The sequence below is a fragment of the Lynx canadensis genome, chromosome E3 (assembly GCF_007474595.2).
Source record: "Lynx canadensis isolate LIC74 chromosome E3, mLynCan4.pri.v2, whole genome shotgun sequence".
NCBI classification, from domain to species: Eukaryota; Metazoa; Chordata; class Mammalia; order Carnivora; family Felidae; genus Lynx; species Lynx canadensis.
The window spans coordinates 22,655,210-22,721,036 of NC_044318.1; the positions used below are offsets into that span (position 1 = coordinate 22,655,210).

The window sequence follows — 65,827 nt, forward strand, 5'->3', positions numbered from 1 at the left end:
TGGTTGAGTATCAAGGTGGGGGTGGGGACGTGGAAGGTTCTGACTTCTCCAACGGATAAGGGGACCCCGGCGCCCAGAAAAGTTAAGCTGACCCAGCCCTGCCGCGGAGGTACAGGCAGGGGTACATTACAATTCGCTGTAACGTAAGCCAGGCATCGGCAGCAGGGGACCAGGGGCCCATCTAGGGGCTGGCTGCGGGACTCGGGAGACACCGCGAGAGCTTCGCCTTCTTTAGGCTGAGGCCGGCGGGCGTCTCCGAGGAGGTGTAACTTGAGCAGAGTTTCCAAGGTCACGCGGAAAAGCCAGAAGACCTTTGATGAAAGAACTTCGGGGTTTGAAGGACAAGCGCCCTTCTCGAACATCGCTGCCCAGGAAAGAAGGCGGGGAGGGGCGGGGCCTGGGGCCGCGGCCGGGCTCCGGCTCGGAAATCTTCGGCCCAGGCTCGGCAATCAACCTCCAGCTGCGGTCTGGGCCTGGAGCCCGGGGCCGATCCGGAAACAGCCGAGCGGATCCGGAAACAGCCGAGGGGACCCGGAAGGGGTGAGCGCCGTCACCAGGGAGTGCTGGAACCCGCCGTTTGCGCGGAGGCGATGGCGGCAGCTGCGCCGGCGGTCGCGGGCGAGGATGGCCGGCGACGGCAGCAGGGGGCCGGTACGTGAGGGCGCGTCCGTGCACGCGAGGGGCGACGGAATCGGAGGCGGGGCCGAGCTCGGAGCCGGGGGACGGGGGTGGTGAGGGGAGCCTGGAGAAAGGGGCGGGGCCACGCCGCCGGGAGAGAGGGGGCGGGGTCTGCGGCCACCGGAGGAGGGGGCGTGGTCTGGCGGGGCAGTGGCAGGTGAAAGGTGGGGCTCGGGGAGGGGAGGGGCGGGGCCATTGGAAGGGAGGGGTCTAGCCTGGAAAAAGAGGGGTGGTGGGCGGGGCTCCAAGCAGCACGTGGCACGACGAGGCGAGAAGGAGGCGGAGGAAGAGGCGGGGTCGGGAGCGGGGCGGGGCCAGGAGAAGGTGCGAGGATCGCGGCTGCGGTACTAGGTGGCAGGACTTGCAGATTTCGTAGTCTGGGGTATGGGGAACGTGGGAGTGATGGGAAAAGAAGTTGACCCCTGCCCTCCACAGCGCCGGACACCCATTCCCAGGAGGGCGCGAAGGTTGAGGCCGAGTCAGAGGAGCTTGGCCGGCTTCGGGCGGAGCTGGCAGGCGCCCTGGCGGAAATGGAGACCATGAAGGCTGTGGCGGAGGTGAGCGAGAGCACGAAGGCGGAGGCTGTGGCTGCAGTGCAGCGGCAGTGCCAAGAGGAGGTGGCTTCTCTGCAGGCCATCCTGAAAGGTGAGGCAGGGACTCTTCCCAGACTCCCTGGCGGCCCCCTAAGAGGGAAATGCATGACAAGAAAGGGGTAGATAAGCTGTGGGGTAGGTTAGCACGGCTGCCGAGCACAGGACAGGCCTAAGGGCCCAGAGGAAGGGGTGCCCCTTTCTGATTTGGATAGAGGTCCTGCCTGTGCTAGAAGCAGTTCTGTGACTTCACTAAGCTTAGCTCCGAGCCTCTACCTGTACCCTTGCCTGGTGTCATTTCTTGTCCCTCACCGATGACTGATCAACCCTGAAGATGAGCAACTTTTCAGTTCCTGGAACCGGCCTCATGTAACCCCTGGGCTTCAGACTCCTCTCTGGGCCCAGTCTCTGTGGGTCTAACCCTCCGGTTTCCTTCCTTCCTCAAGCACCGCTACATTTGCACTGTCTCACACATGTTCAGACTTCCCTCCCTCCCTCCCATTCTCTGTACTTGAGATGCACCAGCTCACCGGGCCCCAGATCTTCCAGCCTCTGTTCTTTTTTTTTTTAATTTTTGTTTAACATTTATTTATTTTTGAGAGAGTGAGACAGAGCACGAGTGGGGGAGGGGCAGAGAGAGGGGGGCACACAGAATCCAAAGCAGGCTCCAGGCTCTGAGCTGTCAGCACAGAGCGGCACAAGGCTCGAACTCACGGACCGCGAGATCATGACCCGAGCGGGAGTTGGATGCTTACCCGGCTGAGCCACCCAGGTGCACCCCTGCCAGCCTCTGTTCTTATTTCCCCCTTCTCCTCTAGTCGGAGTCCAGAGTCTCTGAAATAGCCTCCAGCCCTGTCCCACCCCTCTGCTTCTGTGGCCCCTGCTGGAGTGAAGGCTCTTGACAGCTCCCCTGGATGGTGCCCCGGCCTTCTCACAGGTCTGACTCTATAGTCTGGCCTTGACATTGGCTTCCAGAGTAAACTTCCTAAAATTCCCATCTCACCGAGTCATTTCCTTTTCTAACAACCACTGCTGGCTCCAGACTTCTCTGGGGCCGTATTCCCTGCATTTCAGGTGTCCACATAGCACCTGTGTGCCATGGCTGTCTCATACAACCTACTCTGTCATCTACTTAATATTCGTTCTTTAGATAGACCGTTTTGTAAAAACCTGCATACATTTATTTAAGTTTGCTTATATTTTTTTGAGAGAGAGAGGGAGCCAGAGCAGGGGAAGGACAGAGAGAAAGAGAGGGAGAGAGAGGATCGCAAGCAGGCTCTACACTGACAGCAACGGGTCGTGAATTCACGAAACATGAGATCATAACCTGAGCCGAAATCAGGAGTCAGATGCTTAACTGATTGAGCCACCCAGGCGCCATGCGTACGTTTATTTTAAAAGAAACTTCCATGATACCTGGATGGGTGCCTGGGTGGCTCAGTTGGTTAAGCGTCCGACTTGAGCTCAGGTCATGATCTCGTGCATGGTTCGTGAGTTTGAGCCCCATGTCAGGCTCTCTGCTGACAGCTCAGAGCCTGGAGCCTGCTTCAGATTCTGTGTCTCCCTTTCTCTCTCTGCCCCTCCCCAACTCATGCTCGCTCTCTCTCTCTCTCTCTCTCTCTCTCTCCCAAATATAAATAAACATTAAAAACAATAAAAAATAAAAAATAAAACTTCCTGTCTGTATAAGAGAAACCAAGTGTGTCCTAAATATGATAATACAGGTTTCCCCCACTATGTAAAAGTAGAACATTGCAATGAAAATTTTCTAAGCCAAAATAGCATGTAAAGTGAAGAAACAATTACCATTAATTGACGTGGAAAATTGTTCGAGTGGTCCCAGACCCAAAAAATAGCCCCTCTTAGGCTTTTCTGATACTGTAGGAGACGTTTGGCTGACGAATGCACAAAATAAATGGAGATAAAAGCACGGATGACCATAGACGCAGTTCGAAGCTTTGATGCTCCCAGAGGCTGAGTGTAGTGCCCTGGGAGCTTGCTGGGGCCACTCTTGCTGTTCCGGATACGTGCTGCCTCCGTCACGGATCCCTGTAAAACAAACACTACACGCTGTTTTCACTTTTTGTCTGTTTTATTTGTTTATTTATTTTTTGTAAAAGTGAAAATCTTTGATTTCTCCTGGTAAAAGCAGGTAGTAATGTAGGATTATTGTAAAAACAAAGTGGTATAATGGGAACTTTTGAAAAGTGGGGCACACCTGTAGTTGTCACGGTCGCGATCATCATCCTAGTTAACGTTTATTGAGCACTTACTGTGGGCCAGGCTCTGAGTTAAGTACTTTTTTTTTTTTTTTTAAGTTTATTTTTTTTGTCGGAGAGGGGCAGAGAGAGAGAATCCCAAGCAGGCTCCGTGCTGTCAGCACAGAGCCCGACGCAGGGCCCGAACTCACGAACTGTGAGATCATGGCCTGAGCCGAAGTCGGACGCTTAACTGACAGAGCCACCCAGGCGCCCCTCACGTAAAAGGTTTTTAAAAAGCCCTTTTAAAAAACGCTTAAAAAAAAAAAATTAAAAAGTGGCCCCGTTCCACCCACCATCACCTCTACCTCCCACTGACCTGTAGGATAAATCCAAACCCCTTGGTAGGGCGTGCACGGTCTCAAGAGCCATCCCCTGCCACCCTGTCCCCGCTTTCCAGCACGTCTCTGCGGGGGCCTTCACCCCAGCTCTTGCGACATGCCCACCGTGCCCCCCGATACACCATCTACTTTCCCACCTCTGAGCCTCTGCTTGCACCTGTGCTGTGCTAATGTGTCCTTCTTTCCGCCACCTGCTGGTGTCCTCTCGTGGCCAGGCAGGCGGAGTGAAGAGCTCCGTGCTCTAGGATCCACAAACCCCGGAGTGGGCCTCTTGGGGATGTTCTCCCGCTGCTTTGTCACTATTTCCGCAGCTTCCTTCCCCGTCCGAACGTGGGCTTCTGGCGTCCGGGTTTGTGATCGATTCGTTTCTCTAGTTCCAGAGCCCCACGCGGAGTCTGGTCCAGAGCAAGAACGTACTACTGTCGTTGGAGGTTGATCGTTATTGGTACATATTAACAGGAGTAGATATCGTGTCTTCAGCATTTGTTATGCACCGGGAGGAGGGCTGAACACCTTCCAGGTGTCATTTCATTTGATAACCCAGCGGGGTATTCGTAGTGTCCCCATTTTGCGGCAGAGGACCCCGGCGCAGAGGCTCATGACCCGGGGCCGTCTGTCCACAGAGCCCACAGTCTCCATCGCTCCAGTGAATTGCCTCGCAGAGAGCGGCGGTGATAGAGCACCCCCTCCTCACCCCCAGGGAGGGCCAGCGCACTGACCCTCCCTCTCCGCTGCCCTTCCTGCCCCTCCAGACTCCATCAGCAGCTATGAAGCCCAGATCACTTCTCTGAAGCAGCAGCAGCAGCAGGACTGTGAGGAGAAGGAGCGGGAGCTGGGGCGCCTGAAGCAGCTGCTGTCCCGGGCTCACCCTCTGGACTCCTTGGAGAAGCAGATGGAAAAGGTTGGGGTGACCTCCCCCGGCCCCAGGATATGGAAAGATGTTGAGGCAGTCAAGGTGACCACGGGGCACAGGGATTGTCGGGCAGATCGTTGGGAGCAGGGCACCCAGTCATAATTCTGGGTGTGGCATGTACTGGCTCCATACTTGGTAAGGTCCTGGCCCTGCCACTTTCAGGAGGGCTGGCCAGGTTTGTTTACTTCCAAAACGAAGGAGATCGTGTAGGCGGAAGGGAGCTGACACTTCAGGACAGCTTTCATACACAGGGCACTGTGATAACTGCGGGCCAGACCCCGTCTTTCCCCTGGAAGAGCGGTCCGTTAGACCCATTTCACAGATGAGTAAGGTGGGGTTTGAAGGAGTTCAGTGGGTCTCCCCAGGTTGTGCGCATAAAAAAAGCAGAGTGGGAATTTCAAAACCTAGGCAGTCTGGTTCTAAAATGTTTGTCTAGGCGGTCTGGTTTTTGTTCTTAATCTCTATGGCGCATCGCCCCCCCCCCCCCATTACTACTGGTGTCATTAACAGGGGGTGGGAGCTGATTTGCTGATCTTTCAAAGCAAATTCACATCGTTCCCTCATTTCATGCACGAGGAAACTGAGGCTCGGGAAGTGTAGTAACCGGCCTGGGTAGAAAGACAAAGATCAAAATAGGAGTCCGAGAAAGGAGGCTTGTGACGCACGGCTTGCGGGCAGAGGCTGCTGCTCGTGCTCGAGTGTTGCCGGGGAGCAGTTACACAGGGCGGTGAGGGAGGGGGCTCTGCAGGGTGGAGGCCTGGTGCGGCGAGCAGAAGCACAGGGGGCCTAGAGACATGGCAGTTCAGCCCCGGCCCGCCTCCTGCGTCCTGCCGTCATCCACCCAACGCATGGCATCCGCACAGCGTATACTCCCGGGCCTCAGATGGGACCGAAGTGTTTTGTTTGGGCCACGCGGGCCTCCCCTGCCTGTTGCAACTGTTCCCGCAAGGGATTTGGAGGGTTAAGCTGAGCTTGCTTGAGACAGGATTTTGAGTGATTCAAGAGGTAGAAATGGCATGGATTGGAAGAGGATGGGTAACCGGCAGATTTCGGTCTTGGACAGCTGGGTAGGTGACCTAACGCCCAGAGGAGGAGAAACGTTGTCGTGAGTGGTTCAGATTTGGCTGTACTTGGATAGAGGAGGCTGTGTGACATTCAGGGATGGCCAGAGACCATTGCATTGGCTGTGCAGGTTCAGCAGGATCCCAAACCTGAAAGCAGACCAAAAAGAAATTGCTAGCAATGCGGGGGTGATGGGACTAAAGGACGTACTAGTTAGGATGAAATTTGAAAACCCAAACCAACAGTGGCTTAAATAAGATAGAAATTTATTTTCCTTACGGTCCACAGGTAGACATTCCAGGACTGATGCCAGGTCAACAAGTCACTAGGAACCCAGGTTCCTTTTAGGTTACTGTCTTGCCGTAGGTAGCTTATTGCCTCATGGCCCAAGATGACTGCTGGAGTGCCAGCCATTATGTCCACATTCTAACCGTCGAGGAGGAGGGGGAGGAGTAAAGAAAAGCCCACCCTCTCCCTTTAAGGAGTTGCCCTGGAAGTTTGCGTTTACATCTCCTTTGCTGGAACTTGGTCGAGTGGCCATGCTTAGTTACAGGGAAGGTGAGAAATGTGGATGGTGTTGTAGGATTTAGGGCACGCGCCCAACTATAAATGCAAGCTTCTGTGATAAAAGAAACAACTGGAAATGGATGTCAGGGAAGGAAAGAATGAGCGAGTGGGTACCAGGAAGATAGTCGCGACTTTGGCTTCTTTACCTGCCGTGTGACCTGGGCAAGTCGCACAAGCTCCCGGAGCCTCTGTGTTTTTATCTTTAAAATGGGGAGGCCTGGCGCCCTCTTGGGAGGGTTAGAAGGGCTGACGTGCTTGGAGAGAAGGCTCAGAACAGACCCTAGGGGTCCAGTAGTCGGGAGGGGGACGGCTGCTGCCCAACCTCCCTTCCTCCAGGCCCACGAGGACTCGGAGAAGCTTCGGGAGATCGTGCTGCCCATGGAGCAGGAGATTGAGGAGCTGAAGGCGAAACTGCTCAGGGCAGAGGAGCTCATTCAAGAGATCCAGGTGAGGGGGCGGCCGGGGGGGTTGCTGCGGGAAGAGGGGGCGCCGCAGGACCCCGGCCCCCCAGCCTCTTCCCTGCCCCTTCCCCTAGAGACGGCCCCGGCCTCCCCCTTCCTTACACGGCTCCACGGAGTTGCTGCCCCTGTCCCGGGACCCATCGCCCCCGCTGGAGCCTCTCGAGGAGCTGAGCGGAGACGGGGGTGCGGCGGCCGAAGCCTTCGCCCACAACTGTGACGATAGCGCTTCCATCTCTTCCTTCTCCCTCGGTGGCGGGGCCGGCAGCACGTCCCTGCCCCGCAGCCGCCAGGGCCTGAGCCCCGAGCAGGAAGAGACCGCCTCTCTGGTGTCCACGGGCACCCTGGTCCCCGAGGGCATCTACCTGCCCCCTCCTGGTTACCAGCTCGTCCCGGACAACCAGTGGGAGCAGCTGCAAATGGAGGTGAGTGGAGGGGGCGGAGCGGCCTGCCCACGCGCTCGCATCCACCTCCCCCTTCCCCGGATGCTCCCCGGGCACCCCCTGTGTCCACCCCTGGAGCTCGAACTGGGGCTCAGGCAACAGAGGCAGGGTGACCGGTTGAGAGATGCCCCCCTCCCACCCCGAGATGTAGAAGGCAGGCCCGAGGGGCATGGTGAGGAGGGCAGGCCTCCGCTCGGAGGCTGAGACCGAGGCCGGCATCCGTGGCAGGGCCGGCAGCTGCAGAAGGACCTGGAGAGCATCAGCCGAGAGCGGGACGAGCTGCAGGAGGGCCTGAGACGGAGCAACGAGGACTGCGCCAAGCAGGTGGGTCCCGCTCCGCCGCAGCCCCAGCAGGGCCCCCGGCGGCGGCCTGCCTCCTGGCCCCGACCTCACCCTCACCTCCTTCCACCCACAGATGCAAGTGCTCCTGGCCCAGGTCCAGAACTCAGAGCAGCTGCTGCGGACCCTGCAGGGGACCGTGAGCCAGGCCCAGGAGCGGGTTCAGCTGCAGATGGTGAGGGCTGGGGGCCGGGCACGAGGGAGAGGAGTGTGACGGGGATTGGCCGAGAGGGGCACGTGGAAAGGTCAAGACACCTGTCCTGCCCCGCCCCCCGGCGGCTCAGGCTGTGCCCTGGAGTTGGTGTCGGTCGGGCGCGCGAAGGGTTTCCAGGGCACCGGGCGCTGCGGTCAGAGCAAGGGTTCTGCGTTCGCACGGGGCCCCCCACGCACCAGCTCGGCGATCCTGAGCTGACCCCACAAGCTTGGAGCCTCTGCCTCGGCTCCTTGAAATCGAGATGGTGGGACCTGGCGTGCACAGTCGTGCGGCTTAAAAGCAAGGCTTGCAGAACCGGATACTCCCCGAGTCCAGCCGGGAAACGTACGTGATTCTCCGGGCCAGGTGTAGACAGGAAGGCGCGCTGTGGCCGAGCCGAGAGGACCGCAAAGGGCGCCGCTGCCCCTCGGCTCTGTGACCGGAGCCACGTGGGAATGCGGGCTCGATGCTGCCAGGTTTTCTGATTTGTCCAGAGAAGCCAGAAGCCTGGGTATTTGCGTGCTGTCTCCTGACTTTTAAAGTTGACAACTAATTTAAAAAAAATTTTTTTAACGTTTGTTTTTGAGAGAGAGAGCGCATGCGCGTGCATGCGCAAGTGGGGGAAGGGCAGAGATACAGGGAGACACAGAATCCGAAGCAGGCTCCAGGCTCCAAGCTGTCAGCACAGAGCTTGACAGGGGGCTCGAACCCATGAGCCGCAAGATCATGACCCGAGCTGAAGTCAGACACTTAGCCGAGTGAGCCACCCAGATGCCCCTAAAGTTGGCACTTAATTGAAGCTAAAAACAACCAAAAAAAAGTACGGACCAAATAAAACACTCGAGGTGGCCCGCCACTTGTGACCTCCAAGCCACCGAGGCAGGTGTATAAAGGGGATGCCTGGGTGGCTCGGTCGGTTGAGCATCTGACTCTTGATTTCGGCTCTGGCCATGATCTCACGGTTTGTGAGTTCGAGCCCCACATCGGGCTCTGTGCTGATGGCGCGGAGTCTGCTTGGGATTCTGTCTGCCTGTCTCTCTGTCTCTCTCTGCCCCTTCCCATTCACGCTCTCTCAAAATAAAAAATTAAAAGAAGAGTGTATAAGAAGCTTGGGGGTCAAAGGCACTTAATAAAGGGTGCTTCTTCCTTTCTCAGCGGCGGAGGGTGTCAGGAGGAGGGGTCAGGGTTTGGCCTCACGGGGCTCTGGCGACACCCTGTCCCCCTCATCCCCTCCTACTGACTATGCATCCCCAGGCAGAGCTGGCCACATCACACAAGTGCCTGAGCCACGAGGTAAAGCGGTTGACTGAGGAAAACCAAGGACTCCGGGCCGAGCAGCCGCTGTCTTCAGCCCCCCGGGGCCTGGAGCAGGATGAGGGTCACGAGGAGTCACTGCCCAGCTTGGTGCCGGTAAGGGGAGTGTGGGTGCTGACAGCCCGGGGCCACCCTGCTGGCCCTTATCCTCCACGCATAGCAGAGCATTGGCCTGGGACCATCCCCCCTTCCCAGCCTCGGTGTAAAGAGAAGATGAGTTTGCAGAGCGCTTGACGTGAAGGAGGCAGTGATTTGACTGTTGTTGTTGTTTTTTTTTTTTTAATTTTTTAATGTTTATTTTTGAGAGAGAGAGAGAGACAGAGCGAGAGTGGGGGAGAGCAGAGAGAGAGGGAGACACAGAACCTGAAGCAGGCTCCAGGCTCTGAGCTGTCAGCACAGAGCCCGATGTGGGGCTCGAACTCACGAACCGTGAGATCACGACCTGAGCTGAATTGGACGCTTAACCGGCTGAGCCACCCAGGCGCCCCTGGTTTGTTATTTTGAAGTGAGAGCCACAAAACTGAATTCATCGTCATCTTGGTTTATTACCAAGCTGTGTTCGTTGACCTGTGCGTGGCTCTGTGGACCGAGTTCATTAGGAACCTGAAGGTCACCCGGAACCCTTGCCCACCCTGAGAGCTACGGCCTCTGTCTCCTTCCGTGCGCCCCCGTAAACCCCTGGGTTCTGTTTCTGCCGTCCTGACCTTTGATTGAACTAAGGGTAATCTTGGGGCGCCTGGGTGGCGCAGTCGGTTAAGCGTCCGACTTCAGCCAGGTCACGATCTCGCGGTCCGTGAGTTCGAGCCCCGCGTCAGGCTCTGGGCTGATGGCTCAGAGCCTGGAGCCTGTTTCCGATTCTGTGTCTCCCTCTCTCTCTGCCCCTCCCCCGTTCATGCTCTGTCTCTCTCTGTCCCAAAAATAAATAAACGTTAAAAAAAAAAAAATTTGAACTAAGGGTAATCCTACAACTGGGTGTCCCCATGGGACTGTGGGGGACTCTCAGTGTCTCTGAGGTCCTGGTGGATCCCCTGTCGTTCTCTTGCTCTCTTTTGGTATCATTTTTGTTGTTCTACGTGCGCATCTGTCCAAATAGCGCAGTGCTAACTTTTGTTTTCTGCGCATTACAAAATGGTGTCCGCTCTAGGCGATTTTCGGGAACTTTCTGCCCTCAGCGCCGCGCCGGTGGGTCCCTCCAGCCCTGGCGGTGTGGCCGCTGTAACGTGTTCACTGCCGGCTCTGTCCGTCCACTCTCCTTGGGAGCGGCCACGGGGGTCCTTTCCCCTTTTCAGTTCCCTCCCTCCGTTCCTTTGTCCCCTTCCCCGCCCCGTCCCCGTCGGGCTGCTGGCCCCTGTGGCCTCCGGCCCGCCGGGCAGGTGACCGGCCTCCCTTGCAGGAGCTGCAGCAGCTGGTGCACCACACGAGGCAGGAGGCGCGGGCCCAGCAGCAGGCCCGGGAGCACGAGGCTGAGCGCCTCCGGATTGAGATCGTGACGCTCCGGGAGGCGCTGGAGGAGGAGACTGCGGCCAGGGCCAGCCTGGAGGGGCAGCTGAGGGTGCAGCGGGAGGAGACAGGTGAGGGCGGAGGAGGGGAGCCGCCCCGGCCTCGCCCCCCCGGGGAGGCTGACCTCCCCACAGGGGAGCACCCGGGCACCAGTTGGGGAGACAGAGGAGACCGCGTAAGAACAAGCCTTGACCTCTCTTTTTTCCTTTCCACGCAGAGGTGATGGAGGGTGAGTATGGGCTGGAGCCTGGCCGGGCGGGGGGGAGGGCAGGGCAGGGAGGGTGCGGGTCTGACGTCCGGCCCCTGCCTGACTTCCCAGCCTCCCTGTGCAGCCTGAGGACGGAGATGGAGCGGATCCAGCAGGAACAGAGCAAGGTGAGGCTGGACTCCGGAGCCAGACTCCATGACGGCGGGAGGGGCGGCAGCGCGGAGACCCCCACCGGCCTCTCCCGCCCTTTCTGTCGCCTTTAGGCCGGGTGGCAGGAAGGCCCCGAGGTAGCCACCGGGCTCCGGCCTCACAGAAGAGGTCAGGGTCGGGGACGGTGTGGAAGGGGCACCCCTGTCCAGACATCTTGTTTCCTTGGCCGCACGCCGTCCCATCTGGTGCCAGCCCCAGCTCTGCGTCCTGTCCCCCCAGGCCCAGCTCACGGACCTCCTCTCAGAACAGAGGGCCAAGGTGCTGCGGCTGCAGGCTGAGCTGGAGACCAGTGAACAGGTGCAGAGGGATTTTGTACGACTGTCCCAGGCCCTGCAGGTACAGTGTGTCCCCTTCCCATCAGGCTGGCATGATCCAGGTGGCTTGTTCTAGATCCTGCGAGGACAGCCTTCCAATTAGGGGAGTTCCCTTCCTCTTCCCGAGGCCGGCGTCCTCCTCTCCTCTGAGTTATTGCTCAAAAGAAATTGAAGGCCGTGCGCGTCTGTCTTTGGACACGTGGAGTCCTTGGCCCAGAGCCTGGCATGCCGCGTGTGGCGTATTATGTCAGCCCCACCTGCCCGGCCCGCGCTGCATCAGGCCACTCTGTCAGGACCCATTTCTTCCCTTGGACCCACTTTCACTGTGGGTTGGGAAGATGGGGCGCCTGGGTATACTGGTCCCGGGCCCTCGTCCCTTGGAGGGCTGGCAGGTGGGGCGGGGGCTACGTTTCCCCGCCAAGCACCCTTCTCCTGCCTCGCCGGACCCCACAGGTGCGCCTAGAACGGATCCGCCAGGCCGAGAGTCTGGAGCAAGTGCGCAGCATCGTGGATGAGGCGCCCCTCAGGGACATCAGGGACATCAAGGACACCTGAGGGGCTAGCACCCACCCACCCCGGGGGAGACTGCCTTTCCCCACTCCTGAGCCAAGAGGCCTGGGCTTTGGGGGTCTCGGGATAGTGTCTTCATCCTCTCCAAGCCTAGGGTTGAGGTGCCGGGGCCGCCGCTTCCCTGTGTCTCTAGCGCCTCCTCCCAGGGGTGGCTGGCCTCCTGCCCCCAAGGATGACACCTGGGTGGGAGTCCCAGCCCCCTCCGGGAACCAAAGGTGCAGGCTTAGCCCCGCGGCCTCCTGGCCGCCATGCCGCCTCCTGGGTCCTGGTCCTCCTGCCGCTGTCTCCTGAGCCAGAGTAATAGCCACATCGCTTCCCCGACGCACAGCCGAGCTGTGAGCGGCAGCTGGGGGCCTCTGGCGCGTGGCCGCGGGTCCCTCCACCCGTGCACCCCGGGACGGGCAGCTGCTCTCTGGACCGCATGACACTAAGATGCTTGTCCCCAGGGGCCCAACCCAGGCCCCAAGATGTGCACAGAGGCAAGGCCAGACTTTTCTGTCATTTATTTTCAATAAATAAGCAGCTCAGCTCAGTCCGTCGCCTTGTCCCTGCAAGCCCCGTGGGGTCGGGGAGGGGAGGTTTTCCAAGAGCAGGAGGGAGGGAAGGTGGGGTGTTGAGGGGGTTGGAAAAGTGAAAGGGACCATGGTGTTTATAAACAGAAAAACGTTGGGGGTGGGGGGACGGGGAGGGCACGTGGGAGTCTGTGCCACAGCTCTGCCTGAAGATGCGTCACTATCAGGGCGGGGAAGAAGGGGCAAAAAGGACTGATTACTTCCTTCTTTCATCTTCTGGATCTGGAAGGAGAAAGGGAAGGATGAGGCAGGGGGTGGGAGAGGAGGGGAAAAGTCCCTCCCGGGCTCTGTGGCCCCCGGCCCCTGGCACACTCACCTGGAGGGTCTCCCCAGCCCCCTGGACTCACCTGTGTCCCAGAGCCCCCTCCTCCCCAGCACTGTAGCCCGGGCAGACAGCTCAGCGCGCAGCGCAGCGCAGCGCAGCCCAGCACGCACCGTGCTGCCCGAGGCGGGGCGCCGCCGACCTCACGGTGAGGGCAGCAGCCCGCCCGGCCCCGGAAGCGTGGCAGCGGCAGTGGCAGCAGGGGCTCCAGGTGGAGCAGCGAGCGCAAGTGACCTCAGGCGCCACCGAGGGGGAGAGGGGGACGCGCGGGGGGCACAGCAGCTAGGGGCGAGGGCGAGAGGGGGGCGATACCTGTGACACGGTTCAAAGAGATGGAGGAGGGGGAAACGGGTTATCCTATGGCCAGAGAGGACAGAGAGACGGTTACGGAGGGCGGGGGCGGGCGCGGGGGGCCAAGAGGGCTAAGGGGGCTGCGGGTGCCTGCACAGGTGCAGGGGAGTGGGGGCCCGGGGAAGGGGCCAGAGCACCCAGCCGAGAAGGGGGGGGGGGGCAGGCGCCTTTGCAGCGCAGAGGGAGGGGCCGTGTGGGGGCCAGGGGCGAACAGGGTGCCGAGGCGGGGGGCGTGGCTTACCCTCTAGGTAGTTCCGAGCAATGAACTTGAGGAGCTCATCGAGCAGGATGACTGGAAATGAGATCTTGAGGACCATGAGCCACTGGGTGCAGTCCAGGGCCCGGAGCTTGAAGATCATCTGGAGGGGGCGGGGGAGGGGCAGGCGGGGGTGGTGAGGACCGGCGCTGCCCTCGGGAGGGAGGGGACAGCCCAGAGCCCCGGGAGGAACCACCCGGGCCTGACGCCCTCCTCCGTCAGTGCCCCAGCCTACGAAGGCTCCCTGAGGGGCAGAGCAAGGTCCCTGGCGGAGGAGACTCACCGGCAGAGGGTCGACATAGAGGATGAGGAAGTGCAGGGACATGGACAGGCAGATGGAGCCCAGCAGCCAGATGTTCACCCAGGGCGGCATCCGCAGAAGGGACTGGTTCTCAGACAGGCTGTGAGGCGGAGGCCGGGTGGAGGCAGAGGGGGGCAGAAGAAAGCAGTGGTGAGCAGAGAGAGGACAGGGAGGACACGGTGGCCTGTGGGAGGCGGCAGGGGTGGGCGGGCAGGCCCCACCTGTTGAGAGCGTTGCACATTTCAATGGTAACCAGCACGGATAAGGCCATGGTCATGGGCTGGGGGGCCTCAAAGACCTCGCAGTCCAGGCCTTCAAAGTCGGGGTTTTCCTCGTTGCACTGCATGAAGTGAGTCTGCAGGGGGAGGATTGAGGAGCTGGGATCCCACAGAAGCCTCCACGCCACCCTCTTGCTCCTCACCCTCCTCCCGCCTCTGTCCTCCCTACCAGCTGGCTGTAAGTGACGTGAGGCCCGTCATCTGCATACAGGAACCACCAGGCAGCCGCTCCCACAGTGGCCGCACCCACGTAGCCTGTGATAGAGACGGGAGAGGGGAGGCGTCAGGAGGGCTCCTGGCCATGAACAGCTGGTTGAGGAAGAGGGCCCCTCAGGTTGGCTGCATCGGGGAGCAGGTGTCCCGGAGGGTTGGGAAGGATTGTGGGGTCCCGTCCTGCTCACCCCCGATTGCCATGTAGCGGAAGAAGAGCCAGCCACTGATGAGGGGCTCCTTGGGGCTCCGGGGAGGCCGGTCCATGATGTCCAGGTCTGGTGGGTTGAAGCCCAGGGCTGTGGCCGGGAGCCCGTCAGTCACCAAGTTCACCCACAGCAGCTGCACAGGGATCAGGGCCTCAGGCAGTCCTAAGGCGGCGGTCAGGAAGATGCTGCCAGAAGGAGGGGGGTCACACGTCCATCCTGCCTCCGGACCTGGGGTCGCCCCCCACCCCCACCCGGCCCTGGGTTCCTCCGCAGTGCCCTCCCTGGCCGCTCACCAGACCACCTCGCCCACGTTGGAGGAGATGAGGTAGCGGATGAACTGCTTCATGTTGTTGTAGATGGCGCGGCCCTCCTCCACCGCAGCCACGATGGTGGAGAAGTTGTCGTCGGCCAGCACCATCTCGGAAGCGGTCTTGGCCACGGCGGTGCCGGATCCCATGGCGATGCCGATCTCGGCCTTCTTCAGGGCAGGGGCATCGTTGACACCATCACCTGTCTGAGGGGAGAACGCGAAGGTGGGACGTGAAGCCTGGCACACACCCCTCCTCCGGGGTAGACCCTCCCCTGTGCATCTGGCCAGGGCCCCCGCTTAGTCCCCCGGGGCCCCCGGCTCTCGAGACCATCATCTCAGGGGACTCTGTGCAGACTGCTCGTCGCCCATGCACGTGGGCCCCGCCGCGCAGCCCTGCCGTGCCCTCACCATGGCCGTGATCTCATCGTAGGACTGCAGATACTCCACGATCTTCGACTTATGGGAAGGCTCCACACGGGCGAAGCAGCAGGCGCGACGGCAGGCCTCCCGCTGTTCCGCCAGGGGCAGGTCGTCAAACTCCCGGCCGGTGTAGGCTCGGTCGGCCACCTCCTCGTTCTCCCCAAAGATGCCGATTCGTCGGCAGATGGCAATGGCTGTGCCCTTGTTGTCCCCGGTGATCATGATGACTCGGATTCCGGCATCCCGGCACAGCTGAATAGAGCCCGTGACCTCCTTGCGGGGTGGGTCCAGCATGCCCACCACGCCGACAAATGTCAGGTCCGTCTGGGGAGACAGCAGAGAGCGACGGGGTTGGGGAAGGACTCGGAAAATGAGCCGGGGAGGAAGCTCAGGGGGAAATGGGGAGAAAGCTGACCCTGGGCCCGGTGTGTAAATCCCAGGGGGGCCTCAGAAGCCCAGGGGCAAGAGATCCTCCCTGTTCACACGTGTGCCTGCAGGCCTGACGCCGCCAAGCCCGTCGTCGCTGGCAGACCGCGTGCATTTCAGGGCAAGAACTCGAGCTGAGAGGACAGTGGCTTCTGCCCTCAGGAGGGCCACTCACTCAGTCTACAGCTTTGAGCAAATCCACGCTACCTGCCGGGCCAAGGGGTCCCGTCTGGAAAACGAAGGGAGTGGACTTTGGTGCTATTGAGAGAGCCAGTCCACTGCAAGATAAGGCGCTTGCGCCAGAATTCAGGTCTATGCCCTGCTTCTCGAATCAGGAATACCTCACTCTGGAGACACATCGGCAGAACCGAGAATGCCCGGTGACCGAGTGGCTCTCTGTTCTGGCTGCAAGCGCCACGCCTCACTTCACACGGATCCATGATCACAAGCAAAGTAGTACTGGACTAGGGGATTCCTAAGGTTCTTTCAGATTCTAGGTCCTGTCCTGTGATTCTAGGGCCCGTGCGAAGTAGGAAAGGACCGGGGCGGTGCAGGGGTGAGGCGGATGACTCTGGGGTGACGGGAGGCTTCGTCTGCTCACCTCGTACTCCATGAACCTGGCAGAGTCATCCAGGATCATCTCCTCTCGCTTCGGGGGGGTGTCCCGGGTGGCCAGGGCCAGGCAGCGCAGGGTATCCCGGCCGGTGCCCCACTCCTTGATCACGGACAGGATCTTGTCCTTCACCGGCCCTGTAATCGGCACGCGGGTGGTGCCAACTCGCACGTAGTTACAGCGGTCGATGACCCCCTCAGGGGCACCCTAGGAGACCAGAATGGCTCTCAGAGACTACTGTCTTTCTTCCAGGGCACAGTGACAGGGGGCAGGGATAGGAGAGGGCCTCGGGATTCGGAAGAAGAGGAGGACCGAGGCACATTCTGATTTCTGACCTTGACAAACATCTTGTTGCCCACGGCAGCCCGGGATTTGGCCGGGGAGCAATAGACAGACATGGACTTCCGGTCTCGGGAGAACTCCAGGGTAAATTCCTTCTTCATTAGCTGGCGGATCACCTGGGAGAGAGGAGACAGACAGGAAGAGGCCAGACGTGAGGCTGGTGGAATCAGAACGATGATGTTGTGCCTGAAGGGCAGAGTCCCAGACCCCTTAAAACACAGTCAAAAAGGATCCGGAGGTCAGAGCAGCTCCCAGGCTGTCTCAGACTGAAGCTCAGTCTGGTACCTACGGCACAAATGGAGAGAATTCCAAGGTTGCTGGGGCCACCTTCTTACGGCATCCAGTTTAAAGCCCAGCAGAAACAGGAGGGCACAATATGGCACTATCTGGTAGAACTTTCCGTGATGACGGGAATGTTCTGTAATCTGACCCGTCCAACATGGCACAGTTGAGCACGGTTATTGGGCATGGAAAACGTGGCTAGTGCAGGGGAAGAACTGGGTTTTTACTTTTATTTAATCTTAACTAATTCAAATGGAAATGACTACACGTGGGCTCCTAGAGACGTGTCATCGGACGACGCAGACCCAGTAGCCTGGCACGCTGTAATAAGCACTCCACGAAATCAGTGAGAGCCTTTTTTCACCAGATGCATCATAGACACTTCAGAGTAAACCAGGAATGACAGTAACAATAAATAAGAGAGAAGCTGATGCTTATATTAAAGCAGCAATGAGCATTTTACATATACAAAAAACAGAAAAAAAGAATGAGTGAGGGGCGCCTGGGTGGCTCGGTCGGTTAAATGTCCGACTTTGGCTCAGGTTCGATGTCACCGGTCGTGAGTTTGAGCCCCTGCGTCAGGCTCTCTGCTGTCAGTGCAGAGCGCACTTCAGATGCTCTGTCCCCTCTCTCTCTGCCCCTCCCCTGCTTGCGCACACATGCAAAAATAAATAAACATTTTAAAAAAATTTCTTTCAAGGGGTGCCTGGGTGGCTCTTTCAGTTGGGCGTCCGACTTCGGCTCAGGTCATGATCTCACAGTCCGTGGGTTCGAGCCCTGCGTCGGGCTCTGGGCTGATAGCTCGGAGCCTGGAGCCTGCTTTGGATTCTATGTCTCCCTCTCTCTCTGCCCCTCCCCTGCTCATGCTCTCTGTCTCTCTCTCTCTGTGTCTCTCAAAAATAAACGTTTAAAAAAAATAAAAAAAAATATTTCTCTCAAAAATAATTTTTCTCTCTCAAAAATAAACATTTAAAAAAAAAGGAATGAGCGATGCTGAAAACATAATATAGAAGAGGAACTTGATATACACATTAAGTAAATATTAATCCATAGAATGGAGTTTGTTCATCTGGACAAGGGGAAGCACCGCGATGGAGGGCTGGTGCTTTGTGTGCCCAGCTCCGTCCCTTACACCTAGGGACACGCAGGAGGAAGTGCCATCCAGGGGCGCTGCAGTTGGCGGTGGAAAGTCCAGGGGCAGGAGGTTCCACCCAGAGCCAGCCTGGCCAAGGAAAGCTGTGGAGAGGCCGTCTGCTTGTGCTGACTGGGGTCCCGGCATGGGGCACAAGGCCCTGCCGGGCCGGACCGGGGGCCTCTGTGTCCTGAGGTTCCCTGGGTCCTGGCCTGTGCAAGCCGGGGTGAAGGAGGACCCCACGGGAGGCAGCGCGCAGACTCACTGAGTTGCAGGCGTTGGCCCGCTCCACTTTTGAGAGGCTCCTCACGTCTGTGCTGAACACATTCATCTTCTCCACCAGGGTGGTGAGCGCCGTCTCTGTTGCCTCACCCACCTTCTCGTAAACACCTTTGGCCTGAGAGGACAGAGGAGGAAGAGCAAGTAGGTGCCCTGCGCTCCCGGCCCCTCGCTCCCACCTCTCGCGCCCGCCGTCCCCCTTCCACCCAGGCCAGGACAGGACTCGGGACAAGGCAGGCCCTTCCCCTGCGGCCTGCTGAGGAGGCCTGAGTCAGTGGGAAGGGGGTGGAGGGGCTGCCTCTGGCGTGGAGAGGTTACCTCGTTGAAGTCCAAGGAGGAGTCATTGCAGAGGGCACAAATGGTGGCCAACTCCACCAGCCCATCATACTGCCCTGAGCGGACTGGCTTATCATTCTTCAAGCTGGCAGCGGGGCAGGGAGGAAGGAAGGAAAAGAGACAGGGAGAGAAGAACAGGGACTGAGATGCAGAGAGAACGTGGGGAAAGCGGCGAGGGACAGTCAGGGACACGGCGACTGACATGGAGGTCAGGTGGGAGAGAGAACAAGGTTGGGGCAGAAGAGGAGACGAGAAGAAGGACAAGACTCGAGGCAGGGCCCCAGGGAGAGAAGTGGAGGGTGTGTGTCTGGGGGGTGGCGAGAAGCTAAGGGGAGAGCTTTGGGGGAACTTACACCTCTCCTTCTGGAGCGTAAGTGGAACCAGTGATGGAGAACTCGTTCAGGACACAGATGTTTCCGTCCACCTTGTCGATAATAAACATCTACAGGGAGAAGGGCAGGCGCACAGAGGTCTGTCACCGTCCCCGAAGGCCAGTGGCCTGTCCCATGCTCACAGACTAATGGGAGACTCCTGGCTGCTTGCCTCCCCTCTCCTGGTACTCCCTTGCCACCATTCTCCGGGTTCAGCGTTAGTGGCCCCAAAATAAGTCATTGGTTTCTGCAGGCCACCACTGGAGGCTCCTTCAGATCAGTTAATAAAAAGCGACCTGCACGTAAAAGGTGCTTGTGGCCAGATCTTCCAGTTTTGCAGGAAGAGCCAGAAAGTCAGGTTATTTTCCTGTGCCATCTCCAGACTTTCAAATGAGGGCAATCAATTCATTTTTAGGGAACAGGACAGGAGCCCAGTTGCAGAAGCCTGCGGTCTGGCTTTGAAGCCTGGGCTCTGGAAGGTCCCAGAGAGGAGCAAGCCTGCTCTGAGCTATAGCCAGCGGGGAAAGGATGGGGCTAAAGACGAGTTCCGAGATAAAGCGGTTCTGTGGTCAAGTTTGCAAAACTCTGGGTTAAAGAAAGCGGAATCCACCCTCTTGACGGTCAGCGTTCTCCAAGGCTTTCAAGTGCCAGCAAGCATGTGGGTGTCCCCAAAGGAGCTAAGGGTACAGCTGTCCTCGCCTGACCACACGGCCCTCGATTCTCAGAACAATTTATTCTTCCTGGATATGCCAGCCCCCGGAACTCTCCTTAGAGCTGGGGTTCTCTGCCTGGGGTCCATGAATGAGACCCCCGACCCCAACCCTCTGCCAAGAGGTCTGTGAACTCTGATGGCAAAACAAAAAACAAAAAACAAAAAACCTCTCTTATTTTCTGACATTGAGCATTTCCTTCCAATTATGAATGCAGGCAATGGACCACATCAGTATTAGCAACAGCCGTGCCTTTGCCACCAGTGTGATCACAGATACTTTCCTATCACGCTGCATTGCTGCAGAACCCTCACAATAGCATCTCTGCTCATCGCGGCTTCCTGCTACTTAATGCGTTAGTTCCAAAGCCTGTGTGTGACCAAATCACAAATTTGTTTTTAAAATGTTTTGGTAACTGTATTGCAATCACCGGTTTCCCTGTAACCCGATGCATTTTTTTAAACAGAATCCTATGTATTTTCTTTTCTACATTTCAACTGTTGTCCATACTGCCAAAGAGTCTGAGGTACAGAAAAAAGTAAGAGCCCGGGGAGCCTGGGTGGCTCAATCGATAAAGCGTCAGATTCTTTGTTTCGGCTCAGGTCATGATCTCGTGGTTCGTGAACACTGACAGTGCAGAGCCTGCTTGGGATTCTCTTTCTTTCCCTCTCTCTATCCCCCACCACCGCCCCTCCCCTGCTCATGCTCTCTCTCTCTCTCTCTTTCTCAAAAGTAAATAAAGAAAAAAGAAAGAAAGGAAAAGAAAGAAGAGAAAAGAGAAAGAAAAGATTAAGAGCCCTGGTTTAGGAAATGCTGTTCAAGATTCGTGTGGCCACGGAGGACCATTCTAGCAGGTGGGGTGAGCAGAGGGGTCTCTCTCAGCCTTTTTCGCAGCTGGCCGATCACACTCTACCTGCCCTCTGAGCATTTGTTTTCCCGGCCAGAATGAGAAGCTGCCAGTGAGGAAGGGGTAACCCCATCTTTGAAGGGCTCATTTCATCCCAAAGGCAGTCTTCGGAGAGAGAGCTGCCCCCCCTTCCCTGACCTTGCAGACAGACATCTGGTTGGTGGTGAGGGTGCCCGTCTTGTCGGAACAGATGACGGAGGTGCAGCCCAGAGTCTCCACGGAGGGCAGGCTCCTCACGATGGCATTTTTCTTTGCCATCCGCCGGGTGCCCAAGGCCAGGCAGGTGGTGATGACCGCAGGAAGGCCTGTGGGGAGGAAGAGGAAGGAGTGAGGACTCAGTGACAGGGGAGAGAGGGAGACCTTGTGTGGTAGGCTGAATAATAGCTCCCAAGGCAATCAGGTCCCGATCCCTGGAACCTGTAAACGTTACCCTACTTGGAAAAGGGATCTTTGCAGATTAGATTAGCAGATGGGAGGAGAGAGAGAGCTTGCCATACCTTCTGGGATTGCGGCCACAGCCAGGGCCACGGCAATCTTAAAGTAGTAGATGGCACCCCGCAACCAGGAGCCGCCGTGGACGGGATCGTTGAAATGGCCGATGTTGATGAGCCAGACGGCCACACAGATGAGGGAGATGACCTTGGAGAGCTGCTCCCCAAACTCATCCAGCTTCTGCTGCAGAGGGGTTTTGTCCTGTTCCGTGGCAGCCATCTGGTCACGGATCTTCCCAATCTCGGTGCTCACACCAGTAGTGGCCACGATGCCTAAGGCCTTGCCAGCTGCGATGTTGGTACCCTGAGAGGGTGAATGAGAGGCGAGGAATCAGGCGAGAGGAGACCCTCACGCTGCATCCTCCGAACTGCGGGCCTCATCTCTTCTCATGCCGCCATGTCCCTCCCACAGCGGGGCCTCTGGCTTGAGCACACGACAGCTGGCCCTGCATGGCTCACCGAGAAAAGCATGTTCTTCTTATCCTGGTTGACAGCTCGGGGGTCAGGAACAGGGTCTGTGTGCTTGATGACAGATACGGACTCGCCTGTGGAGAAGGAGCCAAGGGGTTTTCAGATGACATCATGTCCTTCTCCCATCCTTCCCGCCCCTAACTCCCGCCCTGCTTGGCAGGACAGGGCCTGGTAAGGACCGAGCAGCAGTTCTGGGGGAAGTCTGAACTCTGGAAAAAGCGATGGGAAATCCATCGCACTTAGAGTAAAAGTTGACCTGAGTCCCAGCTTAACCACTTACAAGCTGCATAAACTGGGATCTCTTAACCTCTGTTCCTCTGTAAAATGGAGGCAACATATATATAGACTTCGGAACAGGGTCTTGGCGAACGTCGAACGAGCTGACGTATGTGAAGGTGCACAGTCAACGACAGAGCACGTTCTTGGGAAGGAGACGTCCCTACCGTGCCTCCCTCACCCCACTGGGCAGGGGCTCAGGGAGCTGCCCTGGGCCGGCCCATCCTTGCCTCTTTGGCCCACAGGGAAAGCTCACTGGCTCTTCACCCTCCCTCTCCCAGTGGAGAAACAGAAGCAGCTGTGGTTTTAACCATCCAGACCCTCCGTCATGTCCTAGAATCTATGGTTCCTCACTTGGGGGCTTTTGAGGGAACGGGAGAGTTCTCTGGGTGTCTGAATGCCCATGAGGAAGGACGGGGTCAATGACCATCTGGAGAGTGGACCATCAGCATAAACATCCTGCCCTCTCCCATGACCCCTTGTTTCAGGCTTGCGACAGTGAACAAAGCTGAGCCACTCTGAGTGGGTTGTGTTGCTGGGTGTTCTCTGTCATCCACCCGGAATTTCCTCCCTGTGTGTCCCCTCAGCTCCCCGCCTCATCAAATCCTCCCCCCCCCCCGCCCCTGCATGAAGCATCCTCCCACCCAGGCCCCCGGACCCGTCAGGATGGACTGGTCAACCCGGAGGGTGGTGGATTTGATGGACAGGATCCGGATATCTGCAGGCACTTTGTCACCCACTGTGGGAAGAGCAGACAAGAGTGAAGTCAGTTGAGGAAGGAGTTTTCTTCCTTCCCAAGAAAAGCCCAATCTTCGTCTGATTACCTTACCTCGTCCTTCGGGTCGCCAGGGCTGGGTGCCCACCCTGGGCTTGTGTCAGGCCCTTGGTGTGGGTTGCTGAAGCCCTAGCAAGCACCCCCCCTCAACATTCATTCCAATTGCCCCCTTGTCGCTTTTCTCCCCCTGGGGCTGTGAGCCCTGAGTGGGCCCTGGGCACTGCCTGGCACATAGCACGTGCTGGATAACGTGCACCGAGTGGCCAAAAGGAAAATTAGGAATGGTCCAGTTGTGTAACGGGACAGCAAAACAGAGAGGGAAACAAGAGGGAGAAAAGTGAGGAGAGAAGGGCAAGAAAAGAACTGAAGAAAACGGTAAATTTGAGGGATGCGCATCCGGGGGAGAGAATGCCATGGAATCATGGGACAGGGGAACAACAAGAAACGGGAGAAAACATGGAAATTGAGAAAATCAGTGTCAAGCAGGACAAAAGCTGGAACAAGGGGGAAGGGGGAGAAGGGAAGAAGCAGGAAGAGAGGGAGGAGCCGCAGGGGCAGAGGGCGCAGGTCCAGCAGGGCCTGGCGGAGGCCACACGACCGCACGTACGTTAGAAACCCGCCAGGCCCTGGTCTGAGCACCTGAGGGAAGGCAGGAAGCCTCGGTGAGTGAGCTGGGGAGATGATGGGAGAGCAGGGGAGGTCTGCAGGAAACAAGGAATAGGGGGTGGGCTGGGGAAAGCCGAGCAAGCGTGGGGGCAGGCCACGGGAGATCCACGGGGGTGGGTCAGTACGGGAAACCACCTCGTGGGTGGGCTGACAAGGCGGGTAACGCCCCCCTGGACTTCAGGGCCTCTGGGGAGGCTAATCACCCCCCAGAGGCTCTGCTAATCCCGCCTGGTCCCACAGATGGTACTGGGGACAGGGTTCGCGGGGCCGTTTCCCTTTCCCTGTTTCTAGGGTCCCTCCTCCTATGCCGGAGGAAGCTGACGGAGGAGGGAGGAGGTGGCCACGGAGTTGGGCGGGACACCCTGTCACCCAAGCCCCAGCGATATTTATAGACGTCCATGGCGCTGACTCCAAACTGTCACCGTGGCAGGGTGGCCCTGTAATGGCGCAGCGGGGTCTTCAGCCCGCCCTCCCTCCCTCTCCCCAGGTTGCCCATGATGGCAACTTGGGAGTCTTGTGGAAGGAAGGAGGCCTAGATCCATCCCCCTATGCCAGGGCCCTAGAGATGTGGGAAGGCCTGTGCGGGGCCAATATAAAAACCGCTGAAGGGGGCAGAATCCCAGTAATCTTAGCCACCCGGCCCCCACCCCTCCCTGGTCAGGCATTAAGTGTCCCTCACCGGAGAGGCGGGGCCCCTCCTTGAGCTCCCTCCTCCCAGGTCCCGTGCTCCCTGCTGGGCCCTGAGTTTCCCTTACATGGTTGGGGGCTTGAGCCTTCGGCCCCCCTCCTCCCTTCTACCCTCACTCCTTCCCCTTCAAGAGGCCTCAAGGGCACTGAGAGGTCAAGATTTAAAGCTGACCAAGCTTGGGGGTGGGTGGAAGGAGCGGGAAGCCAGGCTTCGGGAGGGGGGTGGAGACGGGGCCATTGGCAGGGACTAGGTTCCACCTGTTGCTTGCAAGTGCTGGGTGAGAGGAGGGGGAGCAAGGGGTCCGCCTGGAGTGTCAGGGACAGGACTGGCTGTTCCTGCTGAGACTCTGACGGGGAGGGGTGCTGTGGCCACAGTGCCCTGGGGTGACCTCCTGAGGAGTCTGGGAAGGAGAGGCAAAGGTTCCACCATCCTGGCTACCTCCCGGACACCAGAATCAGGGGCCCCCACCCTCAACATACACATCCTCCCTGTCTTGAACTCAAGGCCTCCCTTCCTGGACCACTCACTCCCATCACTCACCAGCCACCTCCACAATGTCCCCGGGGACAATGTCCCGAGCCTTGATCCTCTGTACTGTCTTGCGGTCAGCCCGGTAGACTTTCCCCATCTCGGGTTCATATTCCTTCAGAGCCTCAATGGCATTCTCTGCATTACGCTCCTGGAGGGACAGGGTGGAGGAGAGGAGGGTCATCAGAGGGAGGAAGGTTGTAGAAGGGGAGGGGACTGGCCGGGGAGGATTAGGGGCAGGGGCCAGAGTCCTCGGAGAAACAGGGACAGGACAGAGGAAGAGCAGGTTATGCAGCCCTGACTTCTGGCATAGGGAAGTAAGACACACCTACCACGTGAAGGTAGGTGTGTGTGTCGAGGAAACTGTCACTTATGGCTGAAAACAGGTAAGGATGTTCAGAGGAGAGAAGAAAAGAGAATCAAAGAAAATCTGAAAGCAAGGGGCAGGAAAGGTAGAGGGTGGTAAGGTAAGAAGGAAAATCAAACTACATTTATTGAGCTGCTACTATATGCCAGGCACGGGGCTGGCTACTTCACACTCATCCTGGTACATTTCACCACAACTCTGAGGGACAGGATTGTTAACCCCACTTTATGGATGAGGAAACTGAGGCTGAGAGAGGTGAAGGAACTTGCCTGGGTTATCCAGCCAGCAAGTGACAGTGGGAACACCAGTCTCCCCACCCCACCCCCCCTCTTTCCCACACTCCATCCCCTTTCCAAACCTGGCATTAGGAACAGAGAACAAGGCAAGCCCAGAGGAAGTGACGGAGGAGGAGGAGACTGGGAGGGAGGATGGCTTCATGTTTAGTGTCAGGATGTAAGGACTGAGGCGGGGTCACTGCTAACCTGCCAAACCCCCACGATGGCATTGGCAATGAGGATCAAGAGGATGACAAAGGGTTCAACAAAGGCAGTGATGGTTTCTTCACCTTCCTCGAACCAGGCCAGCACCTGGGAGCAGGGGAAGGGAGAATAACAGGTGATATACCCCCCCGAACACATAAAGAAAGGCAGTGAGGCTGCGAAAGTGTGCAGGAGGCAACAGGGCTGGGCATCACGCGGGCACCGCAGCCCCGCATGTCTGAGGTCCTACGCGCTCCAACGTGCAGACTCACAGGGGCACAGCCACTGCTGTTATGCAGCGGGAATGTGCAGGTGTAGACGTGTACAGCTCGGGGTTTAACTGGGAATGCTTTCGGATTTCCCTGGCCGAGCTGTTGGCCTGGAAACAAAGCTCGCAGGACACCCAGGCCAGCGACCCCCCACAACCACATCCATCCAATGGGAGACAAAACTCCACAGGGAAAACCCTGTGGTCCTCGCAGACGCTGCCCCCCCCGCCCCCCCCCCCCCCCGCCAGCCCTCCCCAACAGCCCAAGGCAGGGAAGCTCCAATTTCATGAGGGAGCAGGAGGGGGGATAGTGTTACGGGGCCTCCTGTACACACCCCACCCCAGCTGTTGCCACTGCCGGGCAACAGCTACAGGCAAATGTCAAGGAGCAAATCTGAGAAGGGAGAAGGGAGGCCCTGCCAGCTAGTACTCAGGGGGGCCTCCAGGGCCTCCATGACGGAGAGCAGGGGACGGGGAGACATCTTGGCCCCCAGTCTTGTCTTCCAGCAGGACTAAGATGTTAAGGAAGAAACTCTAAAAGATGGGCTGCTGGAGTGCTCGGTGTCGAGGGGGGCTCCTGGGCCAGACAGGTGTTGGTCCTGCCGCTAGGAGGGGCCCGGCGAGGGCGAGTAAGGTCAGGCCAGCGGGGTGAAGGGGGGAGGGGGGGCCCCAGGAGTCCCAGTCTGGACAGCGGCCGGCAGCGAAGCCCGGAGACAGATAAGGGGTCCGGCTGGGCCTTCTGGCACATCTGGGGGCACCCTCACACCAGCAGCTCTTTCCCGCCTCTGGGAGGGAGTCTTTGCCCTGACCAATCGGCGCCGAGAGGGCGGGGCAGGGGGGCCAGGAGGCTCGGGGATTGGTGGAGCGGCTGTGCGCCCCGGGGCATGCCGGGAGCGGCGGTGGCCTGAGCGCAGCCGTGTCTGAGCCCTGAGCCGGGGAGCCCAGCGTTTGGGGGGGGTAACCCGAGCCCTCGAAGCCCTTGAAGCTGCGGGGGTGGCTTAGCTTCAGTGTTTTGGCCGAGAACACCCTTAAAGCTTAAAATAAAACCTGCCTGTGGGGTGTGGGGAGGACCGAGGCGTATGCGCATCAGCACGCCCCCCCCCATTCCCTCCTCGGCTCTGGTTTGGGGAACAGGATGCCGAGGGCTTGGACCAGAGGGGCCGGAGCCCCCCACTCCGCCCGCAGCCCCGTGGATGCTCCAGATCCCCGACCCACACCCCGGCCGGCCCCAGATGCCCTCCCACACTTACGAAGGAAATGCAGGCGGCCAGGAGAAGGATCCGCACCAGGAGGTCTTCAAACTGCTCTATCACCAACTCCCACAGGGACTTCCCTGGGAGAAGAGGCAGGGGAGGGGGCCCCCACGGTTAAGGTCTGGTGGATGAATGGCTGGGACTCCAGGTGCAGGCTGGGATCCAGGGGCTGAGAGTGGCCTGATTTCCACAGCCTAAGCAGGAAGGTTCTGGGGGTGATGGGCAAGCCGCTTGGTACTGAGAGAAGGACTGAGGGAGCTCGCCAGGAGTCCAGAAACAGGCTCCCCAAAGTTGTGGTTAGTTGTTCAAGGGCTGGAGGCCTCACAGAGAAAGTACCTGGAAACTCCTGCCCCCAGCCAGCCTTTATTTAGCCTTTGGGGAGGGTATTTGCCCCAGGAGTCAGTCGGGAGAAGGTGAGGAGAAGGGAGTGAGGGGTGTGGGGAGGAGTGTCATTAAGAGAGTCCAGAGATTCCAGTAACTTACCTTCCTCAGCAGGGAGCTCTACCCAGGGAAAAGAAGAAAAAGACACATTCATTTGGGGCTCAGTCTAATGCCCCCCCCCCAGGATTCTGTGGCTAAGGTAAGAGAATCAGGTCACCAAAAGGGCATCTGAGGTTCACCAAGGTCATCCCAGAAAACCTCCCAAAACTCTGAGCCTCAGGGACCCTGTTTTGTCAGTATCCTCTTAACCCCTGCAGTCACCGGACCATGGCCAACCTCCTCCCTGAGGTACTCGGGAGGGAGAGACTCCAGTGTGTCTAAGAGTGTGAGTGCGTGTCTATGTCTGTGTTGTGGGGGAGCAAGAGGGCGTTACCAGCCTTTCATCTAAGAGACACTTACCATTGGGGCCGTATTTCTCTAGGTGCCGCTTCACTTGGTCCGGCGTCAGGCCTGTAGTCTCGCTCACCCCAAAATAGGCCAGACATTCTTCTGTGGTCTTGGAGTGTGCAGCCTCCATTGTGCTCCCTTCCTGGGGGCCAGGGGGCGGTGTGCTCCTTCTGGGGAGTTCTCACGCGTTGGGGGTCTTCCTCAGTGCGTCCAACTGCCTGTTTGTCTGGGTTTCTTGTTTTTTCTCTCCTGCCCCCCCCCCAGGATTTTCTTCCCTCCACGAAGCTCTGACCCCCGTCCCACTTGCAGCAGCCGGCCACCCCCCCAGCCCCCAGCTGGTCCTTATGAGGGAGTAGGGGGGGCCAGGCTCCCCCCGCCCAGATCAGGGATTGGCTGGCTAAGACTCCGGCAGGAGGGGTCAGAAGAGAGATATTTCTGCTGACAGAGGGGGAACAGTGGGGCTGCAGCCTGAGATGTCACTCATGAGGGAAGCTAAGGTGGCCCCAGCCCCAGGGAAGGGGGGGCAGGGAAAGACTTCACTTTCTGTCTTCTGCTGACCCCTCCCCCAATTGCCTGGACTTCCTTGGTTGTAGCGAACTTCCTGTTCCAAACTCATGCCCCCAGTTCTTCCCCACTTCTACCCTCAGGCCTCCACCCTTCTCTTTCCCCGACCCCCATCCCGTTCCACCCACTCTCAACCTGTTTCTATTGTGACAGTCTCCTTCTTCCTCACCCAGTCTGCAGATACTCCAACCTTCAGGGGACTGGAGAGGGGGACAACATCCTTTTGGGGGCCAGAGGAAATGGTTCTAGAGGGACAAGGGGAAGTAGGGAGGGGAGAGGGTCAAGGGGACAGGGCAGAAGATGGTAACCCTACCCTCGGGAGGGGTTGCTGCAGCCATCAACAAGGGATTTAGTGTCCAAGCCCTGGTGAGCAAAGCCAGGACTGCCTGTCTCTCCCCCAAACTACCCCCCCTCCCCATTGCTCTAACTCAGCCTCTGGGAATGTAGCCTTCGGGGGCCCCCCCATCCCTGATAGGGAATCCCCCCCCACCCAAGAAAATGGGATACCCAGACAGCCAGGTAATCCAAGAGGCTACAGAATGTGCTGATGGCAGAGGGAGAGGGATAAATGTTTCAGGTTGGGGGCGGGAGTCACCCCCAGTCATGGAATGAGGGTCACCTCATCCCCCACTGTATTCTTTAATTCAAGGGGCTCACATGGCAGACCCCAGATGATGTGTGGTCTGCACTCCCCCCGACCCTGAAGTATCTCCTCCAGGGGAGAGAGGATCAGAGCTGCTCAGGTGCCGGGCACATCCCACAGGAAGAGGCATGAGGGAGGAAGGGGTGTCAAGGGAAGGGGGCTGGGAAGCTGGATAGGGTAGAGGTCCCAGACGGAAGGAATGGGGAGGGGGTAGCTCGATGGGGACAGGTCTAGGGGAAATAAGGACAGAACAGAGCTGGGGAAACGGAGACAGGGCTGCCCGGGTCAGAGGGAAGTCTGAGGAGCAATGGGGAAAAGGGACAGCAGGGAGCTGGCATGCGGCAGCCAGGTGGGTGGGGGCCCAGGGCTGGGTGCAAAGCCACAAGTTGTTGCTGAGCGGCTGGCCTTGGTGTCAGCTTCCTCGTAGAAGCAGCTGCTCTGAGCCCCCCACCCCCACCCCTGCTCCGGGATGGGGGCGTCTTTTGGTTGCTACCAGGGCAGCTGCTGGAGGAGCAGAGGGTAGCCTGGGCTGTGGGCAGGGGAGGAAAGGAGGGTGGAGAGAGGAGAGAGGTTCAGTGAGAGTAGCAGTGGAAGGTCAGGGAAGGGAAGAAGGAGCCTCAAGTCCTTCCTGCGTCTAGGCCTCCGGCTTCCTAAGATGGACAGTCAGCAGTCCAGGCCACTGAAAGGGTTCTCCAGGCTGCTTCCCTCCCTGGCACTCAAGTTCCTAAGCAGACAATGACAGAGGAGACGGCGAGCAAAGGAAAGGGAAGCCTCACTTTGGGGGAGCGGGCTGGCCAGCAGGGGTGGGTGGCACTTAAGGATTTAGCCCCCCATACTTCTCCTTCTCTCTGCCTGGACTTGGCGGGGAGGGGAGCCTTCTGGGTGAGTTGAGGACACGGTGCTCCTTCTGTCCCCCTTTCCATGGTTCTAACAAACCCCTCCCTTAAGCTGTGACCTGGGGATGGGGGCTCAGACAGTGGGGTCACATCCACAGGCACCTCCATCTGGCCCAGCACCCACCTTCTTAGGCCAGAATCAGGCTCAGCATCTGCCAAGCCTTTTGGTGCTCTCTGGCTTCTCCCCGCCACCACCTGGAGAAGTGACAGGGGCACAGTCTTAAAGGAGCAGGAATGCCCAAACATGGAGAAGGGGGGGGGGGGGAAGACTGGAGGGATCGCAGCTTTGAGGGAGTTGAGAGCAGGAGGCCGAAGGGAGGAAGGCTTTACAGGACACTGCTGCCAGCCGGGCCCTTTAAGGTGACTCCTACCTCCCCCAGCTTCCCAGAGGGAAAGCTGAAGCCAGAGAGGGAGAGCCACACGACAAGAGCTGCAAAAGGCTGGCCGTCAGGGAGCCTGGGGGTGCGGACCGGGAAGGCACTGGTTCTCTTGGATCCCTCCCGCTGGGGTCTCCAAGCCCACGGTTGTGGGTGTGCCTCCCCTCCTATGGGGGCTGAAGCTAATGGGAGAGGCCTGGTTCTGAAGGACAGGGACACAGAGCCTGGCCACTCCCTGACCGGTCCCAAACTTCAGCTCAACCATCCTTATAGCAAGGCTAGAGGGAAACAGTCTCTGAGGCTCTTCCAGCCAAGACATGCAGGTCCTGGAGTGCGGGGTGCTCCTTGTCCCCCTCCCCCACCCACTGCAGAAGGCAGGTTCCTGACGCTTGCTTGCGGGGTTTAGGGGGAGGGGGAGCCTCATAGCACCAGTTGCTGCTAGATTAGGAGGGGATCATGTCCTGCTTACCCTGGGGCGCCACAGCCTTCACTCACCACCTCACTTTCCAGAATACAGCACCCAGATGTCCATACCATCCCCTCCTTTGCAAGGTCAAGTCTATCCCCAGTCTCCTGAGGCCAAGGTTTGGGGGAGCCCCAGGGATTAGACAAAACTGGGAGAGCCAGCAGGCTTCCCCCAGCTAGCCCCCAGCCTGGGTGGCCTGCGAGCCCAGCTGTCTCCTGTCCATCTCCCAACAGGACGCAAGGCCCAGAATAGCAAGGTCATAAGCATGGGTAGGGCCTCCTGGAGGTGGGGGAACGGTGGCTGAGGGGCGTGAGAACGTAGGCTCCCTGCTTCCCCGGGGAAGGAAGGTGAGAGGCAGCGCTGGGTGGAGGTGAGGAGGGGAGAGGGCGAAGCCCAACAGGCGGGATTCTTCGGAACCCGGCCCCTCCTTGTGGACACCCACCACCCACAGGGCTGCAAACCCATGGCAGCTCAGAGGCAGAGGGCAGAGCCTGGGTTTAATGGGGGCACTGCAAGGAGTGAAAGGGGTTGCAAACTCCGGCCCACGGGGCTGGGAAGGCCACGTGAGTGAAGTGGGCCAGTAGGGATGGAGCAGATGTGGAAAGAGAGCGGAGGAGCACGTGAGGGTGGATCTTCTGATTTTCTGGAGACGCCAGTCATCTGAACTTGTAGGTGAAATCCCAATGGAAACACTGTCCAGGCCAAGCAAATCGTATCAGCAGCTCCAACCCAAACGAAACTGCCCATTTTACAGGTGAGGATCCTGAGGCCTGGAGAGGCTAACACCTGGCCTAGGCCAAACAGCAAAGGAGAGGAAAAGCTAGGAGTCATCTACCCCCCAGCTTCCCAGCCTGGCCCCGAGAAGGGGAGCAGCCAGCCTGCCCTGGGCCCCTCTGCAGCCAGACTCTGTGGCTGCCACATTCAACCTCTCCCAACACGGCCACTGTGCCCCAACCCCGCCCCCACGATCTCCCTCTGCCTGCTTTCTCCCTCGGGTGGGAAGCCTTAACTGAAGAACTTAGAGCAAGAAGGGTCCTTGGAGGTTGCCGATCCTGCTGTTCACTGTCCGGTCCCGTTAAGAGAACTTGGCCGCAAACCCCGAGAAGCACTATTGGGCTCTGCGCTTACCGCTCAACAAACAGGACCGCCCACGGGGGAGCAATGGGCCGAAAGCACAGGGCTGGAGGGCAACAGGGACTTGATCTGACGCAGCCTTCTGGCCTCTCAGCTCTGGAGCGGGCAACGCCGAGTGGGCTGCTTTCCTGCCCCACCTGCCCCAGCCCCCGCTGCAAACAGTGGCCACAGCCATCACGACGGAACTGAGATAAACCCTTTTATTTATTTATGCTTCTCCATTTTGTTTAAAACAACAACAACAACCACCTTAATATAACGGACAGCCCTTCCCCCTCACCCTTCCTCGGGCTGGGGGGGTGGTTAATGGGGAAAAGGCCCCCAGGGGTGGGGCTGACCATAAGAGCCCCTCAGGGAGGTAATGGAGCCCAAATCCCCTGCCCAGGGGATGGGGCACCTGTAGTGTACGAACCGGGGAAGTTAACAGGGCTCTTGAACCTCTTCTTGTACCAACATATATGCCCTTGGCCGTCAAGGGTCAGGAAGCACGTGGGGAGGGGATTCCTACCGCTCCTCTACATCCCTGCCCAGCCCCAATCTCATGAACTAAGGGCTGGGGAGCAAGAAGAGTGGAGAAAGAGCGGGGTAGGGTGTCTCACACGAAGGAGTACTGGTTATTAATGGCTCTGGGATGGCCCCCTTCTTCTCCATCGCCCCCTAGTGGTAACTGCTGCAGCTGCACCATTGGGGTGGCCCCGGGGTCCCCACCAGATCCAGCGCCTCCCGGGGTCTCCGTGCCTGGCGCTACGGCCTCTTCCAATTCAACCACGGGGACCAGCTCAACCACGGGGACCAGCTCTTCCTGGACCCCTCCACTGCCCGCTTTCTCTTTCTCTTGCCTCTCTTTGGCTGCTGCGGCTGCTGCTGCCGCCACTTCTGGCGCCCCCGACGCCTCTTCTGCCCCAGGATGTGGGGGATCTGTCCATGAAGGGGGTTCAGGGGGCTGGGGTGGGTCATGGGAGGTGTTCGGTTCTGGATAGGAACGGTAAGAAGACAGACTGTGGAGGGGAGGCCAGCTCTTGCGGCGGCCTCCCCTGCACTCATCCCCCCAGAAGCCACGTGCTATCTCCCCCACATCCCGTCTCCTGAGCAACCCCCCCGTCCATGGAAGATGGATCATGGGCGGCGGTGAGAGGAGGACCACACTTACACACAGTCACTCGCTCCGAAGGGCATGAGGGTGGAGGAGGCATCGGGGTAGCATCGATCTCCCTCGCACACCCCTGCATGGCTCCCGGCCTGCTCCCGGCCTGGGGGAGGGGGAGGGGCAACGTGGGGACAGATGGGACGTTGGGGTGGGGAAAAGGAGAGATCAGACAGGGACGTCAGACATCGAGGGAGGAGGGGGGGGGGGATCAGACCGAGCATCCCCCAGGAGGGCAGGCCCAAGGTGAGATTGTGACAAAGGGCAGAGACAAGACTGGAGAGGACCGATCCAAGAGACACACAGATGATGGAACAGAGGGGTCTGATGGAATGGGGATGCACCGGCCCAGCTTCTGCTTCCTCCCGGCTCCAGTGAGGAACCTCTGCCTCCCTACGTCCTCAGTGTCCTGCCTCCCCTCCAAGAGCCCAACACCCAGGAGCCTGCTCTGCCCTACTCTCCCTAACGAAGCCTCTCCTCCTCACAGCCCCCCGCCCCGTCTTGCTGGCACACACACCTCCTCGCTTCTTGGGTGCACGGGCACCTCCTCCCCTGCAGACCTGCTCTGCTCACCCTGCTGTCGCTGGGAGGACACGACATAGCTGACAAGAACAACGTCACTGGAGCCTCCAGACTCCAGAGGGATGGGGTGCACTCGGAAATGCTCGAGCATATCGAAAATGGACTGGAACCACAAGTGCTGGACCCGGCACTGACCCTCCTCGTTCAGCGACAGGCGCAGGTGCTGAGGGCAGGATGAGCAGAGTGAAGCGGGAGCCCCTCTCCCCTGCACGGCCACGTTCCCCCGCTCCACCCGCGGGCTCACTGCGTGCCGCACGGACTCTTCCTCACTCACCTTGGCCTTGCCCTGGAAGTTGAAAGTGAGGACGTATTCACCCCGTCTCGTCTCACTCTGACGTACCAGGAAGACGCCATGGGAGCCGGTGCCTCCGGCCAGCACTAGCTGGGCGGCCTTGAGTCGAGAGAGCATCCCGTGGAACCAAGGATACCCTGAGAGGGGCTGGTCCCCTTCACCTCCCTCTGACTCCCCCTGGAACAGGAATGATCCTTCAGGAAGGAGAGAGGGAGGGAAACCGGGGTGTCAGGGAAGCCTCCCCCATCCTGGGAGAAGAAAAGCCTTGCTTTCCCCTCACACGTCACCTCCCTCCCCCGGGTCAGATCCTTCAGGATCCCGAGAGGAGAGTCTCCCGAGGGCGGGCAACCGGGCCTGGACGCAGACACACATTCTCACCTCTGGTACCTGTGGCCGTCTCCGGAGTGTCCAGGGGTGGGTAGGGAGCTGAGAGGGGATGGGCTGTGCCTGCTGGGGGTCCCTCTTCGATGGGGATACGGGGGGGCAACTCTGGGGGAAGCAGTTCCATGGAGTCAAAATGGGAGGCGGCGATGGAGGCGGAGCTGGGGGAGATGGACGCCGAGGGGCGGTCTGAGAGGCCCCCGTAAGCCCCTGGAAAACAAGGGAGGAGGGCCAGGTTGAGAAGCCGAGAAACTACTCTTTGCCAGGACTGGTCGGCCACCAGCCAGTCTGTCCTGCGCGCACCGGCACGGTCGGCCGGCCGGAATGCCGGGTCCTTCTGTCGGCGGCGGCCGCTGCTGTTCTCCCCCTCCGGCTCCCGACTTCTGCCTCAGGCCCTGCTGAGGGACCACAGACGGACCGTCCGGAGGGCCTGGAGTCCAACGCACCTCTAGTTTCTCTGAATCGACAGCTGAAATGACAGCGACTGTCGCGGAGGTGGGCGTCGCGAAGAATCCCTCGGATATTTTCGCATCACATAGGGTCCTTTTCCGGCCTTCAGGACCAACTCTCCAACCCTCAGAGACATCAGAGATCCTCCTACCGATCTGCCCAACCTAGGCGACCTGACCTTCACGTTAACTCGTGTCCCTGTGCTCTCTATGCTAGCCTGAGCATCCTCTCCGATTTGCCCAGGGCTCCCGGGCTCCCCCGCCCCCATTGCAGGGCTGTGCTCTCGCCCTCTGCCTCCTCCTCCAAGCCCTGTTCTTTCCTCTCACCTCCTCTGTGTAGTATCCTGTCTATCCCACCTTCCCCGACTCTCCGCTTCCTCTGAGCTCCCGGGAAGCTCTCTGCCTGTGCTGCTCAGAGAACACGAAGTACAGGCTCTCCGTGTTAGCGTCCTGCTTTCCAGAGGGAGCGAGAGCCCGTCAACTCAACTAGACCGGGAGCCCACGGAAGGCAAGAAGCTCGTCTCAGGCATCTCCGGGCTCCCCTATCCTGCCCCAGAGCCTCGCACAAGGTCAGGGAGGTAGCAGGGCATTGCTGAATGTCTGCTGGTGGCAGGCCTGAGCCTACGGCAATGGCGTACGTTGTCAGCGCTCAGAAGACAGGTGTAGTGGTGCAGGAAGCGGACCGGCGTGGCCCCCGTCTTTGTCAGTGACTCTCAGGTGACCTCAGAAAAGCCATTTCCCCTCCCTGGTCTTAGCTGCCTGAGGGGTCTGGAAACGAGGAGATTGGACCTAATGACTCGTAAGGTCCATCCTAGCTCCAACATTCTTTAATCCATTTGTTTCCTCAGTGATCACAGCCAGGCACCATGAACCCTACACCCAGAACAGAGGAGCAGGAGAGACAGTATAATGGAGTCTACAAAGGTGAACTGGGCCAGGCAGATGCATGTCTTTGGGCGTGCCTGTGTGTGGGTAGGGCCTGTGCATCTTTAGTCAGGCCAAGAAGTACAGAGTCGAGAGAAGATCTCGTGCCGTTGACACGTGTACAGAAATGCACGGTAAGAACAAAACAAAGATGTGTACGAAGTGTTCCGGGAGCTCGGAGAAGGGAACCACTATGTCCAGCCAGAGTGGACATCTGCACAAGGCTTACGGAAAAGGAGAAAAGGCCGGACACGGAAGGCTGGACGGGAGTTCGCCTGGGGTTCGTGCGAGGCGGCGATGGCGACGGTTCTAAGTGGCAAACTGCGGTGTGGCACGTACGGGGACAAGGGACGGGCAGTCGGTGGGTGACAAGAGGCGGCTGAGGGGTGGGACTGGGGTGCGCGGTAGAGTCGGGAGGGAGGGCCTGGCACGGTGGGGTTCTGAAGTTCACGGCGCTCTAAGGCTCCGCCCTTACCCTGCGACAGGCGGTCATTGCTCTCGCTGGGTCCCAGCAGCAGATCCTGGCTGGGCAGGCTCTCTGAGTGATTGAGGCAGGGCAGCTCCAGGCTGTCTGTATTCTCCCTCGTAAGGAATGAGGTCCCAGGGGCCAGGGGGAGTGTCATGGGGCGGGGACTGGTAGCGGGGCAGGGTCTGCAGAGACAGGGAAAATGGTGTTGTGAGGCAACTCACCAGTGACAGCCCCAAGGCTGCTCCCCACCCCCACCGGGTCCCCTCAGTGACAGCAGTCAGGCTCCTCACTCACCCCGGGCTCAGGCATTCTTGGATGTCAGACACCCAGGCCTTCACATGTAGAGCATCAACTGTCTCCAGGATGTACTCGGAGGGGCCTTCCACCTATGGGGACAAGAGGAGGCCCACGGGCCACTTCCAGGTCCGGAGGCCCTTAGCCACCCCTGCTGACAGCAAGAACACCCTCCCCCCCTTTCCTCCTCCCGGAGGGGCTACTGCCCCAGACACACTCTCGAGGCCCTGGGCAACATACAGGCACCTCCTGTCACCAAGTTCCTTGTTTCAGTGTGCTGTCCTAGCTTTCTCCCCAGAACAAGCGCTCCCCGAGGGGGCAGGAGCCCAGAGCCCCTACCTTAACCACAAACGTGTTCTCCCGGTCAGGCATCTCCAGGGCTGTGGTTGTCCGCACGTCCGTGATGGTAGAGCAGGGAATGCTGAGTCGAGGCCGAGACGCCTAAGTTGGGAAAGAAAGCAAGAGCCAAACTTTCGGTGTGCAGGGACCCCCTTTCACTTCCCTCCCAAGCCCTAAGGGAGTCAGACAAAGGACCACAGCACTACTTTTGCGGTCCTGCCCACAGCTGCTACCCCAGAGTCAGGAGCTTTAGAAACCAAAGCGAGCAGGGCTACGCGTGTGGGCTGTCCCACTCCGGTGGCTCGATCGCCCCGCTCCCGGCGGTTCCCCACCCTCCTCGGTTCCCCACCCTCCTCAGGCCTCACCTTGGGCGGTACAAAGAACTCCAGACGGCTTCCTCCTCCTCCTTCTCCTTCACTTCGAAGCAGTAAGCGACACTTCTGCCACTGAGGCTGCCCTCCTCCCCCTGAGGTAGGCCCAGCTGCCCCTCCTCCCCGGCCCACTCCGGCTGGGTCCGGGGCTGCCTCTTCGGCCCCCATGAAACTCAGCAGCTCTTCCCTCTGCACCATCCCTGCTCCATCCTTCAAGGCCCCCCCGCCCCGACTGAGTCTCAGCCTCTCAAATCGGTGAGTCCATCTGTCCCCGGGGGATGTTCCATCACTAACCAGTCCCCTGCCAATGGTCCCAGCCCCGCCAGAGGAGTTGGAGTTGCTGTTTCCACCCAGGACTGGGGGGCCCGATGAGGTCTCGAGGGGCCCAGCCGGGGAGGGTGGGTCAACGGTCCCCCGCCACTGCAGGATGCCGCGGACTGAACCGCGGACCGAGCGACCCACGGAGCGGAGAGAGAAGCGTTTCTTTAGCTTCGGCTTCGAGGAGGTCGTAGAAGAGGAAGAGACTGAGGAAGGGAGGGGGCCGGCCAGGTCCTCAGATGATCGAGAAGGGCCCAGCACAGCCAGGGGCCCACCCACCCTGCAGCTCTCAAGGGACAGGTCGTGTGGCGGGATCTCCACACCGGGACTCAGGGGAGCCAGGATGGGTGGTGAGAGGGAGCCGGAGGCCCGGGCCACCTCAGCTTCAAAATGCTGCAGGAAGAGCTCAGCAAAACGGCGGGAGAAGGCAGCCTCAGCCCCGGGCCCTGCATACTGGGGGTGGGAGGCCAGGTAGAGGCGAAAACGGCGGGCAAAATCCAGGGCGGCAGCCCGGGCGTGGGACTCACAGAACTCCCGCCAACTCGGGGGAGGGGGTGGTGGCAAAGGGGGAGGGGAGGGGGAGGCCCCGTCCTCCGGGGAAGGGGCACCATTCATGATGGTCCCCAGGAGGTGGAGAGGGGGAGCCTGTGGGGAGGGGCAGCAAAGAGGGAAGCGGCCAGAAGACACGGGGTGAGCGACAGCAGCTGCAGAAGGAAGAGAGGCACATACACCGAGTCACTGCTGAGGTGGGACTGGGGGCAGAGCCCCACCCCGAGCGGACTCCCCACTCTGGTCTGGACTCCTCGGAAAGCAGTGGGGAACACACCACACCGCCTCCCTTCCCTTTCCCAGAGCCTCACACCCCACACACCCCATTCAGCTGGCTCCCCGGGGGGGGGGGTGGGGGGGGGGAGGGAGGTGCACCTGCCCCGCTGCCTTCCCAACCCACTCCCCCTGGTTCTGGTTCCAAGAGCGACACGCGGCCGCAAAGCACCTGCCTCTAAAAAGGAGTCTTTACCACTCACACCACCTCCCTTCTCCAAAACAGGTCCTTCGAGGTTTATCACATGCTTCCCATGTGTTCTTACCTTTCCCTGCAACAGGCTTTAGTAACCTTGATAATAGGTGAGGAAACCGAAGCTCAGAGAAGTCTCAGAACTCCAAGTCTACGGTTTTGCCCACTGCATAGTCCTCGTCCCCAGGGACTGGCTGGACCAGCCTGTCACAGCCCCTCCCTGCCCCAGCTCTCAGGGAGCTAGGTCTGCAGCGCTTAGAGACCCTGCCTCGCGCGTCCTGAGGTCCAGCTCTGGGGAGGGAGTCTGCTCAGTCAAGAGGCGGAATGGATGATGGACTGAAACCAGAACTGTCCTGAAAGCGGACCCCAGGGCCCAGCACCCCAGCACGGTGTGACAGAGGCTTGGAATGGCCACAGCCCAGTTCTTTGTGCCTTCAGCCTGGGGCCCAGAAGCAGCAGCACCAGGCAGCACCAGGCGGGGGAAGACTGTGGGTTGGGTCAGGGCAAGTCTTTCTTGGCCACAAAGTAAATAAAACATAACAGGGAGCTGGGGCCCTAGGGTTTCTCACTTCCTCTTCTTTCACTGGGGAGGGTGCCCTAAAGGCTGGTGAGCCTGGTGGTTAAGGCTGTGGGACGTGGAGTTGGACCTGGGGTGAAATCCCAGCTCGGCCACCTATTAGCTGCGTGATCTTGAACAGATCCTATGTCCTCTCGGAACTGCGGGCGTGTATCTATAAAACAGAGCTCATGATCCCTAACTCCTAGACTCGCGGGGAGAATCAAACGGAACCTGTCAGGGCTTGGCAGAAAGCAAGCACACCATAAATGCCTGCCCCATTATTACTATCTTTATGGGTTCCAATTTTTCCAAGAGAGAAATCAGAGAAAGGAAGAGGCTTCCCAAGCTCTTACAACTAGCAAGTGGCAGAGCTGGGCCTGGCATTTATAACCCATGGCTCTTTGTTAGTGTTCCTCCCCCATATTACGTTGGATGATGACTGGCACCAGGGCTGCGGGGAGGACAGCTCAGGAAAGTCTCCCCAAACCTCAGACTCCTGCTCAGACCCACAACCAGCGACCCCTCCCCTTCCTCCTTGGCCTAGATCCTACACATTCAGATGGCTCCAACCACAGGGACAATTCCAAACCAACGAGAAGCCAGGAGACGCAAGAGTCATGGAGCACAGGGGAACCGAGCCAAGAGGTGCAGACGCAGCAGGGAGAGCGATCTCCAGGCAGTGGCCACCTCGGCTCACACAGGCCCGCCCAACCCTCTGCACCACTGGCAGACCCGGCCCCCTTCAGGCCCGCTGACCCTGCGGCTCCTGAGCTAGTGACTCAGTTTCTCTTCTGCCAAGCAAGCCTCAGACACATTCCCCCGGTGCACCTGCCTCTGGGCTCAGTTCTGAAATTTCCCGAAGGGCGGGTGGTGGAGGGTGCAGGCTCCGCTCCCGGCTCGGACCCTCTGGGCCCGGTGGTCAATGCACTCCGACCCGACCCTACTCCCTGGACACCCTCGACCCGCCCATTCCCCGGGGCCGCAGCCGCCTCGGGACCAGCCCCGTCTGCTGCACTCTCCGGGGCCGAGCGCCCCTCCTGCCTCTGCCCCCACCCCCCACGCCCGCCCCCACCCAGGGCTCCTCTCAGGCGCCGGGGCCGGGTCGCGGCGAGGGAAGAGGTACTTGAAGAGGGGGGGGTTCCGGTTCCGGTCCCACCTGCATCTCGGTCCCCGCGGTTAGCTCCGGCGGCGGCGGCAGCTCCCGCTCCCTGCCCCTCCCCCCGCACTCCGCGACTAGCTCCCAGGCCGCTTCTGCGCAGGCGCCGGGACCCCTTTTCCCGTCACCGAAGGAAGCGACCATAGAGAAGAGCTGCGAGAGGGAAGGGCACCTATACGCTCAGTTCCGCCACCTTCCTAGTCCGTGCAAACCCATCGAGTGCTCAGAGGGGGGTGACCCTCGGACAGCTGAGGGGCTTCTCCGCTTGCTCCTAAAAGGGACCCCAAAAGCAGTCATGGGCAGGGGGTGGATGCCACCAGGCGGCCTCTCGAAGGAAAGTCGGGACAAAGGAAGAGGCGTCAACCACGAGAAGCCACCTTAGGGGATAGAGTTTCGAGGCCCTGGTGCAGGCTAGAGTAGCCACCGGGTACCGGAAACCAGCGAGATGAGGAGGCCCTTTCCAAGGCCCGCCGCAGCCTAGAGCGTCTGGCCCTGCGGCTGCGGGGTTCGCAGACACCGCCCCCGCGGAGCCCGGCGAGGGAAGACGCGGGTGACCTTGGTGGAGGCCCCGAGAAGAGGCGGAGCCTGAACTTACGACCTTGGCTTCCCGGAGGAAAGAGACTGGAGGTCTAGGAGGCTCCATCTGAGAGAGAAGTAAAGATGAAGGGCAGAAATAAAGACATCACTTTGGGCGTGCTTGTGGGACGTCGCGGGGGGCAGGTGGACATACAGTGGACATACAGTCTGGAGCTCAGGAGAGACATAAAGACCAGACACAGAAATGGAGAATCATTAAGGTATAGAGAGCCGTTGAAATCATAAGCACAATGAGATCAGTCATCTCAGGTCTCTCGCTGACCCAGCTCCAACTGGCCTACCTAAGCAATAGGGGAATCTTGGCTGAAGCGATTGAAAAGAGCGGCTCTAGCTTGTTCAGGGACAGTTGAATAAAAGAGCCAAAAGATAGGAGAAACCTGTGGTTCTTTTCTAGGCTCTTCTTTCCCCATGCACTTGGCCTCACTCGCAGGCCGGCCTATCTCAGTGGTAAAATGGCTTTCTTTGGCTCCAAACTTAAGTCCTAATAGCTTAGCAACTCAAGTAGAAGCAGCATGCTTCTTTTCTGAGATTTGCAATCACATTTCCAGAACTGACCTTAGCTGATTGGCTTGGATCATATACTCATCCCGGAACACAAGAGACTGGAGATGGATAAATCCCCTGACTCACACAAGAATGTTTATTCAAGGCTGAGGCTGCCAGATGGAGTTGGAAAAATTCGTTGTAGAAGGCAAGTTCCTGCCTAGCCAGCTGTACTCCCCCAGCTCTGCCTCTGCTCTAACCAAGCTGACATCAGCCCGCAGGTGGCCTTGGCTAAGGTCTTCATCGCTGTCTTTGTCCATGCATCTTCCCAGTTCGGAGGAAGATGTCAATTCCTCCCTCCTCCCTGAAACCCTTACACACACTTCCTCTGTAGTTTCCAGTGTCTGCAGTCTCTGAGGTTTCTCCCCACTGTTTCTAGGAGAGAGGCACAGTTGAGGAATGCAGAAAGGCAAGGGTCTAGTGATGATGAGTTAGGTTTGGAAATGTGTCTCAGTTGTCCGATAAAACTTTCTGCAACGACAGATGTTCTGTATCGACACTATCCAGTGTGGAAACCATTAGCCGTGTGTAGCTATTGAGCACTTGAAATGTGGCCAGTGTGACTAGGGAATGGAATTTAAGTTTTAATTACAGTAGCCACATGTAGGTAATGACGACTGTATTAATGCAGGAGCGGTCAAGGACAACTAGGCGGAGCTGTCCAGCAGAGATAGGGCTACAGTGAGCTGCATAAAGCAGTTTGGTGGCGATCAGAAGTGAGTAGTGAGTGGTTGAAGCCACGGACATCAGTGAGAGTGTGCAGGCAATATCGGTAGAGAGAATAGGGCCCCGGACCTAATTCTGGAAAACAAGCCGCACTTAACAGGTAGGCAGCAACACGGGAATAGAAAGCGCCAAGATGATGTCTTAGGTCACGTTTCCCAGAAGCACACCTTGAGAGGAGGATTTGTGTGCAAGTGATTTAGTCAAAAAGTGCTACCAGAAGAAACCAGTAAGAGTGGGAGAAGCGGGAGAGGGAAGGAAAGGAAACCAAGCAAACGTATGACCTCAGGCAGAGAGTAGTTCAACTTGATCCTGCAGGGGAGCTCTGGATGAAGGTTATGCCTCAGATTTGTCCAGAAACAACGGACATATACCCACGTTCCTCAGCTTTTGACAAAGGGATACTCGTGGAGACATCAATTTATCAAGGTGAAGCCCCCAGTGGCCTGAGGGCATTCCTCCAAAAAAGAAAAAAAGCTGGGCATTCTTACTCTCGGGAGAGAAACCACACAACAAAGTTGGGGGGGGGGGCAGTTGGGCAGACACATCACAGGCAAACGATTAAAAAGGAATCCATGGTCCTGACATGGTCTCCTACAGAAAACATTGACAACTAATGACGTGTGGCCGTGAACAAACGGTCACAAAAGAATTCTTGAGATGTTTTTGACGCAAAGAGGTGCTTTTATTATAGCACGGGGACAAGACCCATGGGCAGAAAGATCTTCACTTTTGCTGTATGACGGTGGTGTTTATATGCTTAGTGTTCAAGGGGGAGGGAGTGTGCAGGGAGTATTAGATCACAAATGTTTTCTTCGAATTTCTACTCGTAAAACCACTTTCGCAAGATTTCTCTGGTGCTTATCATTCGGTTCAATATTAACTATCGGTGAGATGTGCTGACAGTCACGAGACCCTTTAAGACTATAGCAGCCAGCACGTATTTGATCCTTGTCAGAACTCTGCAGGCTTTAGGTTAGTCTTCTAGGCTGAAGGTGAATATTTTTCTGCTTCTATCCCTCGGCAACTTAGCGACTGCTCAGCAACTTCGGTGAGAGGGATTTTAGGGAAGTGGGAGAAGCAGAAGCCAGGTGGTGGTGGGTTGAGGAATGAAGGTGAAGGTGAAGAAACAGGAGGAGGAATATGGAGAGCCGAGTCCTGAGGGAGACCTGATTACATGGAAAGTCTAAAGGGAGAGGATCCAGTAGAAAGGATAGTAATTGGAGTGAGGTTTGGGGGATGGTAGAACAGTAGGACCCAGGACCCACGTTAAGCCAAAGTATTCATATAAAAGGGAGAAGCACTTCTTCCGCAGGAACAGAGGATGTGATACTCAGGATGCTTTTAGCTACCAGTAACAGAGCACCCCCCACCCCCAACTCAAGGTCTCAGCACGAAAAGAGGAGGAGCTTACTGGTTCACGGAATTGAAAAATCAGAGGTGGGATGACTTCGGGCATGGCTGAAGCCAGAGGCTCTTATAAACGTCCATTTGAACTTGGTCTCAGTCTCCTAGCTCTGTTTTCCTCTGGACTGTCTTAATCCTTAGGCAGATGGTCCCCTCATGGGTGGCCAGATGGCTACCAGCAGCTCCAAGCGTACTTTCTACTAGCTTAGCAATCGTCCTGGGGAAAGATGATAGCTTTCCCAATAGTTCCAGTAAATGCAACAGGGTTGAGTCCATTGGCTCAGCTTGGGCCACCCAACGAGTGTCTGCTGTATAGTGAAGAATTTGGTTTTTGTCCCAGCTTCCCGGCACAGAGCTTTTTTTTTTAATTTCTAAAAAACATTTGTTTGTTTATTTATGAGAGAGACAGAGAGAAGGAGAGAGAGAGAGAGGCAGGGAGAGAAGGAGACAGAATCCCAAGCAGGCTCCACAGAGCCCGACACGGGGCTTGGACTCCTGAACCACAAGATCATAACCTGAGCCCACATCAAGAGCTCAACAGACTGAGCCACCCAGGTACCCCCCAGCACAGAGTTTTTGCTAATGAGGTAACTGATGGCAAGCCCCTAGATAGCTTCAGGCACTAAGCTGGTCACCAGAAAGACTAACTTTGTGATTAGAGGCTTGGGATTTTTAAAAGTTCGTTTATTTATGTAAATAATCTCTACACCCAACATGGGGCTCAAATTCACCCCCCCCCCCAGACCAAGAGTCACATGCTTTTCCAACTGAGCCAGCCAGGCTCCCAAGAGGTTTGGGATTTTGAGGCAGCTGGACCCCTGCCTTCCCTGGAGATTGAGTTCAGTCACATGGCGAGGACTTCATCAATCACGTCTAAGAAATGAAATGAAAAACTCTGGGCACTGAAACTCAATGGGGCTTCCTGGTTGGTGACCACATTGATGTGCCGGGAGGGTGGCATGCCCTGGTTCCATGGAGGGCACGCAAGCTCTGCCTGTGGACCCTCCCAGACCTCACCTCACTCTACGTGATCTTTTCATCTGGCTGTTGCTAATTTGTATTCTTTACTATAAAACTGTGATCGTAAGTGTTTTCCTGCATTCTGTGAGTTGTTCTAGCAAATTATCACACCTGAGGGGGGTCATGGGAAACTCCCGCATCTGGAGCAGGTTGGTCAGAAGTGAAGACGGATGGACTCCCCTTGCAGCTGGCGTCTCAAACGGGGACATTCTTGTGGAGGAGGGAGCCCTTACTTAGCTTGTGGGGTTTGAATTAACTTTGGGTTAGTTAGTTCAGAGTTAGTGCCAGAACTGAACTTCAGCACACCAGTTCGGGTTGGAACAAAAATGCTAACCCTGAACCAACATTTGTGATCACAAGGGTAGATGATGCTGATTGGTAAAGCGCTGGATCACGGACCCGTCGTCTGAAACTGGGATGGGCTGAGCACTGCGGAGTGTGGCTCTTCAAAGGAAAGCTAGGGTCTCTGTCAGGAGGGGAAGTGGTTGCTTGAGGGATTCTTCTGGAGGTCATCTTGACCCTAGCGCCCCCCTGGCGCCAAGAGATGGGGATTTCTCCTATTTTGTCCTCTTTCCTGGGATGTCAACTTCAGCTTTGGACCTCCTGCCCCTCCACATCATACTGTGCTCAACCAGGGTATTTTGACAACACAAAGTACTCTCGCTTCGCTTAGGCTCTGCCTCTGAACCCACAGGCACCATTCCCCTCGCTTCCGCCAGTCTTTCTCCTTCTAGTTTCACGCTTCAAGGGGTGGCCTCCTGGAGGAAGCCATGCACAGCCAACCCAGCTAGGCCGCCTCTGAAGTGCCTTCTACTCAGTAGCTTTTGTGTGACATTCACAAAGCACTTGCAACCGGAATGTCTCCAGTCGCATCTGAGTGACGGGTGTGATCAGAATTCGGTGTCTGGAGGGAAATCCAGGGCCAGGAGCGGGGTGGGTAGTGACTGGAAGCAGAGAGGAGGCTGGTGCTGACCTGGCCAGGGCAGTACAGTGGGGTTAGAACCAAGGAGAACGTCCAAAGAGATCGCTGAGGAGGCACTTCCAGGCTGGCCGGTGGGGAAGACTGAAGAATGCCCTTGAGCTTCCAATAGGTCTGTTGAATGCACTAGGACAAAGTTCTAGGTTCTGGTGCCCCATCTGTCACTGAGTTGCTGGCTAGCCTAGTACTTATTTCAGTGACATCAGACCCCACGCTCCCTTTAGAGGTTACAGCTGTAAGAAATCCTAGAGATCGTAAAATTTAACTTCATCACTCCATCCCCATTTTATAGATAATAAAGCAAGAGCTTCAAAAGTTGCAGTGGCTCATCTTTATCTTTAGCGTGAACTTGAATTCATAACTTGCTTGCCACTGAAAACGTCAGGACCCTTAATAAGCCCAACGCAAATGCTCAACTGAAATAATTCAACACATAATTCCTTCAACCAATGGTTCTTCACCTGCGTGTCAGGCACTCTTCTTGGGGTAAAAAAGGAGCTCTTACTGTCATGACCTGGTGAGACGGAAAACAACATCAACCCCACAAACCAACCAACAGGCAAACTGAGAAAATAATTTCAGATATTTAGGGGCTATGAAGAAAACCAAACAGGACCACTGATGTAGAGGGGAGCTGGGGGCTACTTTAGATAGAAAAGGTGACAGCTGAGGGGGACCTTAATGGCGGAAGAAATAGCCTGGGGGGAAAGCTACAGGGATGGACGCTGCCGGAAGAGGAAACAACCACTGCAAAGAGCCTGAGGTAGAAACAATCGTGGGAGGTCTGTGGAACAGAAGAATGGCCAGTGAGGCCAGGAGAGGGGGTGAGGGAAATCACAGGAGACAGGCTCCAAGAGATGGGCCACAGGGAGGAGTTTGGATTATTAATTTTATGACAGCTTTATTGATATATAATCCACCCACCATACAATTTGGCCATTTAAACTACAGGTTGGGATTTTGTTCTACGTGTTGTAAGGAGTCATGGAGGGGGGGTTAATTTCTGATCCACATTTTATTTATTTAAACTTCATACATTTCAAAGGGAATCTTTATTTTTATTTATTTATTTTTTTTAAAGTAAACTCTATACCGTGTGGGCCTCGATCTCATGACCGTGAGATGAAATCAAGTCACGTGCTCCACTGACTGAGCCAGTCACGTGCTCCTTCCGATCCACATTTTATTATCTTTTTTAAATGTTGATTTCTTTTGAGAGGGAGAGAAAGGGTGCGAGCAGGGAAAGTGCGGAGGGAGAGAGAGAATCCGAGGCAGGCTCTGTGCTCTCAGCACAGAGCCTGACCCAGGGCTTGAGCTCACGAACTGGGAGATCGTGGAGCTGAAACCAAGAGTCGGGACGCTTAACCGACTGAGCCCCCCGGGCACCCCCTGATCCACATTTTAAAGCCTGGTCTGACTGCTGTGTGGAGGGTGGATTGGCCAGATATTGAGGGGAACAGGAGCTGGGAGACCCATTGTAGAGGCCAGTGAGCTAACCTAGGTGACAGATGATTCTGGACCGAACCACAGTGTCAACAGTGGAGACAGACAGAAGTGGTCACCTTCAAGGTATGTTTTGGAAAGATGACCAGCAGGACTGGGTTAACGGGTTAGATGTTGGGGCTGAGGGGAAGGAAGAAAAGTGGTGCTGTGTGTATTCAGATGTGTAAGCACACAGCCTGGGGAGAGCGGAGGGTCGTGTTTTGGACACGTTATGTTTGTAGCACCACGTGGTGGCACCCTTGGAAGAAGCCTCATCCATGGTTCAAGTGCAGTCATTCAGAGGCCTACAGTGGCCAGGCAGAGGATACAGAGATAAAGGAAGCCCAGTCCTGGCCCTACTCAGGCCACTCAGTCTCAGAGAGGGGAAACCAAGAATTAGGCCTCAGGGTATTAAATGCTGTGAGACAGCTTATCTGTTAGGATGTATTTGAATGTAGACAACAGACGACTCTGACACAGTCTGACTTAAATAATAAGGACATTAGTCACCACACCTCAAGGAGTCATCTAAAACCCTCTGCCTTTTGCCCTCTTCTGGATTTTGGCTTCATCACTGACTGGAAATAAGAAGGGCAGAGTAGTGCCAGGCTTCACACCCAGACCCAGCAACACCCAGAGTCAGATGGCGGTCTCTCTCTTCGGTGTCTCCTTAAGAGTGAGGGGCCCTTGGGGCGCCTGGGTGGCTCAGTCAGTTGAGCGTCCAACTTCGGCTCAGGTCATGATCTTACGGTTCACGGTTTCGAGCCCTGCGTCGGGCTCTGTGTGATAGCTCAGAGCCTGGAGCCGGCTTCGGATTCTTGGTCCCCCTCTCTTTCTGCCCCTGCCCCACTCATAGTGTCTCTCACAAATAAAAATAAGCATTAAAAAAAAAGAGGGACCCTTCCCTGGAAGCCCCCCAAAGGAGATTCCTCTTACCAAACACTGGCCCCAAAGAAGTCACCCCCTAAACAACCCCCCCCGGCAAGAATAGGACCACCAGAAGCAGACCTGTCAGGATTTATTCCTGGAACTCGGGGAAGGGCCACCTTCAACAAAATCAGGGCCCTGCCTGGAGGAAGATGGAAAAATGCTGTTAAGCAGGAGCTCCAACGCATAGATTGCTAGGGGGGGGCCCAGAAGGCCATTTGATTTCAAGCGTGCCTTTTTAGAGTTCAACATTCTGCACAAAGAATGCAGTTTCTCTCTTTATAATCATACAAAAGACACGTCAGAAAGAGAAAAAACTTTCTCTACGCAAATTCACAGCCTCCTGAAGTCCTGATTGTTTTCCACTTCCTTTGTCGCTGTCCCCGCCGCCCCCTCCTCCCAATGCTGTTTCTCTATGGCAGCCAGCCTTCCACCTTCATTCGGCACCACTCACGAGCACACTCCCAGAGGGCTGGCTCCCCTCATCTCTGCAAGTCTGAGCCCACTCTATTCCTACTTCATCCGGTGGCTAGACCAGACTCATGCTCCCATGTCCCCGTACTGGACAGCTGTGTTCACTCTGCTCTTCAGCTTGTTCACGAGCACGGCTGGACATCTGGGGAAATTCCGTGCTCACGCTCCTGCTCTCCATCAGAGGCGGGCGACATCTCTCAGACTCCTCTGATACAAGAACACTGACCTATGACGATCTAGGCTTCTCTGGCCAGACACCTTCAAGTGGGGCTTTGAATCTGCCGGACTTTGGGGGCAGGAGGGTTGGGAAGTCGGACGGGTCACTTTCTTGAGGCAGAGGTGGCTTTGGTGCCATGAGCAGGAGGTGTCACAGACGAGTCTCAGTCCTGGCGTTTAGAGTTTGGTGGCAGTGGCAGTAATAGCAGCTGTCTTACCAGGTTCCGTAAGTTCCGTAAGGGAGCGGTTGCTCCGGCCTGTCCCACGATTCTGTAAGCTGCCCCAAACCCTTAAACACGTCCTCCTTCTGTGCAAACCAGCCAACGTAGACTCTGTTATCTGTAAATCAAGACTCCTAACTATTGCAGAGGATGCTACAGTCAACAGCGGGACAAAAGGTTTTCTCCCTCTGGACTCTTCCGAGCGTGGCGTTTTTCAAATTTCAGTCATTCGTGCACCGCATTCGCCCAACTCTGCCATATATTTATGCCACCCATATTACGTACCAACACTGGCTTTTAAGTTGACTCATTTTTTTAAGTGCAGTATTTGCTACCTTTTTTTCAAACTAATACATGTTCAAATAAACTAAAATAGAAGGGATTCGTTCAAATACCCCCCCCCCCCCGCCCCAGTCTCATATTCTGATAGTGGCCAATAGTGTCTTAAGAGACATTCCTAGGAGAGGAGTGAATGAAAGACAGGATAAAGACAAAGAAGCTCTTTTAATTACGGCCCCAGGCCTTCCTAAGTGGAGCTGATGGGTTGGAGGGCCAGGACAGACGTCTTAGCAAGTTCTTCATTTTATTTGAAAAGTATATTGGCAGTTACAGGACGGTACAGTGGTTAAGTGCGTACTTTTCTTGGAGTTTAGCGGTATTGGGTTCCTAAATCACCCTGAGGCTCAAGTTTTCTCACCTGTAAAACGGGGGAAAGAATGGCTTCAACCACAAGCGGTAACACTGGGAATGCTGAATGTGAACCAATATAAAGCATTTGCACAACGCCTGATCCACACAAAGCTCTAGTTCTGAGTTTCCCAAACTCCTTTGAGCTTGGGAAGCTGTGCGTTATAAATAAAGAGTTTCCCCATCTGTGCTCAGAGACCCTCTTGAATCATAATTTTTCAGGGAGGAATTAGGAAATCTATTTGAAACAAAACCCGTCAACTGAGCCTTAGGATCTGATGAGTTTCGGAAACATCAATCAGGGTTAAGCAGCTGCTGTTATCATTGCAAGGTGACGAGATGATAGATGTGAAAGCTAAAGGTCATTTGCTAGCCTTGCACTCACTCAGTCAACAGAAATTCACTGGGCACTCACTGGGTGCCCCGCCCTGTGTCAGGTGCCAGGGATACCGCAGGAACATGACAGGCTACCCTTACAGGCACCTGAGGCCAGTTCCTCAATCTTGGTATCATCAGTAAAACTGGATGAGTGGGTGGGGCGAAAATCAAGGGAATTAGCTCCTGGCCTGCTGAGGGGCTTCAGGGGTGGACGGCAGAACTGTCCCCGCCAGCTGTGTGACCCAGGCAGGCAGGGATTTGAGGGTCAAGGACTGTGGGACCTGGAGGCCCCTGGACCGTATTTCCTGCTTCCTGTCCAGCTCATTTTCTCAGAGCCAGATGTCAGAATCTCCCCATAAAGTAGATCCTACTGTTCCCATTTTACAGATAAGAAAACAAAGACTCGGCGGAGAGATGTGTCACACTTGCGTCCCACCCGCGAAAGGCTCCCAGGCCCGCCTCTTTTCGCCTGGCCGCAGGGCCTGGTCCTACCTCCGGCGGCGGCGGCTCAAGGGCCGCCAGATCTCTCGCCAGACCCCCGCAGTGGGTCGGACTCCAGGGGGCTTTGAGCCAGGCCGTTCCCGAGCAGGCCGCGCCGGGGCCGCCGCCGCCGCCGCCGCCGCCTCCGCCTCCCGGAGGCCGGCACCCTCGCTCCAGACCCGGCCTAGCCCTACGGGACTCCCACGACCAGCGCAAACACAGCACGCCCCACCCGGAACTACAACTCCCGTGAGCCTGCGGGGCTCTGGTGTGCGACCGGACGCTCCACGTCGGTCCCCGGCGCCGCCAAAGACACCTGCGTTGCCCCGTCAGTCCGCGAGGTTCGAGGTCCGCGAGCCTTGTGGAAACCGTCTCCCTCCCTCCCCGCCCGCGAAATACCAGCACCTTCCGGGCGTCGCCTTTGGTCCCACGCCCGGAAGTCGTAAAGATGGCCATAAAAACTGGAGGCTAGAGGGACCCGGCATGCCCTCCCTGTCTTCACTTCCGCCGGAAGTGACCTCCGGTCTCCCGTGCCCTTTCCTTTCTGCACGCGCGGGCGCCCTGGACCGGGTACTCCGGGCGCGAGTACGACCACAATGGCGGCCACGACCCTGCTGCGCGCGACGCCCCTCTTGAGCGGTGAGGGGGCGGGGAAGGCGATGGCGGCCCGGGACGCTTGGGGCGTCGTCCGGAGTGGCCGGGCTCGGACCCGCGCTCTGATTCCAAGCTTCTTCCCCGGCAGGTCTCAGCACCGGCCCGACCCCGCTGTTGCAGGGTCTGTTGCGGCCGCTGAAGGCCCCGGCACTGCCCCGCTTGTGCCGCGGCCTGGCCGTGGAGGCCAAGAAGACCTACGTGCGCGACAAGCCCCATGTGAACGTGGGCACCATCGGCCATGTGGACCACGGCAAGACCACACTGACCGCGGCCATCACGAAAAGTAAGCGGGGTTGGTTGGGGACGTCCGGCAACGCCCTCTCTGCTGGCGGGACCTGGAGCCGGGGAGGTGCTGTTGGAGGTGGCGTGGCCCCAGGGGCCAGAACTTGGGCGAGCCGTGGGCGGGAAGATGCAGGAAACACATTCCCCTGCACACAAAAGTGTTTGTGATGCAGAAGTTGGGGAGCCCGAGTGGCTTCTTTCTAGCCGTGGCCGGTGCTCTGTAAGCAGAGGCTTTTACCCTAGAGAATTCGCAGGGCTGGACCTTGAGGCCTTTTAACGTTTCTTTCTGACCCCAGGAGCTGAGGGAGGGGGTCAAGGAAGTGTTATTCCCCCAGACTGCCCTTTGTGTAGGTGGAGATTCAGGGGTGTGGCTTGAGCCTTGCCTCTACTCCTGGAACTTTAGGTGAGAGGTTTATTCTCTTCCTTCCCCTTAGTTTTAGCCGAGGGAGGTGGAGCCAAGTTTAAGAAATATGAAGAGATTGATAATGCCCCTGAAGAGCGAGCCCGTGGAATCACAATCAATGCAGCTCACGTGGAGTATAGCACTGCCGCCCGCCACTATGCCCACACCGACTGCCCGGGTCACGCAGATTATGTGAAGGTGAGAGAGTTGCTGGGTGTGGGGCCAGGGGCTGTCTCCTGCCAGGAAAAATGTTGTACAGGTGGGGGAGGTTAGGATATTCAAGGTGTGTGGGTTGAGGTCACGGATATCTGGGCACGGCCACTCCAAGGTGGGTGGTAAGGAGATGGCAGAGAAAGGTGGGCCTCAGTTCCTAACCGCTGTGCTTGGCTAGATGGACGTGGAGCTGAGGAGGTCCTTGAACTAGGCTGTTTTCCTCTCCTACCCAGAATATGATCACAGGCACCGCCCCCCTCGACGGCTGCATCCTGGTGGTGGCGGCCAATGACGGCCCTATGCCCCAGACCCGAGAGCATTTATTGCTGGCCAGACAGGTACTCAGAGCCTGGGGAGGGGTGGAAAGAGGAAGAGTGGGGAGTTCGTCCATTCAGGACACCATGTCTCTCTGTTTCCCGTCCACAGATTGGAGTAGAGCACGTTGTGGTGTATATAAACAAAGCAGATGCCGTCCAGGACTCTGAGATGGTGGAGCTGGTTGAGCTGGAGATCCGGGAGCTGCTCACTGAGTTTGGCTACAAAGGGGAGGAGACCCCGGTCATCGTAGGCTCTGCCCTCTGTGCCCTTGAGGTGAAGGCGGGCTCAGGCAGGGGCTGCTGGTGGCAAAGGATGGGGCTGGAGGGGCGTCCGGAGCTCTGCTGGGAGTCGGGGGAGCGTCTCTTAGTAAGGAGAAGCAGAATGAAAATTTGAGTCCTGTCACCTCCCCCACATAGCAACGTGACCCTGAGCTAGGCCTGAAGTCTGTGCAGAAGCTGCTGGATGCTGTGGACACTTACATCCCAGTGCCCACCCGGGACCTAGAGAAGCCTTTCCTGCTGCCTGTAGAGTCCGTTTACTCTATTCCTGGTGAGGACCGTGTGTTCACTTGCACTCCTCTCTGGTGGTAGCCTGGCCCCGGGTCCCTGAGGTCGTGTTCTGTTTCTTCCCAGGCCGGGGCACGGTGGTGACAGGTACACTAGAGCGTGGCATTCTGAAGAAGGGAGACGAGTGTGAGTTCCTGGGACATAGCAAGAACATTCGGACCGTGGTGACAGGTACAGGAAAGATGCCTTGGGACCCCGGGGGCTGGCTCCACGATTTCCCCTTGTAGCTCCTTGGTGCCTTCCCTCCGTCCTTGATCCTCCTCCCTGGTCTCTTCTCCTTCCTAGGCATTGAGATGTTCCACAAGAGCCTGGAGAGAGCAGAGGCAGGCGACAACCTTGGGGCCCTGGTCCGAGGCTTGAAGCGGGAGGACCTGAGGCGTGGCTTGGTCATGGCCAAGCCAGGGACCATCCAACCCCACCAGAAGGTGGAGGCACAGGTGAGGGCTCCAGGGGATGGTGGGCATCACTGAGCCAGACTGTCCTCTGCAAAGAGGCAGTGTTTCCAGCCAAGCACAGCTTCACCCTTGCTGCTCTCTCTTCCAGGTTTACATCCTCAGCAAGGAGGAGGGTGGCCGCCACAAGCCTTTTGTGTCTCACTTTATGCCTGTCATGTTTTCTCTGACTTGGGACATGGCCTGTCGTGTCATCTTGCCACCAGGGAAGGTATAGTGCACATAGGGAACGTGAAAGAGTGGCAGAGCCACTCTTCATACCAGCTCTACCTCACTCGTGGTGCCAAAGATGTGACAACACGGGTGACTTTTCCTTGACTGGTGTAGATGAAGCTAGTGATAGATGGGTCTGACCCAATGGGTTTAGGAGAAGTCAGTCTTCATCTAGTATTGCCTGGGTGAACTTAGCCATGCTAGCATTTACCCATAGAAAGATCTCCCAGAAAAGCATTCTCCCTTGAAGAATCATATACTGTGCATGACAGCTCAGAGAAGTCTTGTGACTAAGAAACCTGCATGGCCTAGTTTCCTTTCAACATTGGACCTTAGGAACACTGGTCACAAGTCCTTTGGTCTTCAAATATGTTTACCTCTGCCGGTGGCTGGAGTGAAGCTGTCCCCAGAAAGGATCTCCCTGCTGCCATTTCCTGTAACTTTAACCCTGGTAGGCAGCAGGTGGGGGAAAGGTGCCCCGAGGGCCGTGCCTGAACCCTGTCTCTGCCCTGTCCAGGAGCTTGCCATGCCTGGCGAGGACCTGAAGCTCAGCCTAATCTTGCGGCAGCCCATGATCTTAGAAAGAGGCCAGCGTTTCACCCTGCGAGACGGCAACCGGACCATCGGCACTGGCCTCGTCACGGAGACGTCGGCCCTGACTGAGGAAGACAAGAACATCAAATGGAGTTGAGTCTGGACTCTGCTTAGGCTCTCTTGAGTTTGAGGCTGCACTGGCCAGCGTGCTCTCCTGCTTCGATGCCCCCTTCCCAGGGCATGGGCTGCTGCCTAGCAGTGCAGCTAGACGGACACTTCTCCTGGTCAGGAGGGGCCCACGCCCTGCCAGGTGAGGTAGGTCAATAAACTGTTCTGTGAATAGGGAGGTTGTGTCTCTCGTGTCCTTGGTCTAAGTTGGAGAGGATGGAGGAGTATAAACAGGGAGCCTGGGACACATGAGCTCGTGTGCTGCCCTACAGTTCACGTCTGTGGTACCGTTTTGGAAAAGCTTTGCGTTTTCAAGTGGTCCGAACCACTGGGACATAAGGAGAGGAGGAAAGCTGGTCTAGCGAATTGGGTAGGATCGTCTAGCAATGTGCCGTGGCAGGATACTGCTGGCTGTTCTGGGGGAGACGCAGCATGGGTTCTGCTGAGGTGCCAGACACACCTCCCGTGCCCGGGGAGTAGTTACTAAGCTGTTAATGTCTACCTGCCCTCGTCTAAGCGCTAAGATACTGGACGCTGCAGCTCACCTCCAGGACCAACACCCAGCACCTAAGGAGGTCCCTGAACTAGTCTGTGTGCTTGATAGGTTATCCCCACTATATATTACCAATTCCAAACACAGGACAATCTTCAATTGGAGGTTTCACTGTATAAATTTAAAACCTTCAAAGATGAAGGTTTAGAGCATGTACCGAGATTTAAAATTAAGGAGAGGACTTTTTACCAGATAAATGGGGAGTAAGATGCTTGAAAACTTGAAATGACTGACCAGGATGTTGACCCCAAACAAAAAAGGTTAGCTTCCAACAGGGACTAACGGGCACCCCTTTTAGCCTTGCTTCCTGACAAATGAGCCTGTTCCGCACTGACCAGCCTTCCAGAGTGGGGAGGTTCTTAGGCCCAACCTAAGAGCTGTTTTGAGAGTCACCATCCAACCTGTGAATTCACAGCACGGAAGTGGGCTCAAGAAAAGGACAGCAACAAAAGGCACTTCACGAGAAGTCCTGTCCAAAGATAGGGCAGGTTTGCTTTAGTCAGTGAGCAAGGCTGAAAGGTTTCCCGGGATTCCTGGTGGGACGAAGCAAAGTTCTCTTCCCTGGGGAGGACCACCCAGCACCCACAGCAATTCCATCTCAGTACTTCGGAGACTGGTCTCCATCTGCACCGGAGACCTTCTGAGCTCATCTGGCTTTCTGCTGCTGCCTCTTCCATCAGTGCCCCACCCCCAACCACAACTGCCATCCCTTAAGAGAGCTCTTCCACTGGGGACCCCCACCCCTGCACATCTGTTTTCTATTTACCTCTATATACCCACATCATGCCCCCCAACTACCAGGTTTCCAACCCTCACACCCTGGATCTGTAGCCTGGTATGTAATCCTTTTCCTGCCCTGCTCCTCAGCTCACCTTCTCTGGCTTTGGTCCCATCTGAAACACCCCTGCCTACCCACGAGTACTAGTGCCACCTCCCTGATGCTCTAAGGAGAAAATCATTTTCAATTAAAACGGTTGCCTGGGTGGCTCAGTCAGTTGAGCACTGGGACTCGGGATTTCAGCTCAGACCACGATCTCATGGTTCAGGAGACTGAACCCTGTGCTGATGGTGTGGAGCCTGAGATTCCCCCCCGCCACACACGTTCTAACCTTTTAGAAACGTGAACTTAAAAACTACATACAAACCTGAAACCTGAAGACAAGGCCGACATCAACATGAGAGAACAGTCCCCGGGAGGCTGGGTGATGTGTGGCAGTGAGAGGCAGAAGGACCAGCACCCACAGACTGTACTGCTATGCTGTCCCCACCCACTGCTGGGAGCCACCTCATGACACCTAAGACTTGACAGCTGCTATCTTACTCTTTTCTCCAGAGGAAACCATAGGCAGGTTAAGTTAGTTTAAAATTTTATTTTTTTTTAATTTTTTTTTTTAATATTTTTATGTAATAAAAAGTAAAAGTCCTTGTCCAACCATCCTTGAAGGGCATCTGCCTGTCTGTCTGTCTCTCACGCCGGTCACTCAAGTTAATGGGGAAGAAAGAAACAGGGGGGCCCAAGTCTGAGGTTATAAATAATAGAAAATAAAAGATCTTCCGTCTCCAGCGGGGGATAGATGAGAGGATGGGAGGGCAAGATGGGGTGGGGATGGGCAGGGGCAGAGCAGGAACCCCCCACCCCCGCTGGACCCTGGCCCTGCCCACTTCGAGCCCCGCCCCCCCTTCAAGGTGCTTGGCAGGAATTCCCCAGCTCCCCCGGGGTAAAGGGGGGTTTGGGGGGCTGGGACTGGTCCGAGCTGCTGGGGGAAGAGACATAGATCACTCTTCCCTCCACTCATGGAGGTCTCAGGTCGCGGCCAGGACAATCTTCAGTTCCCCGGGGGGTGGAAGGGGAGCTGCTGGGAGGGATGAGATTGAACTGGTTGGAGGGGAAAGAGAAGAGAGCAGGAGCATTAGAACCCAAGCAGCTGTCCCTTCATCCAATGCCGTCCAGTGTGGGGTGTGGGGGGAGTGTGTGGGTAGGAGCGGCCTCCTCAAGGTGTCTCATGGGGCTGTCAGAAGCACAGATCAATCGCTGTTTCCCAGTGAGCCAGAGCCCTTACTCGTGTGCCCAGCTCAGCCCCCCACACCCCAGCCTGGCCCTGTCTGCTGCGCTGACCTTACCTCGGCTAAGTCAGGAGACAGTCGGGGTCACTGAGAGCTGGGGAGGCAGTGGGGAGGGGGGCTGCTGGATCACAACTGAGCGAGGACGGAGGGAAGCAAAGGACAGAGCCAGGAGCAAGCCCCTGGCGGCGGCGACTGTGGCTTCTGCCCACCCTACATACTTCACAGACAGGTGCAGGTCGGCGGGCGCCCTGTGGGACAGCCCTGCCTCCAAGACCCCTCACTCCCCTCCCAGAACCCGTGCATCCTGCCCCACCTGCAGCCCATCAGCTCTTCCATGCCAAATTCCCCCAGCTAACGAGAACTCACGAATCCTGTCATCGGCTCCTCCTGGAAATCCAGGCGCCTGGCCAGGCTGCTCACCTTGGGGGTGTCCGATGTAGGGGTAGGGTGAGGGTGTGGAAGCTGAGAGTGCAGGCACCCCACTCTGGGGCACCGCGCCTTGGGGGGGGCCCCCATGGCTCTGGGGTGGGTGCAGCAGCATCACCTGGGGCGGGTGGGGAGCCCCAGGGTGAGGGGGCGGGGCTGCTGTGATTCCAGTTTGGACATGGGCCTGCAGAAAACAACAAAAAATCCCAGCTGGGAGCACCCCAGAAGCTACACACAGGCTCCGAGAAGCCTGGTGTTCAGACCACTGAGGAAAGGGGCAGCAGGATAGCCCCAGGACCCGGGTCCTGATGGCAAAACAGACCCATAGAAAGCAAGTCCCTTGGGCTCTTACCTGGGTAACATGGGCCATGTTGGTGAAGCCGTGGGGCAGCTGCTGGTGGGCATGGATGGCATACACAGCGGCTGGCTGGGGGAAGCTGCTCTGAGGGGACTGGGCAGAAGGTCCCGGTGGCAGAGAAGGCGGCGTGCCTGTCAGGGCCCCTGGGTGGTACAGATTCTGCTGTGGCTGTCCACTGCCCAGGTGTGGGGCCTGCCCCGCCTGGTGCTGTTAGGGGGAGGGGAAGGGTGAGTGCCACCCCACTCCTCGGGTACCAGGCCTACCCCCCCCACCGACTCCCGACCCTGCCCGAAGGGAATGAGCCCCTAGCTCCATCCCCCTCCTCCAGCCGCCCACTCCTGCCCCAACCACTCGGATCCCCCATGGCAGGCACCTGGACGGGACTGGGGGCCGCATGCTGGGACTGCGGCTGGCTCCCAGTAGGCGTGGTGGCCGGCTGCGGCTGGTGGGCATGGAGCTGCGTAGCATGGTGTGGATAGGACTGGTGAACGGTGGCTACAGCAGGAAAGAGGGAAGGGATCAGCGCCAAGCACACCGGAGAGGGCTAAGGAGCAGTCTTCGGGAAGGGCACAGAACTCACCATACAGGGCTTGGGGGGTGGGCTGCTCTGCAGAAGGGTACTGAGGGGTGGAGGACGACACAATGGCCTGGGGATGGCTCCCCGACGTCAGCATGCGTGGGTTGCTCTGAAGCATGGGGGCGAACACCGGCTGGAAGGACAAGAGAGGAGCGGTGGGCATGTCACGCTGCCCGATAACCCGTACACGGCACGACTCCAGCTTTGCCGCAACCACCTTGTTTAACGTTCACAAGGGCGCAAGCAAGGAGACGCCGTTTTACCTGCGCTTTAGAGAGTACCAGTGCTTTGCTACGGGTCCTGCTGGAGCCAGGACCGAAACCCGAGTGACCCTCAGCTCTGTACTCCTGTCTCCCTCCCGTGCCTCAGTTACCTGCGAGGGGTAGTGGGCCATTGGCTGCATCATGGCAGGCTGGCCCGGGAACTGCTGCGGGGTGTAGGGGATGTAGGAAGAGTACGGTGTGGCAGCCACAAGAGGGGGGCCAGCGGCGGCGGCGGCCTGCATCATCGGAGGGGCTGAGGCTGGCTGGTGTTGGTCCGAGCGCTGCGGGGGCAGGGAGCCTGGGGAAAGGGAGAGAATGTCAAGCTTAAGTTCCATCTGCCAGGAGGCATCGAGGCAGCACCACCCCCCTGCCGCCGGAGCAGCCCTGCCAACTCTGCTCACCTTTTGCTCCCCGGTACTTGCCCTGCTGTCCAGGCACGGAATTGGATACAGGATATGGATACATCTGAGGTGCCTACGAACAAGGATACAAATGAGGCTGAACAGCTTGCTAACAAATGCCCAGAACAGGCCTGACCCGGTCCTCACCAGCCCAGCCAAGCCTCTTAGCCTAGACTCACTCGGTTTCTCCTCTTACCTGAACAGCTGGTCCCATGTGGATCTGAGGTATGTAGGAAATGTACTGGGGGCTATAGAGCCCACTCTGGCCTGCTGTGAGCACCGGGATGGAAGGAGTTGAGTGAGTCCGGGGCCCCGGAGAAGTTGGGGTACTGGTGGATTTATTCTGTAGTAAGACACAACAGAGGATGCGTGCATTTTGATCTCTGTATGCCCCTCCTGGGCTTATAACAGTAACGGAGCACTGCACGCCAGATACACTCTACCCTTCATCTTGCTTAAGCCTCACGCTGAACCCCCTGAGACGAGTATTCTCAAAATACAGGTGAGGAAACAAAAGCCAAAAAGTTAGATGGCTTGTCATTCAAGCCAAAATCAGGGATCTGAATGAAACCTATGTTCAGAACTAGCCCAACACACATACTCCCTGAGCTAAACCCTAAACACATAAAAACCTGCCACACATATCGTGACCCCTCGCCCCCAACCCTGACACATTTGCCCTAGAGCAGCCCTACTTTCACAACCTCTCTCCCCATGCTCTCTCCCCCCACTTCCAAGCCTCCCTCAGAGAAACCAGTCCACCTTCGCCCATTCCATCTCACCACAGACAGCAGAGGCTTTGTGGGATTAAATTCCTTGGCATTGGGGTTCAGCGTGGACTTCTTCACTTGTCTGTGACAGAAAAACAAAGTCAATCTTCACAGTTTGCTCATCTCCCCCGACACCTGCCCAGCTCCCCATCCTACTCACTCGGCAACAGGGCCCTCATCCTTGTCGTCTCCCTTGATGAGGCCCACCGGGGGGCTGCCAGTCTGGCTTGGGCAAGGTGGCGGGGGCTGCTCTGGCCCCTCGGTGGCTCCTGCCGGTGGCAGGGGTGCTTTGTCCTCCTTATCCGATACGGACTCTGTCTTGGAGGAGACTGGGGACCCCATTGGCTCTGAAGTCAATAGACCATCAACCTCCTTCTCTTTCCCTTTGGCCTCCTCCTTTAAGATCCGGGGAGGAAAAGGATCCAGACTGGTCTCAGGGGAGCTACTGGACTGCAGCTGGAAGGAGAAAAGCACACATACAGTGCCCAGACAGCTGGTCCAGACCCCAGGCGTGGCTTCCTTCCTTCCTTCCTCCTTGCTTGGTCTCATCTCTTCTATTCCACCTAGTCCTGTGCCTCTTCTATAAGCCCCCTCACCCTCCCTCCATCCTTACACCCTGGCTCACTCCCATACTCCTCTCACCTTAAACTGGGCCCCAAACTTTCTCAATTCTTCCAGTTGAAAGCGTTTCTGTTCATTCTGAAGGCCAGGGACTATGAAAAACAGTGAAAAAGGAAAAAATACGCATTTCTTTTTTCAAGGTGGCTACAATGCCAGTAGCCCAAAGGACGAAGAAAACAAGAAAAAAAAAAAAAAAGGCTTGAGAGTTCTATAGAACAAATTATGATCACATGACTGACAAGCTACTGTTTCCCAAACCCCAACAAAACTCTTGGTACTAACTGAGGTGCTCTCCTAATTAAAAGGACACTTAGACCTCAGCGGGGGGTGGGGGTGGAAATCCTCACCTTTCCCAGCTATCCGGGACAGCTCCTGGGATTCCAGAGTTCTCCCAGGTTCCTTGGCTGGAAGTTCTTTTACTGAGCAAGAAGAGACACATGCCTGAAGGTCCTTCTGTCCAGAACCACACTTCACATTGTCCACAAGCCCTCAACCATGTGGCTCTTACCATCTGTGGGGGCCAATGAGATCTTTGGAGAAGCTGGGGAAATGGAGCCTACTCCAGGATCCACAACTGACGATGTCACAGGGATGGAAGCTGAAGAGGTTGGTACTGCTGAGCCAATGGGGGGCTCAGGACAGGAAGCCGAGATTGGGGCAGGGGCAGCCGACTTGGGAGAGCGTGGGGGATACATCCGGCCCACTGGAAGAAAAGGGAAAGCTGTACGATGGTTACTGCTGGTCAGTGCACAATGGGCATAGGGAACCTACTAGAAACACCAAATCAAGTTTATCTGTTTTTTTTAAAAATTATTTGTAATGTTTGTTTATTTTTGGAGAGAGAGACAGAGCATGAGCAGGGGAGGGGCAGTGAGAGTGAGAGTGAGAGTGAGAGTGAGAGTGAGAGAGAGAGAGAGAGAGAGAGAGAGAGAGAGAGGGAGAGGGAGGGGCAGAACTGGATCCGGACTCTGAGCTGTCAGCCCAGAGCTGGATGAGGGGCTTGAACTCAAGAGCTAGGAGATCATGACCTGAGGTGATGTCAGATGCTCAACCGACTGAGCCACCCAGGCGCCCCCACCCCTTTTCCTTTAATATGCAAGGTCAAACCTAAATTCCTAGAAGAGCAAGGCAGGTAACCTAATCAGGTAAAACAGATTCCTGGGCACCATAAAAGATAAGAATGTTTTACAGGAGCAGACTCACTGTGCAGAACTTTCTGTATTTCCAAAGAAGTTGAAAATTTTCTATTTCTCCTGTCTTAAAATGCTGACAACTGGGACACCTGGGTGGCTCAGTCAGTTAAGCGGCCAGACTCTTGATTTTGGCTCAGGTCATGATCTCATGGTTTGTGAGACTGGGCCCCTGAATTTGGCTCCATGCTGACAGCTCAGAGTCTGCTTGGGATATTTCTCTCTCTCTTTTCTCCCCTCCCCTGAGCATGCTCTCATATTAAACATTTTAAAAAATAAGTAAAATGTTAACTTAAAAGTTTGTTACTGTTGTTTTTTAAAGTAAGCTCTATGGGGGCGCCTGGGTGGCGCAGTCGGTTAAGCGTCCGACTTCAGCCAGGTCACGATCTCGCGGTCCGTGAGTTTGAGCCCCGCGTCAGGCTCTGGGCTGATGGCTCGGAGCCTGGAGCCTGTTTCCGATTCTGTGTCTCCCTTTCTCTCAGCCCCTCCCCCGTTCATGCTCTGTCTCTCTCTGTCCCAAAAATAAATAAACGTTGAAAAAAAAAAAAAAAATTTAAAGTAAGCTCTATGCCCAATGTGGGGCTTGAACTCACAACCCTGAGATCAAGAGTCACGTGCTCCTCTGAGCCAACCAGTCACCCTGACAACTAATTTAAACAAAAGACATCTGACAACCAAACACAAACCATGGATTGCTACATTGGTATTTCTACGGGAGGGAAACAAATTTCTTTTCTAAAAAGCATAAACTCAAAACCCCCAAAACATCTCTTTCATCTGGGAACGGTCTCCCAACCCAGCTTTCCAACAACTGACATTTACATCCCCCACAAATTTTTATTTCTTCATATAACACTGCTGAAATTTTACCTGCAGGAGGAGGTGGAACAGAAGCTTCTCCAGAGGGCCTACTGCTGGGTGAAGACAGAGTCTTGGCACCACCTCTCAGAGGCCGCTGTGCCTTAGGGGACATGCGGGAAGGGCCTATTTTTTTTTTTTTTAAGATGGGGAAAAAAGAGGCAGAGTATCTGCTATTACATTATCACCAACGCATCACCCTTCCAACCCACCTATCCTTTCAATTCTCCTTCCCACTTCCTTCCTATCGGCTTCCCTACCACCGCCCCCTGCCCCCCAAAGCCCGCTTAACTCACCTCCATTGATACCACGTGTCTCAGAACCTGGGCTGGGGCTGCTATTGTCAAGATGGTGAGGGCCACGAGGTGGCAAAGAGCTAAGGCCAGGGCGGCCACCCCGGGAACTACTGCATCGAACTCCTCCCCGGGGACCTTCCCGAACTCGTTGGGGTAGAGGGATATACTTTCCCTCCCTAGGGGAGAGAGTTCAAGCAAGGTCGATTAGTCATAAAGCCCACACACTTTGGAAAAATGAAGTTTTCCCTCCCAAAACACACGTGTACAGGTATACACACACATACCCTGCCTGGCTCTGGCTTTTTGCACTGCCCCACCTGAAAATCTGTTCTAGTTAAATGTTCTGTGGCTATAAGGCTTGTGATCTTATGATGTGCCAATCCCTGACCTGACCAACCTGGCCAAAGCTCCACATTCTACCATCCTGACCTATGAGAAAAATAGTATCACGTTATAGTTCAAGGTACAGCTTTTACAGGTTACTGTTACTGGACATCATGTACACTCTGATTTCATTTGCATGAAGGGAAGAATAAGACCTACAAATGGATTAACCTGCAGAGCAAAAAAGGGGAATCAAACTCATTTTTTCCTCCCTAAACCCACAAGCTTTAATCTTTGTTACCTTGAACAAATTACTTATCTGCTCTAGGCCTCACTCTTACACCTGAAAATTGGGGAAAACTACGTACTAACCTGTATCTTACATGGCTGTGAAACTTAGAAAGGAGTGTACAAAGCTCTTGGCCCCAGCCCTAGCCCGTACAGAGCCCCAAACAGACCAGGCCGCCCCCAGCAATCACCTGGATGCCAGGCTGGGGCTCTCCCGCCCTGAACCCTGCCGTTGGACTGCACTGTGCTTCTCTTCCTCAGTGCGCCCATCATCGTTCTCCATGGCGATCCGCAGGCGGTACTGGGGGCTTGATTCAATCTCTCGAGCCAATTGGGCCGCACGCAGCTCCCGCTGACGAAACTCTTCCGAGTTGTCCTTCTCCAAGGGCACCCTAAGAGGACCACCACAGATCACCACCACCCCAGTGCCAGGGGACAAGAGAAGAAAAAGGAAAAACGTTTCTATCGGTCCTATCACCAGTTCAGGCGTGTGGATGTTTAATCCCTTCAACAACTCAACATATTTAATGGGCATCTACTAGGTCCCAGGCAGAGCAACAAGGCCTATCTCTGAACCTGAGGAGTATTTACACGCACATATCAGTATGTTTTAAGTTCTAGAAGAAAAGCATGGATAAACGGACAAAAAAGCAGTTAATTCTACCAACGAGATGGCCTGGTATTTTGAGGGGACAATATACAAGACAGATTAGGAGTGGGGAGAGGACATCCTAGATACCCAGAAAAGAATGAACAAATGCCACGACCCTAGGCCTCAAACTGCATCATCTAGGAAGTACCAAGACACTCACGTATAAGAAGAAAGACTGCTATCATAGGTGGTCTTCACACCATAGTTCTCCTCGTTGAACTTGAACATTTCATTGGGGTCCCATCCGTTGGACTAAGGTGGGAAGGAAGGAGAATGTTTTAAAACCCAACAAGGAAGGGGCGCCTGGGTGGCGCAGTCAGTTAAGCGTCCGACTTCAGCCAGGTCACGATCTCGCGGTCCGGGAGTTCGAGCCCCACGTCAGACTCTGGGCTGATGGCTCAGAGCCTGGAGCCTGTTTCCAATTCTGTGTCTCCCTCTCTCTCTGTCCCTCCCCCGTTCATGCTCTGTCTCTCTCTGTCCCAAAAATAAATAAAAAGTTGAAAAAAAAAAAAAAAACAAAAAAAAACAAAAACCCAACAAGGAAAGCAACAATGACCTGTCATTCTCCTCCACCAGGCTGAAAAAAACAAAGATCTGACCAAACCAGGCGTGGAAAATAGAAACAAGGCTGGCAGGAATATCAACTAGTACTAGCAATTGTAGGACAAACTGCTAACAACTAGTAAAACCAAGGTCTTACAGGACCTAACAAATCCCTTACCAGGTTAATGTCCCAGAAAAATTTAGCGTACGTGCATGGGGACACATGTTCTAAAGTTCAGCAAGGCACTATTTTTTTTTTTTTTTTGAAAGACAGAGAGAGACAAAGCCCGAACAGGGGAGGGACAAAGAGAAAAGGGGAGACACAAAATCTGAAGCAAGCTCCAGGCTCTATCAGCACAGAGCCCTATGCAGGGCTCGAACGCATGAACTGAGATTATGACCTGAACCGAAGTCACTTAACTGACTGAGCCACCCAAGTGCCCCTGTAAGGCACTATTTCTAACAACAAAATAACGAGTCAAAACACCAACCACTAAAGAAAAAAAAATACATTCTGTTGTATATATATCCATGTATACGTATATAAACAGAATAAGACAAAATCACTAAAAGCATTGAGTAGATCATGAAATAACTCAAACATGAAATAATTCAGGAACAGAAAGGGAAAGAAAATTCTTGTATGGATTAACTATAGCATCATAATGCCTTAACTCATGAGGAATTTTAAATGATTCATAGTAGTGCTTGTTTTTGGAAGGGACATGGGTCCACACGGTCCTCGATCTTGTCTATACTTTGTTAATTAGAAAAAAAAAAAACAAAACACCTTCAAACAAACGTTAATAGTTGTCAATCGCAGATGTTGGGAGAACAAGTATTTTTGTTTTATTTTCTGTACCTTTCCATTTGGAATCGGACTGCCAACAACAGGCAACAGTAAGAGATTTTTCTCCCCTTCCCCAGAAGCAACTCTTGGTTCTACGACATCACAGTCAACAACCCACACTCAGACAGTAGAGTGACCCAGCTTTCGGGTTCTCAGGGAAGGGGACCATACCATGTCAGACTCGAGGTCATAGTCATCACTGTTGCTGTCACCCCCTTCCCAGCGCTGAAGCACCTTCTCTTTGTGCTCCCCATTCACTTTTGAGTTCATGGCAATGGCTGAATCCGTAAACTTGTCTGTGGGGGCAGAGTTGAAGATCAGGAGTCAAGAGATACTTCATAGCCTTCTTCCAACACCCCCTGCCCCAAATGAGTAGTTCAGGAGCAAAGAAAAGTTTGCGTGTGTCAGAGGTGGGTGAGGGTGGATGCAGCATAACAAGCCACATCTTAACTGTCCAAAAGAAACAAGGAGTTACAAGCAAAGCAAGGAAAATGTGAAGAACTACACCACAGGCCGGAATTCATCCCACTGCATCTTAGGTATCAAGATACAGTTTCAAAAAGAAAAATCTGGCCATCCTCCTCAAAAAAAAGATGTTTGTACAGGGGGAAGAAGAAGAACAAGTCCTTACGTAACTGCTCTATGCCCTCTACTCAAAGAGTGGATCTGGCATAAAAACTCGACACGGTACCTTTAGTAGCATAATTGAAGTCAACATTTCGGAAGTGGACAAGCATGACATCACTTGGCTTAAACACCATGGTATCCACAATGTCTTCCCGACAAGGGCCACCTGCTGGCTCAGATG

General features: G+C 56.5%; 5 protein-coding genes and 1 long non-coding RNA gene across 25 annotated transcripts in view; 3 read left to right on the top strand and 3 right to left on the bottom strand.

Moving 5' to 3' along the window:
- Nucleotides 1–527: 527 nt before the first annotated feature.
- On the top strand, nt 528–12,490 carry RABEP2 (rabaptin, RAB GTPase binding effector protein 2). 2 transcript variants are annotated; one of them, XM_030300038.1, is made up of 13 exons: nt 532–651; nt 1,114–1,323; nt 4,620–4,768; nt 6,746–6,856; nt 6,945–7,292; nt 7,539–7,634; nt 7,726–7,824; nt 9,097–9,252; nt 10,550–10,727; nt 10,874–10,885; nt 10,976–11,031; nt 11,294–11,410; nt 11,842–12,490. In XM_030300038.1, exons 1-13 carry the CDS (start codon nt 591–593, stop codon nt 11,941–11,943), a joined length of 1,695 nt encoding a protein of 564 aa, XP_030155898.1. In that variant the 5' UTR covers nt 532–590; the 3' UTR covers nt 11,944–12,490. The 2 variants fall into 2 exon arrangements, with proteins under 2 accessions (XP_030155900.1, XP_030155898.1); XM_030300040.1 differs by lacking the exon at nt 11,842–12,490 and having other exon boundaries at nt 528–651; nt 10,989–11,031; nt 11,294–11,328.
- Nucleotides 9,574–10,183, top strand: LOC115503720. Its single transcript, XR_003965500.1, has 2 exons — nt 9,574–9,877; nt 10,112–10,183. It is a non-coding gene; the product is annotated as an uncharacterized LOC115503720 (long non-coding RNA).
- Nucleotides 12,447–28,002, bottom strand: ATP2A1 (ATPase sarcoplasmic/endoplasmic reticulum Ca2+ transporting 1). The gene is made up of 23 exons (XM_030300037.1): nt 27,688–28,002; nt 27,331–27,348; nt 26,845–26,927; nt 25,330–25,434; nt 24,493–24,631; nt 22,482–22,562; nt 21,536–21,621; nt 21,083–21,380; nt 20,724–20,890; nt 18,951–19,039; nt 18,580–18,682; nt 18,248–18,379; nt 16,562–16,684; nt 16,215–16,433; nt 15,176–15,511; nt 14,751–14,971; nt 14,440–14,642; nt 14,208–14,293; nt 13,982–14,115; nt 13,743–13,860; nt 13,445–13,562; nt 13,165–13,209; nt 12,447–12,752 (listed from the first exon to the last, which is right to left on the bottom strand). The coding sequence occupies exons 1-22, from the start codon at nt 27,803–27,805 to the stop codon at nt 13,205–13,207; spliced, it is 2,982 nt and encodes a 993-aa protein (XP_030155897.1). The 5' UTR covers nt 27,806–28,002; the 3' UTR covers nt 12,447–12,752; nt 13,165–13,204.
- Nucleotides 28,003–31,934: 3,932 nt separating this feature from the next.
- Nucleotides 31,935–40,150, bottom strand: SH2B1 (SH2B adaptor protein 1). 5 transcript variants are annotated; one of them, XM_030300042.1, is made up of 9 exons: nt 40,049–40,150; nt 36,995–38,022; nt 36,630–36,731; nt 36,291–36,382; nt 36,003–36,178; nt 34,152–34,364; nt 33,756–33,967; nt 33,473–33,644; nt 31,935–32,727 (listed from the first exon to the last, which is right to left on the bottom strand). In XM_030300042.1, exons 2-9 carry the CDS (start codon nt 37,931–37,933, stop codon nt 32,351–32,353), a joined length of 2,283 nt encoding a protein of 760 aa, XP_030155902.1. In that variant the 5' UTR covers nt 37,934–38,022; nt 40,049–40,150; the 3' UTR covers nt 31,935–32,350. The 5 variants fall into 5 exon arrangements, with proteins under 5 accessions (XP_030155902.1, XP_030155901.1, XP_030155903.1 ...); XM_030300041.1 differs by lacking the exon at nt 40,049–40,150 and adding an exon at nt 38,407–39,931; XM_030300045.1 differs by lacking the exon at nt 40,049–40,150 and adding an exon at nt 32,906–33,005 and having other exon boundaries at nt 32,619–32,727; nt 36,995–39,931.
- Nucleotides 40,151–50,571: 10,421 nt separating this feature from the next.
- TUFM (Tu translation elongation factor, mitochondrial) lies at nt 50,572–54,163 on the top strand. The gene is made up of 10 exons (XM_030300330.2): nt 50,572–50,821; nt 50,925–51,119; nt 51,553–51,719; nt 51,968–52,072; nt 52,161–52,325; nt 52,469–52,601; nt 52,685–52,789; nt 52,904–53,055; nt 53,162–53,281; nt 53,801–54,163. The coding sequence occupies exons 1-10, from the start codon at nt 50,779–50,781 to the stop codon at nt 53,972–53,974; spliced, it is 1,359 nt and encodes a 452-aa protein (XP_030156190.1). The 5' UTR covers nt 50,572–50,778; the 3' UTR covers nt 53,975–54,163.
- Nucleotides 54,164–55,888: 1,725 nt separating this feature from the next.
- Nucleotides 55,889–65,827, bottom strand: part of ATXN2L (ataxin 2 like) — a 12,757-nt gene continuing 2,818 nt past the window's right edge. For 2 of the 15 annotated variants that reach the window (XM_030300313.1, XM_030300327.1), the window contains exons 5-22: nt 65,711–65,827; nt 65,191–65,315; nt 63,787–63,878; nt 63,166–63,366; nt 62,363–62,538; nt 62,079–62,192; nt 60,527–60,739; nt 60,366–60,437; nt 60,040–60,110; nt 59,558–59,853; nt 59,410–59,479; nt 58,824–58,970; nt 58,628–58,700; nt 58,337–58,524; nt 57,967–58,096; nt 57,760–57,881; nt 57,381–57,593; nt 56,321–57,212 (exon numbers count right to left, since the gene is read on the bottom strand). The exon at nt 65,711–65,827 is cut by the window's right edge and continues 34 nt beyond it. In XM_030300313.1, coding sequence (XP_030156173.1) covers nt 56,880–57,212; nt 57,381–57,593; nt 57,760–57,881; nt 57,967–58,096; nt 58,337–58,524; nt 58,628–58,700; nt 58,824–58,970; nt 59,410–59,479; nt 59,558–59,853; nt 60,040–60,110; nt 60,366–60,437; nt 60,527–60,739; nt 62,079–62,192; nt 62,363–62,538; nt 63,166–63,366; nt 63,787–63,878; nt 65,191–65,315; nt 65,711–65,827 — 2,753 coding nt within the window. In that variant the 3' untranslated portion in view covers nt 56,321–56,879. Of the gene's footprint in view, nt 57,213–57,380; nt 57,594–57,759; nt 57,882–57,966; nt 58,097–58,336; nt 58,525–58,627; nt 58,701–58,823; nt 58,971–59,409; nt 59,480–59,557; nt 59,854–60,039; nt 60,111–60,365; nt 60,438–60,526; nt 60,740–62,078; nt 62,193–62,362; nt 62,539–63,165; nt 63,367–63,786; nt 63,879–65,190; nt 65,316–65,710 lie in introns of all 15 variants that reach the window. The other 13 variants (XM_030300326.1, XM_030300325.1, XM_030300322.1 and 10 more) reach the window with 13 other exon arrangements.

Excerpts from the sequence above, each read along its gene's own strand:
- TUFM (XM_030300330.2), top strand. The coding sequence starts at position 50,779 with ATGGCGGCCACGACCCTGCTGCGCGCGACGCCCCTCTTGAGCG. Across the intron at positions 51,120-51,552 it reads GACCGCGGCCATCACGAAAA|TTTTAGCCGAGGGAGGTGGA; the intron begins GTAAGCGGGGTT and ends CCTTCCCCTTAG. Across the intron at positions 51,720-51,967 it reads GTCACGCAGATTATGTGAAG|AATATGATCACAGGCACCGC; the intron begins GTGAGAGAGTTG and ends TCTCCTACCCAG.
- ATP2A1 (XM_030300037.1), bottom strand. The coding sequence starts at position 27,805 with ATGGAGGCTGCACACTCCAAGACCACAGAAGAATGTCTGGCCTATTTT. Across the intron at positions 16,685-18,247 it reads GGGCCAACGCCTGCAACTCA|GTGATCCGCCAGCTAATGAA; the intron begins GTGAGTCTGCGC and ends CCTCTCTCCCAG. Across the intron at positions 13,861-13,981 it reads ATGTGCAACGCTCTCAACAG|CCTGTCTGAGAACCAGTCCC; the intron begins GTGGGGCCTGCC and ends TCCGCCTCACAG.
- RABEP2 (XM_030300038.1), top strand. The coding sequence starts at position 591 with ATGGCGGCAGCTGCGCCGGCGGTCGCGGGCGAGGATGGCCGGCGACGG. Across the intron at positions 1,324-4,619 it reads TCTGCAGGCCATCCTGAAAG|ACTCCATCAGCAGCTATGAA; the intron begins GTGAGGCAGGGA and ends CTGCCCCTCCAG. Across the intron at positions 4,769-6,745 it reads TGGAGAAGCAGATGGAAAAG|GCCCACGAGGACTCGGAGAA; the intron begins GTTGGGGTGACC and ends CCCTTCCTCCAG.
- SH2B1 (XM_030300042.1), bottom strand. The coding sequence starts at position 37,933 with ATGAATGGTGCCCCTTCCCCGGAGGACGGGGCCTCCCCCTCCCCTCCC. Across the intron at positions 34,365-36,002 it reads CAATGACCGCCTGTCGCAGG|GGGCTTACGGGGGCCTCTCA; the intron begins GTAAGGGCGGAG and ends CTTGTTTTCCAG. Across the intron at positions 32,728-33,472 it reads GTCCTCCCAGCGACAGCAGG|AACCGAACACCTCCCATGAC; the intron begins GTGAGCAGAGCA and ends GTTCCTATCCAG.